This window comes from Loxodonta africana, chromosome X (genome assembly GCF_030014295.1).
Source record: "Loxodonta africana isolate mLoxAfr1 chromosome X, mLoxAfr1.hap2, whole genome shotgun sequence".
Classification (NCBI taxonomy): domain Eukaryota; kingdom Metazoa; phylum Chordata; class Mammalia; order Proboscidea; family Elephantidae; genus Loxodonta; species Loxodonta africana.
The window spans coordinates 150,691,822-150,763,910 of record NC_087369.1 but is presented as its reverse complement, the minus strand read 5'-3'; the positions used below and the strand labels follow the sequence as shown (position 1 = coordinate 150,763,910).

The 72,089-nt window shown below is 40.8% G+C and overlaps 1 protein-coding gene across 1 annotated transcript; it reads right to left on the bottom strand.

Moving 5' to 3' along the window:
- Positions 1–44,965: 44,965 nt before the first annotated feature.
- LOC100656320 (large ribosomal subunit protein eL32-like) lies at positions 44,966–45,591 on the bottom strand. The gene has a single exon (XM_064278124.1). The coding sequence runs from the start codon at positions 45,371–45,373 to the stop codon at positions 44,966–44,968; it is 408 nt and encodes a 135-aa protein (XP_064134194.1). The 5' UTR covers positions 45,374–45,591.
- Positions 45,592–72,089: the final 26,498 nt, after the last annotated feature.

Below are 72,089 nucleotides of genomic sequence, written 5' to 3'. Positions count from 1 at the left end.
TATTCATGAGTAAATGAAAATACTTGACTTCTCACAGATTTGTGTGACTTTCACATATGTTGTTAACAGTGTCCTAGGCTGGGCAAATTTTTTTTTTTTTGTACTGAGACTTATAGTCAAGGTTCGTCGTCTTATCTAAACTCACCATTTATAAAAGAGTAATAATAGTTATCAATTTTTTTTTATGTATTGAGTGGATATTTCCCTATCATAGATGGATCTCAGTTGAAAGCAAATAATACCAGAAGGAGGTTTACCTGTGTTTTATTGACTATGTAAAGTCACTCGACTGTGCGGATCATAACAAATTAGGATAACATTGAAACGAATGGGAATTCTAGAGCACTTAATTGTTCTCATGAGGAATCTGTATGTAGATCAAGAGGCCGTCGTTAGTATAGAGCAAAGGGATACTGCGTGGTTTAAAGTCAGGAAAGGTGTGTGTCATGGTTGTGTCCTTTCACCATACTTAATCTGTATGCTGTGCAAATAATCCGAGAATCTGGACTATATGAAGAAGAATGTGGCATCAGGATTGGAGGAAAACTCATTAATAAACTGCGATATGCAGATGACACAACCTTGCTTGCTGAAGATGAAGAAGATTTGAAGCACTTACTGATAAAGATCAAAGACCACAGCCTTCAGTATGGATTACACCTCAACATATAGAAAACAAAAATCCTCACAACTGGACCAATAAGCCACATCATGATAAGTGGAGAAAAGATTGAAGTTGTCAAGGATTTCATTTTACTTGGATGCACAATCAACAGCCATGGAAGCAACAGTCAAGAAATCAAACAGTGTATTGCATTGGGCAAATCTGCTGCAAAAGACCTCTTTAATAGTGTTAAAAAGTAAAGATTTCACTTTAAGGCCTAAGGTGTTCCTGACCCAAGCCATGGTATTTTCTATCACCTTATATGCATGAGAAAGCTGGTCAATGAATAAGGAAGACCTAAGAAGAATTGACGTCTTTGAAGTGGTGTTGGCGAAGAATATTGACTATACCGTGGACTGCCAGAAGAACAAACAGACCTGTCTTGGGAGAAATACAGCCAGAATGCTGCTTAGAAGCGAGGGCCATGAGACTTCATCTCACGCACTTTAGACATGTTGTCAGGGGCGTCCAATCCCTGGAGAATGACACCATGCTTCATAAAGTAGAGCGTCAGCAAAAAAGAGGAAGACCTGCAAGGAGATGGATTGCCATAGTGGCCATAACAATGGGCTTAAACATAGCAACAATTATGAGGATGGCACAGGACCAGGCAGTGTTTCGTTCTCTTGTGCATAGGGTTGTTGAGTTGGAAGTGACTCGACGGCACATAATAACAACATATACTGAGCATCTGTGATGTACTAGACACTGCTCTAAGTACTTTATATACATATTTAATCCTCACGACTACTGTAGTAACTGAGTATTATTACTACCCCCATTTTGCAGAAAAGGATACTGAGAGGTTAAATAACTTTTCCAAGGCTATACAGCTGTAAGTCACCATAAATAAAAAAACCCATTGCTGCAGAGTTGATTCCAGCTCGTAGCAATCCTATAAGACAGAGTGGAACTGCCCCATAGGGTTTTCAAAGCTTTAAATGTTTATGGAAGCAAACTGCTATATCTTTGCTCCACAGAGCATCTGGTGGGTTAGAACTGCTGACCTTTCGAGTAGCAGCTAAGCGATTTAACCACTGCGCCTCCGAGGCTCCTATGTAAGTCATCATACTTGTATGAACTATAGCTATGCCAATTGCTATTTAGTTGGTCTTTTGCATTGTTCACTTTAGTCATTACTGGGCCTTTTTATAAATACCATTTCCCCTGCACTTCCATTATTCTGTTCTTTATAAAATGAATACACACACACAAGTGAACAGGCAGCTTTTCCTCATAGCCACTTACTCCATTGCTTCCCTCGTTTTAGCTCCTGGTCCTTGTCCTTTTTATTCTCATTGATTTTGACAGTGGAATTACCCACAGACGTTGACTCTAGCCCTTGCACAGCATGGACTTTGGGGTCTAATTTTTCAAGACATCTGACTTTGCCATAATCTTTTCCTACATCACAAAGTATGTCCTACTATCCTGTATGTGCTCTTTTGCTTTTTTTACCTCTTGGTCAGCCCCTGGTTTGGCTCTTGTAATTTTATCTCAAAAAAGTAATGACTTGATCAAGTCTTAAGTTGTTATGTACTGTAGAATGGTTATTCTGAATCTCAGCCTCTCTGCTTTTGCCCACATCAAGGAAAGATAGGATATCTTAGCTGGAGCTCAAGTACATTGAGGAGCAGTGGAAGCAATATTGTCTTATGAAGGTGTTTCTCTTCTGGGCAATTTTCATTACTCCAGATTATATCCTCCCCTTTTATAGGATTGCCTTGAAACAATCTTGTGACATGACATAACCATTTATAGACAGTATGTGCAGAGAATGCTGGAATTGTTTGGTAGACTGTGCATTATATTCTGTACAAAATCTTCCATTCATGTTTAATGCATCAGTATTCCATGGTATTCTGTAAAGTGAGCTGTGACTTTCAGGTGCTCTGCCACCTGAAAAATTGGATAACATCAGTCTTATAAGAACATCCCTAGCTGGTCCAGAAGAAAAAGTCTGGGAGAAAAGTCTAGACTCTATACCTTAGGGTACTGAATGAATCTCGATGGGACAACATGGTGTGGGGTTTTGAGCATCTGAAACATGACGCCACTGAGTGACTGGAACTAGTAAGTCAAAAACTTCACTCACATTCCATTTAGCCTTGGGCCATCTGGTTCAAGACAAAGATAATGTTTTAGTGAGAAGGCAACCAGGCAGCAAACACTTCCAGACTTAGGAGGAACAGAACTGAACATCAGCCATTGGGAAAGGGACTAGGGGTCTGCCTGGTTGATCTCTGACTCTGCTTTTTTCAAAAGAGGTTATCTACCTCATTACTCCTCATGTTTCATTAAGCGGTTGTATATTATCCCAGCCTGGGCCGCCACTACTACTATTTCCTCTTTGGAGAAGGTAGTGAATAACTTTATTAACAGATCCTTTATGAAAGCTTAATGAAGCTATCTATCAAGAGCAATGCAATAAATTTGCTTACTCAGTGAATTAGCATAGGTCCTCTGTGTGTTACCTATTAATATGCTTTCATTATGGGCCTCAGTTCCTTTAAAAGCATGTATGCTGGAAAGTAGACAGAAAGGCCCCAAGTACAGAAGGCCACACCACAAGCCTTTGAGGTTTTCTATGCAACATCGTAAACCTGGTAAATATGGGTGCTGGAGTATAGCAGAAGAGAGATAGAAAGCATGCTAGTGCAGAGGGAGAGAAAGACATACAGACAGAGCCATAGACATAGGCACCCATAGACAGCCACAGGCAAATACTATGTCACACTTACGCTCTGTAACCTGATCATGACCAAGTGAAGTCTTCTCCTTTTTCCAGAGATAGGGTTAACCTTCTGCTACATTGTGAGGAATCGAAATTAATGTTCCAAGCTTGCTCATAAAATTTGACCTCTTTGTGCCTCTAACTCAAGGAACTTTCTTTTTTTTTCTGTTGTTTCAGTAGCTGCCTATGGCTTCCCACAATGGATGCCTCCCTAACTCTGCTTTCCTACACAGCTCCTCATGTTCAGCACCTGTCACTTCTTTCTTGCTTGCTGATCTACCAAAACCTTCATGTCTCTGGAGGTTCCCGGCTTTCAGGGCCCTGGACAATGACAAGCTGTGGGATAGCTCATCTATTTTGGGAGTCTTTGCGCAATACTGACTTAATGGTATAGCTTCTTTCTCTTTTAATATCATTATTTCAAAGGAAATTTTCTGAAAATCCAGTGATTTACCCAAAGACTTGCTCTCATTTGTATTTGATGCAACATTCTAGAAGCAAGATACTGTAACATGGATAAGTAGGTGTGTCTGTAATGCATGCTGAGGTTTTAGTGGCATAGTCACATGGCGGAAGGAAACGAAGTTTATACCAAGGATAATGCTGGTTGGGAGAACCAACTGAGACTTAGGGTTTGTCCCCAGAGTACGTATGTGGGAGCAGCCAGTGGTCTATATAATCTTGTTCCAAGGAAGAAGGGTGGATCAAGCCTTATCTACAGGAAGCATTAGTATCCAAATGGTGGATGAGGGAACTGATATGTGAAGAACTACAGCAGGAATCTCAAAGATGCGGTCATAGTTCACAGATATCAATCTATGCTAGAACAGTATCCAGGGCAGTCATTGCAACTATGGACGGTACGGTCTGTCCATAATGGGAAGGGGTTGGAAGAAAATAAGTGTCAATCAGAGCCACAGCCAAGTGGCCTGAGGTTCAGACAGGAATACAGCCTCAAAGGAGAGCTGCAATTTGAACATAAACCAGGGCACATAACTAGTTACATAAATTGCGTCCAAATGGGTGTGGTATGGATATGTGTCACCTCAAGCACCCCGCGTATACCACCAGGCTTCTGGTTTCCAGATTAATTCCAGATCCTACTTCCTGATAAGATGAATGAACCTAATGTGACACTGCCTTAGACCAGGTTGCCTCCAGGAAGCGGGCTGGTTGAGTTGTAGAGGTGAAGAAAGCAAGGGTCTCAACACCAAGGGTTTTAACAGTGTCCCTGCCACCACAGCATGTCACATCTCATTTCAGCTATATATTCCACAAATATTTATCCACTCCTTCCATGTACAAAGGACTGTGCTAGATATCAAAATCTCTGCCTGTTTGTTCCACAGTTATGACTAGCCTGCTCTCAGCAGGTAAGGCTCACCAATTTCCTACAGCAGCACCCATACTCCTTTTTCTACATATACAATGAGACTCCCCCAGTCGTCTGTCAGTTTGTCCTACTGTGAGGACTTGTGTGTTCCTGTGATGCTGGATTATGCCACCAGTATTTAGATAACAGCAGGGTCACCCATGGTGAACAGGTTTCAGCCGAGCTTCCAGACTAAGACAGACTAGGAAGAAGGACCCGGCAGTCTACTTCTGAAAAGAATTAGCCAATGAAAACCTTATGAATAGCAGTGGAATATTGTCTGATATAGTGCCGGAAGATGAGCCCCCCAGGATGGAACACACTCAGAGTACGACTGGGAAAGAGCTGCCTCCTCAAAGTAGAGTTGACCTTAAGGACATGGATGGAGTCAAGCTTTCGGGACCTTAATTGGCTGATGTGGCACGACTCAAAATGAGAAGAAACAGCTTCAAAAATCCATTAATAATTGTTACATGGGATGTACAAAGTTTGAATCTGGGAAAATTGGAAATCATCAAAAATGAAATGCAGATGTCAACACACCACTTTCGGTGAGGGACAGGACATCCAGAAAGAAGCTCAATAAAGACATGGAAGATCTAAATGCCACAATCAACCAACTTGACCTCATAGACATATACAGAACACTGCAACCAACAGCAACCAAGTATACTTTCTTTTCTAGTGCACATGGAACACTCTCTAGAATAGACCACATATTAGGTCATAAAGCAAGCCTTAGCAGAATCCAAAACACTGAAATATTACAAGCATCTTCTCTGACCATAAGGCCATGAAAGTGGAAATCAATAACAGGAAAAGCAGGGAAAAGAAATCAAACACTTGAAAACTGAAAAATACCCTGCTCAAAAAACACTGCATTATAGAAGACATTAAGGGTAGAAAAAAGAAATTCATTGACTGCAATGAGAAAGAAAATACTTCCCATCAGAACCTTTGGGGCGCAGCAAAAGCGGTGCTCAGAGGACAATTTATATCAACAAATGCACATATACAAAAAGAAGCAAGGGCCAAAATCAAAGAATTATCCATACAACTTGAACAAATAGAAAGAGAGCAACAAAAGAAACCCACAGGCACCAGGAGAAAACAAATAATAAAAATTAGAGCTGAACTAAATGAAAGAGAAAACAGAAAAACAATTGAAAGAATTAACAAGACCAAAAAGTTCATTTTTTGAAGAAATCAACAAAATTGATAAACCACTGGCCAAACTGACAAAAGAAAAACAGGAGAGGAAGCAAATAAGCCACATAAGAAATGAGATGGGCTATCTTACAACAGACCTAACTGAAATTAAAAGAATGACATGAGATTACTATGAAAAATTGTACTCTAACAAATTTGAAAACCTAGAAGAAATGGATGAATTCTTAGAAACACACTACCTACCTAAACTAACACAAACAGAGGCAGAACAACTAAATAGACCCATAACAAAAGAAGAGATTGAAAAGGTAATCAAAAAACTCCCAACAAAAAAAAGCCCTGGTCCGGACGGCTTCACTGCAGAGTTCTACCAAACTTTCAGAGAAGAGTTAACACCACTACTACTAACGGTATTTCAGAGCATAGAAAAGGATGGAACACTACCAAACTCATTCTATGAAGCCACCATATCCCTGATACCCAAACCAGGTAAAGACACCACAAGAAAAGATAATTAAACAACTACATCCCTCATGAACATAGATGCAAAAATCCTCAACAAAATTCTAGCCAATAGAATTCAACAACATATCAAAAAAATAATTCAACATGACCAAGTGGGATTTGTACCAGGTATGCAGGGATGGTTCAACATTAGAAAAACAATTAATGTAATCCACCACATAAATAAAACAAACAATAGGAATCACATGATTTTATCAATTGATGCAGAAAAGGCATTTCACAAAGTTCAACACCCATTCATGATAAAAAAAACTCTCAGCAAAATAGGAATAGGAGAAAAATTCCTCAGCATAATTAATGGGCATTTATACAAAGCCAACAGCCAACATCACCTTAAATGGAGAGAGCCTGAAAACATTCCCATTGAGATCGGAAACCAGACAAGGATGCCCTTCATCACCACTCTTATTCAACATTGTGCTGGAAGTCCTAGCCAGAGCAATTAGGCTAGATAAAGAAACAAAGGGCATCCAGATTGACAAGGAAGAAGTCAAGGTATCTGTATTTGCAGATGACATGATCTTATACACAGAAAACCCTAAGGAATCCTCCAGAAAACTACCGAAACTAGCAGAAGAGTTCAGCAGAGTATTGGGATATAAGATAAACATATGAAAATAAGTTGGATTCCTCTACGCCAACGAAAAGAACATCGAAGAGGAAGTCACCAAATCACTGCCATTTATAGTAGCCCCCAAGAAATAAAATACTTAGGAATAAATCTTACCAGAGATGTAAAAGACTTATGCAAAGAAAACTACAGTACACTTCTGCAAGAAACCAAAAGAGACTTACATAAGTGGAAAAACGTACCTTGATGATGGATAGGAAGACTTGACATTATAAAAATGTCTATTCTACCAAAAGCGATCTATACCTTTGATGTAATTCTGATCCAAATCCCAACGATATTCTTTAATGAGGTGGAGAAACAAATCACCCACTTCATATGGAAGGGAAAGAGGCCCGGATAAATAAGGCATTATTGAAAAAGAAGAACAAAGTGGGAGGCCTTACTTTACCTGACTTTAGAACCCATTATACCGCCATGGTAGTCAAAACAGCCTGGCGCTGGTACAACAACAGATACATAGACCATTGGAACAGAATTGAGAATCCAGACACAAATCCATCCACATACGAGCAGTTGATATTTGACAAAGGCCCCAAAACAGTTACAAATGGTACTGGCATAACTGGATATCAATGTGCAAAAAATGAAACAAGACCCATACCTCACTCCATGCACAAAAATGAGCTCAAAATGGATCAAAGGCCTAAATATAAAATGTAAAATGATAAAGGTCATGGAAGAAAAAATAGGGACAATGTTAGGAGCTCTAATACATGGCATAAACAGTATACAAAACATTATCAAGAATGCAGAAGAAAAACTAGGTAACTGGGAGCTCCTAAAAATCAAACACCTATGCTCATCCAAAGACTTCACCAAAAGAGTAAAAAGACTACCTACAGACTGGGAAAAAGTTTTTAGCTATATTTCCGATCATCATCTAATCTGTAAAATCTACGTGATACTGCAAAAACTCAACTACAAAAAGACAAATGACCCAATTAAAAAAATGGGCAAAAGATATGAAGATACTTCGCTAAAGAAGACATTCAGGTAGCTAACAGATACATGAGGAAATGTTCACGATCACTTTCCATTAGAGAAATGGAGATCAAAACTACAATGAGATTTCATCTCACACCAACAAGGCTGGCATTAATCAAAAAAACACAAAATAATAAATGTTGGAGAGGCTGTGGAGAGGTTGGAACACTTCTACACTGCTGGTGGGAATGTCAAATGGTACAGCCACTTTGGAAATCGATTTGGCGCTTCCTTGAAAAGCTAGAAATAGAACTACCATACGATCCAGCAATCCCACTCCTCGGAATATATCCTAGAGAAATAAGAGCCTTTACACGAACAGATATACGCACACCCATGTTTATTGCAGCACTGTTTACAATAGCAAAAAGATGGAATCAACCAAGGTGCCCATCAATGGATGAAGGAATAAATTATGGTATATTCACACAATGGAATACTACACATCGATAAAGGACAGTGAGGAATCTTTGAAACATTTCATAACATGGCGGAACCTGGAAGGCATTATGCTGAGTGAAATTAGTCAGTTGCAAAAGGACAAATATTTTATAAGACCACTATTACAAGAACTGAGAAGAAAACATTCTTTTCTGGTTATGAGAGGAGGGAGGTTGGGAGGGTGGGAGAGTGGTATTCACTAATTAGATAGTAGATAAGAACTGCTTTAGGTGAGGGAAAAGACAACACATAATAAAGGGGAGGTCAGCCCAACTGGACTAAACCAAAAGCAAAGCAGTTTCCTGAATAAACTGAATGCTTCAAAGGCCAGTGTAGCAGGGGCAGGGGTTTGGGGACTGTGGTTTCAGGGGACATCTAAGTCAATTGGCATAATAAAATCTATTAAGAAAACATTCTGCATCCCACTTTGAAGAGTGGCATCTGGGGTCTTTAACGCTAGCAAGCGGCCATCTAAGATGCATCAATGAGTCTCAACCCACCTGGATCAAAGGAGAATGAAGAACGCCAAGGACACAAGGCAATTAGGAGCCCAAGTGACAGAAAGGGCCACACGAACCAGAGACTGTATCATCTTGAGACCAGAAGAACCAGATGGTGCCTGGCTATAACCGATGACTGCCCTGACAGGGAACACAACACAGAAGCCCTGAGAGAGCCAGAGAGCAGTGGGATGCAGGCGTCAATTCTCATAAAAAGACCAGACTTAATGGTCTGCGTGAGACTGGAAGGACCCCGGTGGTCATGGCCCCCAGACCTTCTGTTGGCCCAGGACAGGAACCATTCCTGAAGCCAACTCTTCAGACATGGATTGGACTGGACAATGGGTTGGAGAGGGATGCTGGTGAGGAGTGAGCTTCTTGGATTAGGTGGACACTTGAGACTATGTTGGCATCTCCTGTCTGCAGGGAAGATGAGAGGGTAGAGGGGGTTAGAAGCTGACGAAATGGACATGAAAAGAGAGAGTGGAGGGAGACAGCAGGCTGTCTAATTGGGGAGAGGGTAATTGGGAGTATGTAGCAAGGTGTATATAAGTTTTTGTGCGAGAGACTGACTTGATTTGTAAACTTTCACTTAATGCACAATAAAAATTAATTTAAAAAATGAGATGGAATGCGTAAAGTTCGATATACTAGTCATTAGTGAGCTGAAATGGACTCGTATGGGCCCTTTTGAATTGGGTGTTTTTTATGGTCTACTATGCCGGGAATGACAACTTGAACTGGAGTGGTGTTGCATTCATCATCAAAAAGAACACTTCAATATCCATCCTGAAGTATAGTGCTGTCAATGATAGGATAATATCCATATGCCTACAAGAAAGACCAGTTAATGCGACTATTATTCAAATTTATGCAACAACAACTAAGGCCAAAGCAGCAGAAATTGAAGATTTTTACCAATTTCTGCGGTCTGAAATTGATCGAACATGTAGTCAGAATGCATTGGTAATTACTGGTGATTGGAACGTAAACGCCAGAAACAAAGAAGACGGATCGGTAGTTGAAAATGTGGCTTTGGTGATAGAAATGATGCCAGAGATCACATGATAAGAATTTTGCAAGACTAACGACTTCTTCATTGCAAATACCCTTTTTCACCAATATGAAGGGCGACTATATACATGGACCTCGCCAGATGGGATACACAGGAATCAAATTGACTACATCTGTGGAAAGAGACAATGGAAAAGCTCAACAACATCAGTCAGAACAAGGCCAGGGACCCACTGTGGAACGGACCATCAATCGCTCATATGCAAGTTCAAGATGAAACTGAAGAAAGTTAGAACAAATCCACAAGAGCCAAAGTATGCCCTTGAGTATATCCCACCTGAATTTAGAAACAATCAGAAGAAGAGATTTGACACGTTGAACACTAATGACTGAAGACCAGATGAGTTGTGGAATGACATCAAGGACATCATACATGAAGAGATCAAGAGGTCATTAAAAAGACAAGAAAGAAAGAAAAGACCAAAATGGATGTCAGAAGAGACTCTGAAACTTGCTCTTGAACATCGAGCAGCTAAAGCAAAAGGAAGAAATGATGAAGTAAAAGAACTGAACAGAAGATTTCAAAGGGTGGCTCAAGAAGACAAAGTGAAGTATTATAATGACATGTGCAAAACCTGGAGATAGGAAACCAAAAGGGAAGAACACACTTGGCATTCCTCAAGCTGAAAGAACTGAAGAAAAAATTCAAGCCTTGAGTTGCAATGGTGAAGGATCCTATTGGGAAAATATTAAATGATGCAGGAAACATGCAAAGAAGATAGAAGGAATACACAGTCATTATACCAAAAAGAATTGGTGGACATTCAGCCATTTCAAAAGATAGCATATAATCAGGAACCGATGGTACTGAAGGAAGAAGTCCAAGCTGCACTGAAGCCATTGGCAAAAAACAAGGCTCTAGGAATTGACGGAATACCAATTGATATGGTTCAACAAATGGACGCAGGACCGGAAGTGCTCACTCATCTATGCCAAGAAATTTGGAAGATAGTTACCTGGCTAACTGACTGGAAGAGATCCATATTTATGCCTATTCACAAGAAAGGTGATCCAACCAAATGTGGAACTTATCAAACAATATCACATGCAAGCAAAATTTTGCTGAAGATCATTCAAAAGTTGTTGCAGCAGCATATTGACAGGGAACTGCCAGAAATTCAGCCCAGTTTCAGAAGAGGACGTGGAATCAGAGATATCATTGCTGATGTCAGATGGATCCTGGCTGAAAGCAGAGAATACCAGAAGGATGTTTACCTGTGTTTTATTGACTAGGCAAAGGCATTTGTCTGTGTGCATCATAACAAATTTTGGATAACATTGCGAAGAATGGGATTTCCAGAATACTTAATTGTGCTCATGAGGAACCTGTACATAGATAAAGAGGCAGTTGTCTGTACAGAACAAGGGGATACTGCCTGGTTTAAAGTCAGGAAAGGTGTGTGTCAGGGTTGTATCCTTTTACCATACCTATTCAATCTGTATGCTGAGCAAATAATCCAAGAAGCTGGACTGTAGGAAGAAGAAGGGCGCGTTAGGATTGGAGGAAGACTCGTTAACAACCTGCATTATGCAGATGACACAACCTTCCTTGCTGAAAGTGAAGAGGACTTGAAGCACTTATTAATGAAGATCAAAGACTACAGCCTTCAATATGGATTGTACCCTAGCATAAAGAAAACAAAAATCCTCACAGCTGGACCAATGAGCACCATCATGATAAATGGAGAAAAGATTGAAGTTGTCAAGGATTTCATTTTACTTGGATCCACAATCAACAGCCATGGAAGCAGCAGTCAAGAAATCAAAAGACGCATTGCATTGGGCAAATCTGCTGCAAAGGACCTCTTTAAAGTGTTGAAGAGCAAAGATGTCACCTTGAAGACTAAGGTGCACCTGGCCCAAGCCATGGTATTTTCAATCACATCATATTCATGTGAAAGCTGGGCAATGAATAAGGATGACCGAAGAAGAATTGACGCCTTTGAATTGTGATGTTGGCGAAGAATATTGAATATACCATGGACTGCCAAAAGAGCGAACAAATCTGTCTCAGAAGTACAACCAGAAAATTCTTTGGAAGCAAGGATAGTGAGACTATGTCTCACATACTTTGACATGTTGTCAGGAGGGATCAGTCCTTGGAGAAGGACATCATGCTTGATAAAGTACAGGGTCAGCAGAAAAGAGTATGTCCATCAACATGATGGATTGACACAGTGGCTGCAACAATGGGCTCGAGCATCACAGTGACTGTGAGCGTGGCACAGGACTGGGCAGTGTTTTGTTCTGTGGTACATAGGGTTGATATGAATTAGAACCAACTCGACGGCACCTAACAACAACTATGAGACTGACTCAGTCTAGACGGGAGTCAGGGGTTCTGGGTTGTAGTTCCAGCTTTTCCACTCCCTGATTTCATCTTGGGCACATGATGTCTCTTCCCTGAGTTTTATTTTTCTTCCCTGACCACAAGGGGCTTGGATCAGGTAATCACTAAGGTGTTTTTCCAGCTTGACTAATCTTTGGTTGCCTGACTTTTAGACCATCATTCATTCATTCATTCATTCATTCACCACATATCAGATTTGAAGGGGAAGGACATTGAAAGTAGAGTGAAGATCATGAGTAAAAGTGGTTCTTATAGTTTTCATTTCCTGAGCATCCTTTGAAGGTTTAAGTCCTGAAAACGTAAGGCTCAGGAATGAGAAACACAGAAAGGTCTGAATTAAAGCCACAGGATCAGGGGCTTAGTAAAATAATGGAAGACAACCCTAGATGATTCATTGTTTTCCACCCACAGGACAGTTGCTGCCTCCAACAGGTCATATCATAATGAATGCAGTGGGTGCCCACCACACACAATGCTAATCAAATTTCCTGTGGAGAAGTGAACGCATGGTACGCAGCTTCCCGGAATGAAAACTAATATTCACAGCCAACACAGGATTATCTTTATAGCCAGGCAGGCACAGTGTGGGGTGAGGTGGATGACTAACTGAGAAATGCTGTGCTGGTCAATGGGGGTTACAGCTGTCTGGGAAGAGGGGAGAGTACGTGGAAACCAGCATGCCTAGCTCCCAGGAAAACTACATGATTTTAGGCTCATTTTCTCACCTCCCTTTGCCTTCTCCTTTATGCTGATAGAGTTATGAGGTGGAAGTGAATTTGCTAATTTTAATATTGACAAAGCCCTCCTTCTGAGGAGCAGATGGAATATATATCTTTGTTGTCCTCTAACAGCTCCCTCTCTAGGTCAGTGCTTCTCAACCAATGGCAGTTTTGCTCCCAGTGGACATTTGGCAATGTGTGGAGACATTTTGGGTCATCACAACTGTGGATGTTGCTACTAGCATCTAGTCGTAGAGGTTGGGAATGCTGTGAAACATCCTACAATGGACAGGACAGATGCCCCATAATAAACAATTATCCAGCCCAATATGTTGATAGTACCGAGGCTGAGAAACCCTGCTTTAGGCTATTCATGCATTAAGTCATTCAGAGCACCTACTGTGTTCCCTGCAGTGTGCTACGTTCTGGTGATAGAGTAATGAACAAGATAGACATGGTGCCTGCTCTCTTGGAGTTTACAATGGCAGAGACAGAAAATAAGCAAGGAACAATAGCTTCCTTTCATTTTTTGCAGGTTACAATAGGTTCCTTTCTTTCTCCTGTCAGCCACAATTCTCCATGTCTATTCATCCAACAGACATTTTATTCATCCAACAGACATTCACTGAGCACTACTCTAAACCAGAAAGCTTTTCAAGGAGGTGCTAATGCTTAAGCCAGATATGGTCCCTGTCCTAACAAAGGTTAGTCTAGTGGAAGAGACAGAAGTCGGAATAAACAGTTGCTTTTTTTTTTGTACCAGATAACAGCTTTAATGAAGTGTAGCTAAAGAGCTATCGAAACATAGGATATAGGTGTGTGGACTCTCTTGAAAGTGGTGATGTCAGTGAAAGCTCTGCAGAGAACCTCTTCTTCCTGCAATGGGATCTTGAAGAAATATTTAGAGTTCTTGTGCAAGAAATTGGAGAAAGGCATTTATGATAAAGAGACCAACATCAACAAAGTCATGGAGGGTGAACATTCATAGTATATTGGTGAGATGACCATGGCATCATGTGTCTAGCCTTTAGAGTTACCTGAATAGCTGTGGTTTGGAGAGGCAAGCAGGAGCCATAACTAGAAAGACCGATAGGTATGTTAAGGTCCTTGAGTTTCCTCTATGGGGCAATGGGGAGCTGTTGAAATGTTCTGAGCAGGAGAGTAATATGGTCAGGTTTCTCCTATAAATGGGCAGGACCTTTTTAGGCAGGAGCTTGTTGGTCCACAAAGAACATCTCACCAACTCAGGTAAGAAGTTGAAGGGTGGGTAAAATATCCCGTAATTACAGGAAACACACACCTACTTATATTAAATAACAGCACAAGCAAACGTGCACATGAACTCCCATACAAGAAATAACGTTGCTGAATGGGGGTGCTATCTCAGAGGTACACCCAGCAAATGCAATTTTTCAGAGGGAGAGCAAACCCAAAAGGTATGACTAAAAGGTAGGCACAATTGTAAATAGGTTCCTGCCTAATCTTTCTTTTGGCATAAACTGGGATCAGTGTTTCAAGCTAAGGAAGAACTAACTGCTTTGGCCTTCTCTTCTTCCAGTCTCTTGAATTCTGGTCTCAGGCTCCCTCCTTGCACTGCTTTGTGCTACATTCTTATGGCCTTCATTTGTTTACTAAGCCTCCCATTACCAAAAGCAGAAAGTATCCCAGGCTCACTGCTCTCAGCCAAGGCTTTGAGAGATTTCAAGGCCCTGCTCCAGATCATACATTACATTTTAAACAGCATGAGTCTTCTGTGTGCTGAGGAAAACCTCATCAGACTCGAGATCTTTGCCTTTTAGTAGTGCTCCGTTTGCTGTGGAGGTTGTGATAGTTTCTCTTGGTATTCCCAGGGATACTCTGTCAACAGAACCCCTGGCGATGAAGCTCCATTATCTGAAGGCTGCTGATTAAGGCTCTGCCATTTTTCTGGATAGGCAACATTTTCTTATCCAAATAGGAAAGGAACTGATGTCATTCTTCAGAATCTGGGATCAATTGATAAATTCACGCCCCCCCCCCCCCCCCCCCCCGCCAAAGACTTCCCTGGCCTGTAGGCATTTACGGTTTATGCCTTTCATTCCATAATGAGCTTAGACTTTTTTTTAAAGGGGTCTCAGTTTTCTACAAGCAAGTGTGGAGATTTTGGAGGGATCAGAGGATCCCGAAAATCGCAGTAATCCTATCAGTCCTGTGAAAATTGAAGGCAAATCTTAGACATTCTGATTTTAGAGGAGGGGAGGGAGGAATTGGCCTGTGGTTGATCTTGATTATCCACCCCCCCCTCCCCCGCACCACCACCAATTTATCCTGCTGATGTTCTGCTGTTCTAAAATAGATAAGCCCACGGCTGGAGGCTGACATTGCTGGAGGCCTGATCATGATAAGAGCCAAGAGTTGCAGGAAGAACCCATTCTCCCTGACTTCCCCCGAATCAGAAGCACACTATGTTCTAACAGAGGTCTGTCAGAGGACCTCTCCCTCTGCTGTCTGCCAGAGCACTAAACTTAACCCAATACACACAGCAAAAGGTACACCATTTTAAGAATTTCTACATGTAAAATTCGGTGACATTGATTCCATTTTTCAAGTTCTGTAACCAGTCTCACTATCCTTTTCAAATTATTCCACCACCATTAACACAAACTCTCTGCCCCCCTAAGCTTCTCATCTAACCTTTTGAGATACTCTTGTCAATTTTTTCTCACATAGATAATTCTTTGAAAGAGCACGATGCTCAAAGCAGACATACTTAACTAGTTAAGCTAAACTGTTGTTTGGTTCAAAGAAGACTTCAGGAGTTTCGGTTTGAGGTTTAAGGTTTAAAGATTATTTCAGGTGTTGAGTAACAACCCAGTGGTGTCTGGACCCAAGGTCGGCTGTGTCTTCAAGAGACCAAAGAAAGATTCTGGAAACCGCAGTCAGGACGTATGGCTTATTAGGGGAACTTAGGTACAGGATGGTCCAGGGCGGTGGCTGGACCAGGTAGGACTCTGCTACTGCCTAGCAGGGGACACAAGCTTATATGCCATTCCAGCTGGGGCTAAGGCTTTTTTTTTTTCTCCCAAGTCCTTGGGCAGCCAGTGTTCCCAGGGACTTTACATCCAGGCCCAGATGTTTTTCTTCTTGTTTCTAAGGTGTTCCTTGGCCTTGGCCACTGGCCCAGTCACACCACTTCTGGCCTTGTACCTTAGCTCGAGTTCATCCCCAGCATGCTTCAGGGAAGAGGAATGCTGACTCCATTAGGAGCAGATGCATATAGCTGAATAGCATTACCCTGCACTCCACTCCTGCATACCCTCCTAGTGTCCTTACAATTTTACCACCCCCTCTTCTGCAACAGCCCTCATTCTTGGTATGTAGAGGAGAATTGCAAAAGCAGACCACATATGCAGTATATCCTGCAACACAGGAAAAGACATAGTAATAATAGTCTCAATATCTCTCAGAAGCCTCTCCACCAGCCGGATGGGAGGGATTGCAGCCAGCTTGAGATGGAGTCAGTGGTGTCACGTTAAATAGCAGTGATGTGTTGCTGCAAGCCTTACAGAGCCAAAGTCACATTTTTAGAGGCATCAGGAATATATATGCAAAATTCAGTTTTTATCATGGCACAGGTGCTGCCCTGGGTGGAAATTAGGATGTCAAGGGACATCCTATTCTGAAGGACGACCTTCCATATTTGTTGAGTCTCCCCACTCAGAAGGGTTATAGCCCGCCTGGTATCATTAAGTGCAGCTGTGGTGTGTCTGGCTAGCACCTCTACCTGCCACTCCACATCTATAGTGGCGTCCCGGGGTGAGAACAGGGCCAAGGTGTAAAATCACCACGATGTACGCTGGTATCTGTGCCAGGCTGTTACAGTGCCAGTTGCTGGGAACATTGGGGAGGGTGGTATAAATAATAGCAGCTATGTACGGCCGCCCCTAGGTGCAGCTCCCCACCCAGTCGTAGGGCAGGTACGGCCACCCATGTGAACTGCATGTCCAAAGCCACCCCTTGGGTGACAGGTATGCCCCTGCCTATAGGCTTTGCTTTTGCTTCCCTAAGCACCTATTGGCAACAACTAGCAGGGTTCTAGTACACTGTTGTCTGGGATCCAACCCATCACCCTGAGAGGGCGAGAGGTATTAGTCCTGTTCTGACGCTCCCAGCAAAGGGGAACTTGGCTCTTCATAAGGACTTGCTTCTACTTGCAGCAGGGCATTATACACTGTGCATGACTATTTCTCCAATGTGCTGTACCTCTCTTCCACTCCTCGCCACAATTGGGACCAAAATCCCAGTGGCGCTGTCTTGCTGCTTTGCTGTTGCCACAGGCCCCACCCGTACCCCTCAGGACAACAGGCTATGTCTAGTTTGCGTGGCTGACCCTGCATTAACGTTCCTAAAGCCTGTGTTTTCTTTACGGTGACCTTTGCCTGGTGGAAGGCCTCCTCTTCCTTTGTCCCCCAGTCCCACAGTAACCTTTCTTCACTAACCTATGTAGGGGCCATAAGGTGTGGGCTCAATGTGGTACGAAGTGGCGCCAATACCCTAGGAGCCTGACAAGTACCTGTAGTTGCTTCACAGTTTCTGGGTGGGGGTAGACTTGGACCTCATCTATCACCTCTTCAGGCACTACTCGCACTTTCAGGACCAGATAACACCCAAGTACTTGATCAACAAGCCAGACCCCTGCGTTTTTCCCTTGTTCACCATTCACTGCCCATCCCTATGACTGGAGGCGTGTGACTACCTCACCAGCTGCAGTCTGCAAAGAAGCAGATGAGTCAGAGGTCAGCATGACATCAATATAGTGGAATATGGCTACCTTGGCACGGGGAGTCCACTGCTTGAGGTCAGCAGCAACCATGCCATGGTGTATGGTGAGGTTATGAAGGTACTCTTGTGGGAGCTCGGTGAAGGTCTACTGTCCCACCTCCCAACTGAAAGCAAACTGGTCCTGGCTGTCTGGGTGTAGAAGGATGCTAAAGAAAGTGTTAGCCAAATTGAGGACAAAATGGTAAGTGCCCAACACCTCCTCTATTTGCTCCATGGCACTTGAGGTGAGGGTTGCCCGGGTATAGCCACCCAGGCTGTCTGTCCTAGTCTTGAGGCAGTGACCTCTGTGGGAACCCAGATCTTTTGTCAGGAACAACTGTATACCAAAGAGACACATTTTATAGAATAGACAGTTTAATCAAACATAAGGCACAAATAAGAAATGCCCTTGCAGGGAACTGCTGCATTGAGACCCCAAACTGCTTGCCTGAGATGCATGGTCCAGGCTGGGGTTGTCTTGTCCCCTCCCATCAACCATTTAAACCTGTCCATTGAAACAGTGCTCAATTACCCCTATGGCTTGGGGTGATAAAGAGTGTGAAGAGTTCATTCAAGATCCAGTGGAAGCCTCTGTAAAAGATAAAAGGCCCTGATATGATTTACCTGCCCAGAATGCCCTGGCCTGTTGGCTCAGGAATCTGTCCCTGCACAGGTTTTAGCTAGGGTCTTGTAGGCAGGTCAGCTTTCCTATGCTGTCTGGATGACAGTGGCAGTCCATGTGTGTAGGTCCAGTCTAGGATGGTGTGTGAATCTCCATGGACCATCCTCTCTTAAATCCAGGAGGTGGTTGGTTGCACGTCTCTTTGCTCTGGAGCAGACAATGCTTCAGCCTCAGCAGTCATCTGGAAAGACCAGTCTGCTCCTTGGTTGTTTTCCACTCTCAGCATAGGGGCTTTTCTGATGACCATCCACACAAGTAACAAGAGCTTATCAGGAGCAGAATCAATTTTTTTTTGGTCCAGATGTCTCATCTCTGTAGGGGCTTGCATTATATGTCAGTCTGAGGGTTCAGTGGCCAGATCGAATGGCCAGGCTGTTAGCTATAGCCCACATCACAGTTTCTGTGTGTCCCTCTAAAAATGGCCCTATCTGCAGCAATTCCCATCAGTACTTAGAGGCAAAAGTCTACAAAGGTGTGCATTAATACATCAACATCATCAGTACATACAAGGATTTGTAGGGACCCCAAAGGGACTTATCCATAGTCCAGCTGGGGCAAGTGCCTCAATGATAGTGACCTCAGACCCCAAAGTTTACTTCATTGAATTTTAATTGTAACATAAGGCCTTTGGTCCTCCCTTTTGACAGAGGGACCTAGGCTTAATCCTCAGTCTTAATTATTTCTGAAAGAAGATCTGGGAAAAGTTGGCAGAGCCCTCAGTCATTTGTGGAGCCATGTGTCCTCCAAACCAAAGGTTTCAGCCCAGTTGCCTGGTAACATGGAGGCGGGCCCTCCTATGTTAGTTTTTCCCTTGCTATTGCAGCTATTTAAGCTGCAACTATGTTGCTGCTCGATTATCTTGGCAAGGGAAACTATCAGAGAATGCCAGAGAGGGCCTCTGAGGTCTCTTCAAGGTCACTCAACACAAAGTATCTTGAAGGGCTTTTTACTCCTTTTTTTCTCTGCTGTTTTACCTCTTGCTTTGCACTGGGTGTTAACAGGGTGTTCTTAGTGCCAGGGTCCTACTTAACCCCTCCAACTATCTCCAGTCCCATTGTTGGAGGGTTTAGGGCACTGGCTAGGGGATTGGTCCCTTAGCCCCTGAATCTCCCATCTTTACAAACCTGCAGGAGAGCATTTCTAGGTTGCTCATCCTGTTCACGGACACGGCTGCTCAGTATGTCAAACATGCCCTCACATGACTGCCACACATACCTTTCCAACTGTAACTCTTTCTGAAAAGCTCTTAAACGAGCTTCTGCAGCTAGCTGGGCTTCACTGGCCAACCCGGGATTTCCACCACAGAAAAGCGTATGGGCCAGATTTCCCCACATGGAGGTCGCTGGCCAATCAAGGATTTCCCCTGCAGTTGCCTTTTGCTTCCCCAAATGGGACACTAATATTTTGGTAGAGGAGGAATGTGCAGCGTGCAGGTCCTTCTCCAGTTGCAGCTCTGCTTCAGCTGCCTAATTCAAGCCCTAGTGGCTAGCTCTGCATTGGACATCCCTCTCAAGGCTGCCAGCAGGAGCCACCCCACACTAGTTGCTGCAGCTCGGCAATCTGGCTTTCACTTTGGGGCCTCCAACTGATGCAGCACATCCTTGATGCCCTTAGCCGTTTTTGTGGAGTCTGCATGCTCACGTGGTGGGCTCCAGCTATCCAAGATAGCTGTGACCACCTCCCCCCAACCATGGAGGACGAGGGCCATCTCAGGAATCCTCCAGTCATGGTCCCTTTCCCCACCATATGTCTGGTGCTCACAGAGGTTTCCTTGGTCTCCTGGCTGGCTCGCCAATTGTTGAGTAATAGCCCAGTGGCATCTGGAACAAAGGTCAGCTGCAAATCTAAGAGGCCAAAGAAAGACTCTGGAACCAGCGATCAGGACATATGGTTTATTAGGGGAACTTACATACAGGACAGTCCAGGGTCATGGCTGGACCAAATAGTGCTCCGCTACTGCCTAGCAGGGGACACAAGCTTATACACCATTCCAGCTGGGGCTAAGGCTTATAGATTTTTCTCCCAAGTCCTTGGGCAGCCAACTTTCCCAGGGTCTTCACATCCAGGTCCAGATGTATTTTTTCTTGTTGCTAAGGTGTTCCTCAATCTTGGCCAGTGGCCCAGTCACACCACTCCCCGCCTTGTACCTTAGCCCAAGTCCATCCTGAGTTCATCCCCAGCATGCTTCAGGGAAGAGGAATTCTGACTCCATTAGGAAGGGATGCATATAGCTGAATAGCATTGCCCTACATTCAGGGAAATAGTTTTGGGGGTACATCCAGCCTCAATGGTTCCCCAAAGTCTGGATTGCATTGATAGTTTGAAATTCTGTTCTTCATTCCTCCCCCCTTTTGATCAGGAGTCTTCTATAGAATCTTCAGTTAAAATGTTCAGTAATGGTAGAAATGGGTAGTAATGGAGAAAAACTGGGCACCATCAGTTAATTTCATCTCATGGCATAGGAGACTGTTCTTCTTCCAATTCCTGTCTTTCTTCTTCTGCTACTCCAGGTGAATGGAGGCCAGTTGTTGTAGCTTGGATCAAAATTGCCCTGGTTTCTAACTGCTGTTTCATCACTTACTTGCTTTTAACTTGGACAAGTTCATGAACCACTCTGACCCTTAGCTTCCTCCTCTGTAAAGGGGAGAAGACAAAAGAATCTATACCAGAGAGTTGTGGGGGATATAATGAGATAATGACTTGAAACAGATTTATTTCTAGCCTAGGTCTTATACTTTTATGTGTAAGACGTCAGAGAACACTCAGTGGTGGGGTTGATGGCATATTTGATGTCTATTATAAATTGTATGGAATAGTTTTTGTTTTTGGATTGTATCTGAGGATGTATTAAATATTCTCACTTTGTAATTTACAAACAGCTCACCAGAAAACATAACTAATGGTAACAGAATGTCTTGGTGTCCTCATGTGTTGTCTACAGTGAGTCTAGGCTTGTGCACACTATTCAAGTAGTGTTTTGTTCAATAGCCAGATAGGCTGCATCCTCTCACCTGCTGCCTCTGCTGTGAGCTTTCCTAAGCCCCCCTCAGCTGATGTCTTCAACCTAATTACTCTTGTTGCCTTACTTCCCGAACCAATCCTGACCAATGCTGCAAACACCTCAGGCAGACTTCTTGATTCCTAACTAGTCCCCTAGCTACACTGCTAGGGCTGATTAGAACTTGTGATGCTTATCTCCTATCTAGCCTGTTGTTAGTGCCTTGCTCTTGGGAGCTGAAGCCTGTCACACAACTCCTAGTTTTTTGGGTTTTTTTTTTTTTTAATCTTTTCTTTGAACTGCCTGGAACCATGACTCCTGGTGCTCTGTGCCTGACTTTGAGTATTGCCATTACTTGGAGATTTCTGATGGGCCCCATTCTGTAGACCTGACCTCCCATCTTTTCCAAGTTATCAACTACAATTGAAATCAAGCTAAAGTTTGAGAATTTATTGGACTAGTGAGCACTGTCCTACTCTACAACCACCATTTACAGGCCAAGACACATAGCCAAGTCTTTCCTTTGTCTCCAAATTTTCCCTGTTCCAGCCTTCTCCACTTTCTCACTGAGATCCTGACATACCTGGTGGCCAAGTCTCCTGCCATGGACAGTGTTGGTTGAGCGCAACACTCACTTATTTAACACTGTGCTATAAACCACTCACCTGAAGGGCAATGTAGGCTGTGAAACAATTTATCTCCTAAAGCTCAACCACCTAGTTTCCATTGTAAGTGAAGAAAAGGGTAGAGAAATAACCCAGATTTCTCTACTTCCTCTGACTTTCAAGCAGTACATTCATATGGCTAATTAGTCCTTTTCAGTTTATGGCATCAATATTGTAAATTCAGTAGCTTAAGTCTCACAGTGGTTTTGGTATAAGCCTTTAATCTTAGTAATGATTCCTTGATCAGCTGTGGCTCTTCCAATTCAGAGGTCATTAGTGGCCCCTGTTGAGAACTCCCCAGCTGTTCCAGTTCAGTTCATGTATATTTATTTACATGACTTTTGAACCACATTTGGGCATGCAGGAGTGCAACTCCTTATAGAGATTGGTGTTCCAGATTGTTTCCTGAAAGTGCAGCAGAGCTGGGAGCAAAACCAAATATAAGGCACAGTGTGTCTGCTGTACTTGAGATGGGACTGGCATACTGCTTTTACCTACCCCAAGGTTAATGACAGGCCTGCCAGGGCCTCTTTGTTGCTTTCAAAAAGACCAGTTGGAAACAAAAAGCCATTTTCCAGGTAGGATATCATTGTGTTGGCAAAGATAGAACGTTTAGACAAGGAAGTCAAAATGATCCACTGAAAAGTGGAAAATTCAGTCCAACTCTTCATTTGGCATTACTGAGACTAGAACAAAATGTGCTAGCTTGAAGTACCAGGGCAAAACGGTCTGCATGCGTAGAGGTCAGAAAAAAGACTTGACAGTGATCAGTTTCATGTCATAGCTGATCAGGGAAGAAAAGTACCCTATTTGGAAGAACTAGTGAAAAGTGTATGGCATCAAATGTCACCTAAGTGGACTGTAAAGATGAACATGTTTCTCTTAGGAACTTAGAAGTATAGAGTCATTGACTTTTAGGGGTGAAAAGGACATTAGGGATTACCTGGATGAATCTCATATACGTACAGATAACAAAACTGAGAGAACTAGAGAAGGGAAGCTGCTTGTCTAAATTCTCCCAACAAGCTGGTGGCAGAGCCAAGACTGAAATCCTGGTAGATTATTTTGACAACCCTCCATTTTAAAACTATAGATAGAGTCTTAGTCTGGGTTCTTTAGAGAACCAAAACCAGTGAAGGGTATATATATATGTAATGTCCCGCATCCATGGGTCAGACTTGAGGCTTCTCCCAACTCATGTAGCTGTAGGGGCTGGTAGACCCAAGATTGGCAGGCTAGCTGCTAACTTGAACCGGAGGTCAGATAAACAGAAGCCAGCTGCAGGATCCAGAGTGAGCAAAAACCTGCAAGCCTTGCCAGAAAGTCCACCTATAGAGGATGCAGGCCACACCCCCAAGGAAACTCCCTTTCAACTGATTGGCTACTTATAGCAAATCCCATTATGGAGGTGATCACATTATATCAGATCTCATCACAGAAGTGATTACATCATTACATGACTGGCAAACTACATCATAACTGCTAAGCCACTGAGAATCATAGCCCAGCCAAGTTGATACACAACTTTAATGATCACAGATAGATTGTTGGCAATTTCACATCGCTTACCCCAAATTAGGGAGGTAGTAGAGTGGTTGAGGGGCAGTCGTGGCTCAGTGGTAGCGTTCTTGCCTTTCCTGTGGGAGGTTCAGGTTTGATTCCTGATAAGTGCATCTCAAGTGCAGCTACCACCTGTCTGTCATTGGAGGCTTGCCTATTGCTATGATGCTGAAAAGATTTCAGTGGAGCTGCTTCCAGACTAAGATGGACTGGGAAGAAAGGCCTGGTGATTTACTACTGAAAATCAGTGAGTGAAAACCCTTTGGATCACAACGGTTCAATCGTATGTGGGGTTGCCATGAGTTGGGGGCTGACTTGAGGGCAGCTAAAAACAGAGTTGTGGAAAGAGCAAAGCGTTGCTGTTAGACAAGCATGGCCTGAAAGCCCTGCTGTGCTCCGCAGTGGCTGCATGATTTTGGTTAAATTACTTAATCTTTGGAGACTCGGAAACAGTGGTGGCATAGTGGTTAAGTGCTACGGCTGCTAGCCAAAGGGTCGGCAGTTCGAATCTGCCAGGCGCTCCTCGGAAACTCTATGGGGCAGTTCTACTCTGTCCTACAGGGTCGCTATGAGTCGGAATCGACTTGACAGTGCTGGGTTTGCTTTGGTTTTGGCTTTGGAGACTCAGTTTCTTCATTTTGAAACTGGTATAAGGCTACCTACCTCAAAAGGTACTTCTAGGACTAAATGTGATAACACATGTAAACTGCCCAGTGCCACGGCTCTTGACCTTGTTATTTCTAAAGGATAGAAATATCTCGGAAATAGCAGGTTCCCTTATGCTAGAAACCTTTGTTGTTATATCATTAACTATTGGACGGGGTGGGGAGTGAAAAGCACCAAAAGCCTTCAAGCCTCTATCAGTCGCTCAAATGAGGATAAAACTGCTTTGTGATTGTACTATGTTACATGGAGGAAATAAAATTTGATTTACAGAAATTCAATTTAGGGGACTCTTCTGAAACCCACCTGCATGAAGCAAGGCACATCTGCACAGCGGTACCAGCACACAGAGGCACTTCTGTTGAAAAAGTGTCTTTCAGTAAAGTGGAAAGAATGTACACAGTCTTAGCCTCCAGCTGGGTAGCAAATTTCAGAATATTTCCTGAACAAAGGCTAGTAAGCATGAGCAGTGTCATGTTTGATCATGAGGTAGTTCGGCTGGAAAAAAAAAAAAAAACATGCACCCAGACAGCCAGGGCTGTCAGATACTCTGTGGCATGTTTGCAGAATTGGGATCTTTTTATTTGCTTTTTCAGCTCCTCTCCTGAACTTCTTCAGTTATCCACAGAATGACCTCAGGGAGGCCCAGCTGGATTTTATCTCATCTCTTTCCATTAGCTTCCCCATCCTGCCACCAGCTTTTCTTTGCCTTAGTGATCAATAGTGAGATCTCTTTCTATGAAAAATAACAAAGCCCTCAGCATTGCCATTCTTCTAGTGGCTGTGGCTGGCTCAACCCCAGGCCAGGAAGTCAGAGCTGTGGCTATTGATTTGCTTACAGCCCTTTTGGGAATGGGGGAGAAGCTTCGGGTACCACTGTTACATTGGGAAGTAGTTGCCGTGACTAATCTGGAGCCTGAATACAAACGTGAATAATTGATAGAGAAAGCAGGAATTGAGATACTTGTAAAATTAAAAAAAAGGTCAGACCCATGTGTTGTATCCAGTGAATCCTGTGATGGTAACTAAGCAGTTCATTAACGCTTGACTTAATGAAGTATTCCTTGGAAAGGAAAGGACACTTTGAACACTTTGGAATGCCCTCTCAAAACCGCTAGTCCAGCCAGTGGAGAACATGGATAGAGAGTCCACTGTTTGCTGGCTGGAGCACTAGAATGCTAGAGGCAGAGGAGGTATGCTCCCTTGAGCTCCCAAGGTTCTGTTGGGAGAGTTAGGGGTAGGGCATGCCTGTTCCTCATCCACCTCCAATAAACCACCCAAGAAGATGTTGCAAAAGTAACATGTCCACAAAGGCAAGTTAAGAGCACAAACCAAATTCTATGTCTAGGACATTCAGATGGGAGCAACTTTTGAAGGTTTAGTGGAACTGGTTTATTTGGGGCTGAGTTTTCAAAGAAAAAAGATAAAAGTCTTACCATTCCTCTGGGCCTCTAGTTCACCATCTGTCCACGCGGTAGATGAAGTGATCTCTGAGGTTCTGACTAGTTCTGACATGACATGCATCCTATTATAAATTTTTTTCCAGTTGCAGTAGAGATGATTCTGACTCATGGTGACCCCATGTGTGTCAGAGTAGAACCATGCTTTATAGGATCTTCAATGGCTGATTTTTCCAGCAGTAGATTGCCAGGCCTTTCTTCCAGGGTACCCCTGGGTAGACTCAAACCTCCAGCCTTTTGGTTATGAGGCATGCCGATTAACCATTTGCACCACTCAGGGACTCCATTATAACAATAAAAAAAATTTACCATTATAATAACCACCATTTATTGAGTGATTATTCTGTGCTACGCAGTATACTAAGAACTTTACATACCTAATCTCATTTAATCCTTAAACAACCCAACAGGGAAGCTAGTATTACCATTCTCATTTTTGTTAAAATGAGGAAACTGCAGCTCAGAGAAGCAACTTACCTAAAAACCCATACCTAAGATGGCAAAGTTGAAATTTGAACTTGATGTTCCCTGACTTGAAAACAGATCCAGTTCCTGGCTTTGTAGAGTTTTCATTCTAGTGCTTCTTATTGGCAAGATCATCGGCTCCTCCCTCCATTTCTGGCCCCAGGTTCCTTGCTGGTTCCCCAATGGCACTGTGACAGACACAAGTCCTCCTGAGCTGTCCTCATCTAGGTTCCCTTACCTCTAAAGGAGCTGACATCCACTAACCCATTAGCAGCTATTACACATTATTCTGGGTTACTAAATCAAATTACCAGCTCACCGAGTCCGGAGAGAACGGGACTGACAGCACTGATACTTTGATTAGGAGATCAGGGTGGGGAGCAGGCTTGGGTGGGGTTTTGTAATGGAATGCCCTGATCACTGGGGACAATGTTAAGTCTGAGGACTTTGGGAAGGTAAAAAATCGTCTTATGGTACCTGCATAACACATTAAAATTATGTGTCTTTTCATGTCCATTTCCAATGTCAGCCTGCACAGAGCTCTGTTCCACTCAGTTGTCTGGGTCCCAGCCTCCTTCCATCTATTGGCTCTGCCATCTTCTAGGGCCTCAGAGTATTCCATTGGGTCTTGCTGGCAGCTAAAGGGAAGGGACAGAGGAGGCACGTCTACTCTTAACTTCTCTGGCCCGGAGGTGACACAAATCACTTCCGCTCATTGGTGAGAATTAGTTACATGATACTACCTAGGTACAAGGGGTTTAGGAAGTACAGAGTAGTGGTGTACTCAGAGAGCAGGAAAGAATATAGATTTTGTTAGGCACATAGCATTGCCTCTGCCATAGGAGGTAATGGAAGATAGGGAGAAGGCAGGTTGAAGAAACTGACAGAGGGCTGCCCATAATAACAATTACCTGGTTCCTTTTTGTTCTCAGATCAGGGTCTGGAAGGGCATATGCAGTAGCAGGTCTGCAGTGTTACCTAACACCAGGCAGGACCATTCACATTACAGTGTATACAAGTGGTATCCTCTGCAGCACAACCATGTGACTTTATCTGTAACAAAAGGATTTGGGGGTCCTTGGAATTCTTTCGGAATGTAGATTATCAGAGCTATATTATCCTTCCAGACGTTCTGGAGTCATTGAGGCTGGATGAACCCCCAAAACTATTGCCCCGAGATAGTCTTTCAATCCTAAAACAAAAATATCCCCTGAAGTCTTCTTTAAACCAAACATTAGTTTACCTTAATTAGTAAAGAATGCCTGCCTTGAGCACTATGGTCTTTTAAGAACAATCTATATGGGATCAAATTGACAATAGCAACTCAAAAGAGTAGATAGGAACCTTAGGGGACAATGAATTTATGCTAATGGAGAGGAACAGCTCAGAAAATGAGGGTGAGAATGGTTGCATAACTCAAAGAATGTAATCAAGGTCACCAAATGGTACCTGTAGCAACTGTTGAATTGGTGTATGTTTTGCTGTGTCTATTCTCAACAACAGTAACAAAAAATAAAATACATTTTTTAAAAAGTTATATTATCCTAACAACAACCAGCCCTTCTTCAAAGATTAAACTAGAAAGCAAAACACAAAGAGGCAGAGCGAACTGGTGCCCCAGCGACAGGGATTGATTTAAGACTAGTGAGACAGATGGTGGTGTGTTTTCTTAGAAGCAAAGCAGGAAACAACAGATTTGCAAACAAATTTTAACCACCGTCATTCTTCTAATGCCCCACAAGAGCAAAGCAAACCACTGTGAAGCATAATGCTTCCTGAAGGCAGCTGTCCCTCAGATATTCTCCTTCCCACCTCTTCTGAAGGAGGAGAGCCCTGTGGCAATGTTAATGAAGTCATTCCACCCCTAATATTATTGAAACAGGGAGTGTTTACTCTGGGCTAAGAGCAACTAGAAGCAACTAGAATTAGCCATGTTTATTTTTTTTTATAATAGAAGAGCAGGAAGAGATCATGGGAAAATTTGTAAATCAGTTTAGTTTGCTTGCTGGGGGTGATAAGAATGGTTCCTGGCCTGGATCCTCACTCTGAAACTTGCCAGAGTGGGCAAATTCAAACACATATGCAAATCAAAGAAATATTTTTCACCTTAGAATGGTTTTAATCTTGGTGTGATGTTTTAGTTAAATAAATGTTAACCTTAGGGATTGGTGATAATGGTGGTACAACATGAAAAATGTAACCAATGTCGTTGAATTTAAATGCGGAAGTTGTACTGGTTAATGTTTTGGTGTGTATATTTTCACCACAATAATAGTGGCTCAGTGGTTAAGAGTTATGTCTGCTAACCAGAAGGTCAGCAGTTCAAATACACCAGCCGATCCTTGGAAACCCTTTAGGGCAGCTCTGCTTTCTCCTATAGGGTCACTATGAGTCAGAATGATTCGACAGGAATGGGTTTGGTTTTGGGTTTCGTGTGTGTGTGTGTGTGTGTGTGTGTGAGTAGCGATAAAAAAAAATGCTAACCTTAGGACAGGAAGAAAAATCAGAAGCAGAACTCACAAATAATTTGCTTTTTCTTCCTCATGGGCCTGTAGTCCAGTGGATAATCCAAAGCCTGCCCTACACTTGGTATGCTGGCGTTTGAAAGTCTGCACCTGACCACTTTACTTGTCATGTGAAGCCGCCAGTCTCAATTTGGCCCATAGTGATTGTAAACATCCAGCCATTGTCTTCATGGGATACATTTTGATGAATATACCCGCTGTGGTCATGGGGAAAGCAGTTTTCTCAGTTATTGGAACGTTAATGATCAACTCATTCCCACCTGTCACCTAGCAAGATATTCAGGGAACGGGGCATAGGGTGATAGGTGAGAAAGCTGTTGGCGGGGTAGGTGAAGGTCAGCGAGATGCCTGTGTGGATACTTATGGAGGTGCTCCAAAGATAGACTTTAATTATCACGACTCTGCCCAGGTATTATTGTTTACTTTTTCATTGTAACAGCTTCCCAAATAGTCTGACTGCTGTTAGCCTGTTTCCTTTTCAGTCCATTCCACACAATAATGCCAGATTGCCTTTATTAAAGCACAGTTCTACTCCTGCCATTCCTCAGCTCAAAATTCTTAAATGATCCAACATTTCTGAAAGAATAAAGTGAAATTCCTTGGCTACACATTTAAGGCTCTTCATATTTGGACCTCTAATTTCCTTTTCAGTTTTATCTTCTTGCCACTTCTAATAACAAACTGATGGCTCATCATAATATGCCCTGAAATTTTTGCCTTCAGGCCTTTGCTTTCACTGCTCTTTCTAGAATACTCTCGTCTTCCCCCCTCTGCCTAACCATTGCTTGTAAAATCTACTCATTCTTCAAGCCCCAGCTCAAATGTTACCTTTTCTTTGAAGCTTCCCTGACTCTCCAAGGAAGATGGAATTACCTCTGTGTCCATAGCATATTGCTTATACCCATATTTGACATTTATGTTATACTGCCTCAAGTGTCAGCTTGTTATTTACAAGTCTTTCATTACTAGTGTGGCAGAGACCCTCAAAGACAAAGGCTGTGTTTTTTTCATCTCTGTGTCTTCCACAGCAATTGGCACAGTGACTGGCCCGGAAGAGGTATGCGGTGAATATTTGGTAACTTGAAGTGGTAGACCCCTCAGGCTTCCCCTGGGGTAAAAGTAGTGATAGCATACTTACTGTGGGCACCTACATTACTGTCTGTAGGGTGGAGGGTGGGGGTCAAGCTGCTCCCTTCCTGCACTGAAGAAATCGGATAGAAAAACCCATGTTGCTTAATGTTTGACCTCTCTTCATGAAGCCGTCGTCGTTGTTGTTAGTTGCCGTTTAGTTCATTCTAATTCATGGTGATCCCATCAAACACTTTTTATTATAAAGTTATTATAAGAACAGTTTAGTATTAAAAGTTTGGGAAGAACTTGAGACAAAGTGTATGTTCATCACTACCGGGGAAAGGCAGGTCACAGGAACCCAAAGACCTAGCCAATAAGGTTGTTATGACATAAATTCACGTGGTCCCCTGCCAAGCTCCAGTTCATTTCTATCTTCATTATTCCTTTCCTCAGGATCAAGCATATATTCCATGCTTTCTACCTGTAAGATACTTCAGATACAATGGTTCCTTTACTTATATCTAGTTGGGGAGACAGGCTATGTACCTAAGAAGATAGATGCTATAATATATAGCATTAGAGTTAAGAACAAAAGACTCTGGAGCCAGACTGGCTAACTTACTAACTGGATGATCTTGGAAAAGTTATTTTACTTCTCTGGGCTTCAGATTGCTCATATGAAAAAAAGGGTAATAATAGTAGCTAAAGGTACCCTGGTGGCGCAATGGTTAAGTGCTCAGCTGCTAACTGAAAGATTGGCAGTTTGAACCCACCCAGTGGCTCTGCAGGAGAAAGACCTGGCGATCTGCTCCCCTAAAGATTACAGCCTAGAAAACCCTGTGGGGCAGTTCTACTCTGTCACATGGGGTTGCTATCAGTTGGAATCCACTCCATGGCCCACAACAACAACAATAATAGTAGCTAACTCAAAAGGTTGTTGTATGGGTTAAATGAGTTACTATATAGAGTGTTTAGTAAGTGCTTAAACATGTTAATTATTATCATATAAGAGCACAAAATAAACTAACGCAGTCTAGTGGAATGAGCAAGAGCTGGGGAGTCAGGAGACCTGGGTTCTAGTCCTGCCTGCCACTTACTCACCTTGGGCAACACATTTACCCTCTCTGATTCTTGGTTTCCTAACTATGAAATGAAGTGTAGAACTAAATAATATCTAAAATTCCTTCCAGCTCTAAAATGGTAGTGTTCAATATTGAATACAAACTCCTTCCCCAGTAGAAGATGGTATATTAAAAAAAAAGAGAGAGAGAAAAGAATGTAATTCATGTCTGCCAAGAAAGATTTTTCCTTTCTTTCTTTCATTGGCTTCTGATAATCAGAAAAAAATATCAAACGTGGAGCAGTTTGCTTTTATGCCTCCTATCTTGATTTTCCATCTGTCTTCCAGTCACCATTTCTCCAGCGTTGGAGAAAATAAAAGTCCTCAAAAATGAGGATCCTGAAAGGCCACTGACTGCAAAACACCTGAGGTGTTTGGAGCAGAGATTCAGTTCAGTGCAGCTTTGCTTAGAGATCAGTTCATGTAATTAAAAATGCAGTCTACCCAAGGAGATAGCAATCTTTTTTTTTAGGAGAGAGAGCTTTTATTAACTAAGCCGTTAATTGATAAGAAGTTTTAAAATAACTTTCCTTTTTAAGACCTGTAAAACAAGATTGAAGTCAGCTTGAATGAGGTTACTGTTTATAAGAATTTAACGATATCCTATTATCAGCCGTAATGGGAGAGACACGCACATCTCAGTGACTCCCGGGTCCCGTTTTCAATTTAGTTAGTACTCTGACAACTCTGTCCCCTTCCACCACCCCCACCCACCACAGCCAAGAGAAGGTGAAAAAAGTGTACATTTCCCTAGTGTTTACCTCCCCTTGGCTTTTGAAACTAGGCCAACCCACTTGTGAGCCAACACCTAAGAGCCCCTAAAGGCTGTTTGACTCTCACTGCAGCTTGGCAAGGTGCAGTGTCCCTGTGGAAAGTGCTAGGAATATTCAGTCACAAGACTCAAAATAAAGTGCCATTTGGTTGAAAACATATTTCACCTTAACTTTAGATTGGTGGGAAGCTATCAGGATGAACCATATGAAGCTGCTGATTTTGTAGGTAAAACATGGTCCAATAATGGCAATCTCATATGGTTTAACCTAATTGTTTCATTCTCTTGCTCTCACTTTTTCCAGGTAAGTGATTAAGAGTAGAGATTGGAATCCTGCTTTCTCCACTCACTTCTTATATGACTTTGGGCAAAACAATTAATCTCTTTCTACTTTAGATTCCCCATCTGTGGACTCGGATAAGTGTACCTACTTCATCAGGTTGTTGTAAAGATTAAATGAGATAGTGTACGTAAAACATTTAGCACTGTGCTTAGCACACAGCAAACGATCAATTTTAGCATTATTATTTTTTTCCTTCCCTTCTTCCTTTCATGCTTTATTTCTCCCTCACATTTTCTTCGTCTTATTTTTCCCTGCCTCTCATCCTCATCAGTAGTGAACTCCACTCTTGGCACCCTTTATTATTTGTCTTAGCCATTGGACAGCTCTGGGCAGGTACTGGACAACTTGGCTTTATAACCCATCCTTTGCTGTCTTTCCCCTAGTCTTCCCTCCATCCGATGCCAGAGTGATTTTTCTAAAAATGCAAACAGAATCGTGTAATTCTCTGCTCTTAAGCCTGCCTGTAGTGTATAATCCCAAATCTTTACAGAATACAAGGCCATACACAATATGGCTCTTACCACCATATTCATACTTTATCTCCTGCCACTAATATATTCTATAAATATAGGTCACATAGATGGACTTGTCCCTCAACATACCATGCTCTTTGGTTTCTCTGAAACAGTGTGCATGCTTTCACACTTTTCTACGTAGTACAGCCACAAGATCCAACCATGAATCCTTCCCCAACTTCCTTATCCAGATTTGGTTCTTCTTTCATATTTGATCTTATAGAACTTCATGAACATTACTATTCAAATGCCTATCACACTGTTAGTATAGCTCTCCCCCAAAAGACTGGGGCTCTCTAGGAGCAAAGCTCTGTTTTGTTCCTTCTTATTATTTCCCGTTCCTGTAACTAAGCCCGTCACTCAACCAATGAACATCTCTAAAACTCCTAAAACTCATCCTCCACTAGTCTGGAGAAGATTCATGTTTAGGCTTTATGCTTTCAGAGCTCATATAATTTACATCATTTTTGATGTCCTTGCCCAATAGCAAAGGAGCCCTGGTGACACAAAGGTTAAGCGTTCAGCTACTAACTGAAAGGTTAATGGTTTGAGCCCACCCAACGGCTCCATGGGAGAAAGACCTGGTGATCTGCTCCTATAAAGATTACAGCCTAGAAAACCCTATGGAGCAGTACTACTTTGTCACATGGGGTAGTTATGAGTCAAAATTGACTCAAAAGCACTTAACAACAACAACCAGAAGAAAGTTGTGTACTGGCCCTTTCTGAACATCTGTGAAAATGCACGATTAATTCTAATATATACAGGGTCTTACTGTGTGAAGACCAGGAAATAGACAAAGATGACCCTTCAAATTCTTTTCCAGCCTTAGGGTTCTATTTTCACAAGCCACAGAAATAGTATGTCTTGAGAAGTGTTTGATGATTATTATAGGTTATTCTTTTGTTTACATCTGAAGTTTCAAATACTAGAATAAAGGTTATGAATCTTATTCTGTGTTTCCGGTTGGGCAGATGGCATAGATGAGGGAGAATTTTTTTTCTCCTTGTTTTGTGCACATGTTGGCTTCCCTCCCAGCTCTGAAGGGCTGCCCTTTCTGCCTATTGGTTTTACACCTGGGCCATGGGCTGGCTGACTTGAGAGCAGTTTTACAATGGAAATTAAATATAATCTTATTCTGTAGGAATTTTAGGAAACAACCCTAAGGAAAAGAGAGCTGCAAAATTTTGAATCAATACATTTCAAAACTAATATATACAGAGACTCCTAGAATCTGAGGAAAGAGTAGAAACAAGTTGGGGGATCAGTGGTTGTCACTGGTGTCAGCAGATGATAAACTGGAATGAGTTTCTGCAGGACCTGATGAAGAAAAGACCTGGGGAGAGGAAAAAAGGTTTATCTGTGTAAGCAGGAGAGAATACATAATGCCCCCAGAAGCCTGGACACTGAAGCGCACAGTTGGGGGTTGGACAAAATGAGAAGAAAGGAAATGGACTTGTTTATTTGACAACTCGGGTAAATGAGGAATAAGGAAATGGAAATGTAGGAGCAGAAAAGTCCCACCAAGCCTCCAGATTTCAAAGTTGGCAACAAGTAAATTTTCCCCATTCAGTCACACTTCTTGCAAGAATCTTGGCTCAGATAGGAAATGGGGTATCCTTAAGGATACATTCATCCCAAGAGCAAGAATGGAATACAAGGCTATCCATAATATGGCCATGCCCCATTGAAAAAACCCAGCCATTTGGGGCAGTACTAATTTTAAATGAGAGCCCATTTCGTCTGAGCAACTGCTGTAAGCAGGCCAGGCAAATGTATGCTGACACGAGCAACATGTGGGAATCAAGAGACCCAAGAGAGAGTCTTGGCTGGATCAATAAGCAGCTGTGTGACCTTGGGCAAGTCACTTCTCTCTTATTTCTTTCTCATCTCCTCTAATATGAAGAGCATTAAACTGTCTCCTATATGCCTCAGGATAGGTTGTGAAAATCAAATGAGCTGGCACTGAAAACCATGTTTACAGCAGTTTCCATCAGGTCACTGGGCTCAGCTCCCAGGGATTTAAGTTCCTATCACCATTCTCTGAAGTGATATTTCCTCTCCAAAAAGATGCCAGACAGACCCAGTAGTCATGGCCTCAATCCCTCCATCTGTTTAGTCCTGATGGAGGTCTGGCACTTGTTGAGCAGACTGGTGACATCATTACCAATGGTGCGTAGAAGATTTTTTTTAGTGTTAGAAATGATAAAGCCATGCATTTCCTGTGGTACTGATTACAAAAGCATTATGCAGCTCAAAGGTCAAGGCTGTGTTTTGTGTGCACATTCTGTATGGTTCCAGGGGAAATGAAACAAAAATCAACCAACCCTGTAGCCTTAAAACTATGCTAATCTGAAGAGCCAAAGTCATTAGAAGCCGAGAGCACAGATCGAGCTGCCAGAGTAAGGAAGGGTCTGGGGGTGTTTACATTTGCTGAACAACGAAAAGAATGTACCATCTGTCCTTTGTATACAAAAATGACATATTTTGGACCCAGTAGCAACCTTCTCTTAGTTTTTCTCCAGTAGTCAGGGTGGATTTGCACTGAGCCATCCATATAATTTCACTTGAGCCAAAGCCCCCTTTCATGAGGTAACTCACTGAGCTGGAGTTAGGATTCAGTCTGTGGCCTGAGTTAGTGCTCCAGCTGTAGAGACTAGAAGAGTTTCACTATCTTTCCTGCTTCTATCTTAGCTTTGTTAATATTGAGTTCTAACAAAATGAGCTAACTGGCCCAACCCCAATGAAACAGTATGGCTTGCCAATTTTTTTTTTAAATATCTAAATATGTATATCTTGAGGGATGCCAGGACAATTTTTCAACACATATACCTCCACCCTTCTGTGTGTGAGTTCATTGGTACAATGTTGAGTGGCATTCATGATGCCAGAGAAATTATTAGCTATGAGAGGCCCACACCACTGAAATTAAGTAAATAAATAGTGAGAAGAAAAGGTTCAAAGGAGGTAAAAGTTCTTAGTTCTCCAATATTTTTAGCACTGAACTGCCTATATTCTATATATTAAAAAAGATAACCCAACAAGGCCACTATTGTAGTTCACTGGAATGTTCTGGTGATATTTTCTTCAAGAGAGGATTACTCCAGCTCAGCAGGTGACTGAACTTGGGATACTCTCTGGAGAACCATGCCTTTCTTGTTGTTTAAAATTTATATCTCTGAGCTAACTTAGGTATCAAATGTATGTTACAGAGAAATATACTTGGAGATATCTCGCTGGACTGCTGTTATACACTGTTATTTGTTTATTTAAAAAAACACACACACATGTTCTTCACCTACATGTGACATTTAATGGGAATGGCTAGATCACATTGAAATCCTGGGACTACTTGATTCTCATCTGTAACCATCTCAGTTAGGGTTGGCTTTACTAATTTGGGTATCAAGGTTCTGGAACTCTCTGAGCTACTTGTAAAGCTCATTAAAAACAAAATAAACAAATGAACAAACACTGGTTAAATTAAGTCCAGAGTGGGGCCCTAGCTCAGGAATGGTGCCCTGGAACTTCTTTTTGTCATCTAGATGAATCTCTGGAATTCCCATTTCAGAAGCTGCCCTTAGGGGCATGGCTATCCATGGGGGCTGAGAGCCATATTAATATTTCAGAATAGTGGCTGCTACCTCAATGACAGTCTCTACACATTCAGACATCTCTGAGGATTTGGAATCTTCAAGAAATTTGGATTGTCTCAATAGCCTCTGGTAGATTTTCTAGAGGAAGCCTAATTCCCTCTGGGGTCGGTGAAGGAATTGAGTCACTTCCTTTAGGTAAGTGACTGACTAATGCCTACATGACATGATCTTCATGACCTCAAGATGAAGAGAATTTTGGAAATGCAAAAGGTGTTCCTTTTTTTTTTTAATGTAGTCAAAATTTATTGTTTCTGGATTAAGTTATTGTTAGATTTTCCTCAGCTCAAGTTTATAAATAAGTGCATGCATGATTTGTTCTAGATTTTTTGTGGTTTATTTTACATTCTAATATTTAATCCATTTGGAGATTATCCTGATGTATGTATAAAGTATAGATCAAACTTAATTTTTTTCAGATGACCAGTCACTTGTCTTAAAATCATTTATTGGATGATCTTTCTCATCCTCCAGAACTTGTAGGTGTTACCTTTTCATCATGTTTGAAATACCCATAAACATTTTGACCTATGTCTAGGCTTTATATTCTATTCCACTGATCTGCTTATTTGTACACTTATATCTCAGTTTTAATTATTGTAGCTTTATAATATCTTTGAATATCTAATAGGGCTTTCCCTTACTCATTGCCCCTGTTCCCCCTTTTTTTTTTCCAGAGTTTTTTTTTCTCCCCGGCTAGTTTTGTTTGTTTAATTTCATATGAACTCTAGAAACCACTCGTCTAATTTTCCCCAGCCCCACCCAATGTTATTTTTATTTAGACATGTTAAATTTATAAATTAGTTTAGGGAAAGTTGATACTATAATGAAGCTAGTTATACATTCATTGCTGTTGTTAGATGTTACGCATATCCAAGACATCATATATGCAAGAATTTGGAATTTTATTACCTCTAAAATGACTTACTTTTTAACCATCTGGAACATGTTTTGTTTATATTTTTTTGGAGGACAGTAGGGAGATAGGCCTTTGACAACTTTACCTATTTCTTCATTGGAAATCAGCTTGTTTTGATTTGTCTATTTCTTCTTGTGTCAGTTTGATAAATTATATTTTGGTAGAAAATTATTCATTTCATCCTTTTTCTCATATTTATTTACATAAGTAGTCTAATAATTGAAAATAATTCCATGTTATCTGTGGTTATTTCCTTCACAAACAAACTTCTAAATCATAGTGACCTAACATGATAAAAATGTCTCACCCATGCAGAGCCCAATATAGATATTCCTGATCAGTGGGCAGTCTTCCATGTGGTTGTTAAGGCCCCAGACTTCTTCCATCATGTGGCTCTGTTATCTGCTAGGGACTTCAAATCTTCGTAACACATCATCTGCCCCCTCCTGGAAGTTTCTTTAAGACAGAGGGAGAATACATGGGATAATCCTGTGGGTCAGTCCTTGAAGTGGTACACAGCACTTCTGTCCACATTCCATTGTCCAAGACTAAGTCACATGCTATACCTAACTGAAAAGAAGTCTTGGAAATGTAGTGTGTCTTTTTGTCTATAAAGAAAAGGTAATGAATTTTTCCCCCAGTGGATTAAAACAATAATGGTTTCTTTTCTTTTATTGTTGTAAAATATATATAACGCATTTACCAATTCAAATTTTTTCATGTGTACAATTTAGTGGTAACAGTTATGTTAATCATGTTGTCCAACGTTCACCAGTAATCACTGTCAAATTTTCCATCACCATAAACAGAAGCTCACTGTTTTTTTATCAATGATTTCCCTGCTCTTTCTTCCTTCTGCCACTGTTAACCACTAATGAACTTTGGTCTCTATACATGTGCCTATTCTAGCTACTTCATGAATGAGATCATACAATATTTGTCCTTTGTGACTGACTCACTTCATTCAGCATAATATCTTCAAGGTTCATCCACGTCGTAGCATCTATCAGGACTTCATTTCTCTTTATGGCTGAGTAATATTCCATTGTGTGTATATACCACATTTTGCTTATCCATTCATCAGGAGGCAGTTATTTGAACAGAACAAGGGGATACTGTATGGTTTAAAGTCAGGAAAGGTGTCCATCAGGGTTGTATCTTTTCACCATACTTATTCAATCTGTATGCTGAGGAAATAATCTGAGAAGCTGGACTGTATGAATAAAAATGGGGCATCAGGATTGAAGGAAGACTCATTAACAACCTGCATTATGCAGGTGATACAACCTTGTTTGCTGAAAGTGAAGAGGACTCGAAGCACTTATTGATGAAGATCAAAGACCATAGTCTTCAGTATGAATTACGCCTCAACATAAAGAAAACAAAAATTCTCATAACTGGACCAATAAGCAACATCATAACAAATGGAGAAAAGATTGAAGTTGTCAAGGATTTTATTTTACTTGGATCCACAATCAACACCCAAGGAAGCAGCAGTCAAGAAATCAAACAATGCATTGGATTGGGCAAATCTGTTGAAAAAGACCTCTTTAAAGTATGAAAAAACAAAAGTTGTCATTTTGAAGACTAAGGTGCGCTGGACCTAAGCCATGGTGTTTTCAATCGCCTCATGTGCATGTGAAAGCTGGACAATGAAGAAGGAAGACAGAAGAAGAATTGACACCTTTGAATTAGGTGTTGGTGAAGAATAATGACTATGCCATGGACTGTCAAAAGAACGGACGAATCTATTTTGGAAGAAGTACAGCCAGGATGCTTCTTAGAAGCAAGTATGGTGAGACTATATCTCACATACTTTTGACATGTTATCAGGAAGGATAAGTCCCTTAAGAAGGACATCATGCTTGGTAAGGTAGAGCATCAGGGAAAAAGAGGAAGACCCTCAATGAGATGAATTGACACTGTGTCTGCAGCAGTGGGCTCAAGCATAACAAGGACTGTGAGAATGGTGCAGAACCTTGCAGTGTTTCATTCTGTTGTACATAGGGTCACTATGAGTCGTAACCAACTCAATAGCAACTTAACAACAACAATTTATTTGTTCATGGACATTTTGATTGTGCCCACCTTTTGGCTATTGTGAATACAGCTGCAATGAACATCAGTGTTCCAAAGGAAATGGATTTTGATGAACACATTACAGACTCTGCCACACCATGCTCTCTGAAAATGAAGGTTGAAAAATTTTTTGTTTTATTTTTACATTATATGATTTCTAGGAAGAGAAATGAGAAGATGCTGAACTTATGGTTCCTTGATGTACATATTGAAAGCCTATAGTATAGTGGATAAGAGAATGGACTTGGAAGTAAGACAGACTCAAATTCAATTCCAGTTCTTCTACTTCTAGCTGTGTGACTATAGGCAAGTTGTGTAACCTCTCTTAACTTCAGTTTCTTTGTATCCAAAAATGGGGTATAATAATAGAAGCTACCTCAAAGTGTTATTGCAAAAAGTCAGTGAAAAGATTAGTGTAACATTCTTAATTTTAGAACTGGCAGTATAATTGTGATTAACAGTTATATTAGCAGCATGTTGGCAAGTAGAACACTGGTTTGCCTGGAAGTAGAGACATGGAAGGTAGACCTTGTAGAGATCCACGTGAGTTTGGATAGGCAAGTGTTATCCATACTTAGTGTTCACAGACAACAATGGTTTTCTGTAAACCTTTATAATATTGGCCAGTAGGCCTTCTTTCAGCCTTGGGGGAGCTGTAGTACTCGCATTCAATCTTGTTCAGGCCTTACTGTTGAGCTATAAGTTCTAGAAAATCTCCAGAGTTGCTGCTATTTGATGTCAGGCCACCTGTTTATGTATGTCACTCTACCAGTGCTACCCGGGCAGTGATAGTCTCAATTCAACATTTTCTTCTCTCTGACCACTATGTGCCAAGTGACATACTACTCACCACCATGCCATATCACTTCCCTGCTTCAAAGCGTTGTCTACAAAGTCATTCTCTCCAGGTAACTTGTCTTGATTAGTTCTAAGCTTATTCTTTCTCAGTGTCTCAACTTTTTACCAGAAAATCTCTGTTCTGTTGACTTTTTTCTTAGTTACCTAGTACTGTTGTAACACAAATATCACAAGTGGGTGGCTTTAAAGGACATAAATTTATTTTCTCACAGTTCTGGAGACTAAAAGTCCAATTCAGGGTCTTGGCCAGGTTGATTCCTTCCTTGTAAGTAGTCCCAGGCATTCCTTGGTTCCTTGGCTTGTAAATGATCATCACATACCTCCTCCCCCCATGTGTTCATATTTCTGTGTCTAATCTGCTCTTTTATAACTTATAAGTGAGTAGATTTAGAACCCATCCTACTCTCCTATGATCTAGTAAACAGAACAACGAAAATCTTGTTCTCAAACAGGATTACATCCACCGGTATAGGGATTAGAATTCCAACACATATTTTGGAAGACACAATTTAATCCATAGCAACTTTCTAATTATACGTTTTCTAGTTCTTTGAGAGGAGTGATCACCCTTTTTCATGTATCTATGTGCTTGGACAATTAGATTGTTAGGTTCTCAGGGGCATGGACAAAGGAGCTTTTTCATCTTCTATTTTCATTGTGTCCCTTCTAACGTACTAAAAATTGACTTTCCACACAGTGGTCATTCAAGGCAAGTTGAGTGATTAACCAGCCATTTCATTATATGTCCCGAGAGTACTGCTAGGTTATGCAAGGAAAGCAGCTAAAACAGTCCATGTACTTGCTGTTTCTTCTGTAGAGGAAGCAGGGCAAGTGAGGACCAAGAATTTACTGAAAATTTTCTCAAAATTATTCAGAAGGCTCCTGGAAAATGGTGCCTGTGTCGGTAACATGGCTGACCAGCTCTCTAGAAGATGGACAGGGGATTTCTTTGGGAACCAGAGGGCCTTACAAATGAGCAACACTTTGTGTGTAAGTGTAAGGTCACTGTCTGGGCCACAAATCACAAGAAGTCATAGAAAATGTTGAGAATTGGCCCCCATAGCAGTAAACAAATTCTGTTCTACTTGACTAGCTCCAAGAAATAGAGCAATATGACTTGGCATTTGGGTTTGAAAGCCACAGGGCAATCAGTGATTGAGGTTAAACCTGTTACAGGAATGGTATTTAACATGCTGTTAATTGAGTAGTGGGGAAGAAGGTAATTGGGCCATCTAGAGGGACACAGTGTTTTTGACATGAGAAGAGATTTTGGCCTACACTAAGTTGTGTGGCTAAAAGCAATGTGTTTTCCCTTCTGCCCTATGCAACATTTCTCACCAGATAGATTGACAAGAAGTCATCTGGAATCCATTCAAGCCAACTGAGCATTGAAGAGATTCTTGGAGGAGTGTTGGTGTGGATGAAAGAAAGAACTTATATATACTAGTTTACCAGGAATGCCATAAGAAAGGACCACAAACTGGGTGGCTTAAGACAACAGAAATTTATTCTCTCACAGTTTTGGAGGGTAGAATTCTAAAATAAAGGTGTCAACAGGTCCATTCTTCCTCTGAAGGCTCTAGGGAAAAATCTTTTCTTAATTTTTCCTAGCTTTTAGTGGTTGCCAGCAATCCTTGCCATTCCTTGGCCTGCAGCTGCATGACTCCAATTCTGCCTCCATCATCACATGACCTTTTTTCCTCTGTATGTGTTCTTGTCTCTGAGTCCTCATGTAGCCTTGGTATAAGGACATCGGTCATTGGATTTAGGGCCCACTCTCTTTCAGTATGACCTCATCTTAACTAATTGCATGTGCAAAGACACTATTTCCAAATAGGGTCACATTCTCAGGTTCTGGGTGGACAGGAATTTTGTAGAGGCGGTATTCAACCTAGTACAGTATGTCTCGTCCTTTATAAACAAAGTTGCCATTCCTTACCACTATAACTGCAATTCAGCAGACATTTATTGTGGAAATGCTGAGTCTATACTATGCTCTGTGTGAGGTGATGGGGATTCAACAGTGAAGGAAGGAGACAGGGCCTCTGACCCCAAGGAAACGGACACACAAATGACTGATCAGCATATAACACACTGGGCCATCTGCTAGTAATGCATTAGATGTGTCTCCTGAAGGGGGAATTGTTTGTGGCACCAAGAGGTACTGTCTCTCTTATGGCCATCAGTAAAGTTTCTACTTTGTGAAATAAATTTTTTTTGTCTGTGAAAATAACGCGTGCAAAAAGTTTGCAAAATATACAAGAATATAAAATCATTCATAATCCCCTAAAGCAGAGATAATCACTGTTAATATTTTTATATAATTCTTCATCTTTACACTTACTGCTCATATATCAACTATCTCGTTATCCAACATTTCATATTTACGACAATAGTAAAAAACCCTCCCATTCAACTATTTTCCACAATAACGATGTACATCTGTTAGGAATGAACACCGAGGTGCAAGGTGAGAGTAACACTGCCTGTGATGGTTAAGGTTATGTGTCAACTTGGCTGTGCCATGATTCTCAGTGGTTTGGCAGTTATGTAATGATGTAATGTGGCAGTTATGTAATGATGTAGTCATCCTCTGTTTTCACGTAACGCTGATTTTTGCATAATGACCTGGTCTTTGGAACCTAACCATGTTGATAAGTGAGGAATGGGTATTATAATATTTGCATTATATAGATGTATATAATATGTATATAAACATAACTGATCACTGTATATAAAATTTCAATTCTGCTTTTTCACTTATTGTTAGAATTATTTTTGTCTGTCATTAAAAACACCATAAATATTATTTTAATGGCTAGAGAACTTTATGGAAATATCATAATTCATAATATAATTCATTTGACTGTTCTCTAATTGACAAGTGTTTTTAATAGCATGTATTTTTTAAATTGTTGGGATATACAAACAATTGTGTTTGGTTATATTAATGTGGTGCTTTCACTGACCTGATTGTTCTTAGGGAAACAACAGAGGGAGAGAGAAATGAAAGGTGGGAGGGGGATGAGGGACAAGGAGCAGAGACAGGAGAATGAAAAAATGGCGCATTAGAGCAGTGGGCAAGTACGAACTGCTAGGTGCTGGCTAAACCTGGTTCTGTGATGTAATGCCTGGGTGAAATGCCTCTGAGGTCTCCTTTGATGACCACCTGTCAATCAGTGACTTTGCATAACTATATCTTGACCTCAATATCACAACTTCATGGGTATTGATGGCTGATGTTCGGAGCTTAGACTTGCGCCTTTTGGAGTGGTTCCGAGTCTTCATTGCATTTGGGAGTTTGCCTTTGGTGGTCTTTTTTTTAAAATAATATTTTATTGTGTTTTTAGCGAAGGTTTGCACAGCAGTTTAGGTTCCCATTCAACAATTTCTACACAAGTTGTTTTGTGACATTGGTTACATTCTTCACAATGTGTGAAAACATTCTCATTATTTTCATTCTGGTTTTTACATTTTCATCAATCTAGTTTTCCTGCCCTCTTATATTCTCATCTTTGTTTTAAAGTAGTTGTTGACCATTTGGTCTCATGTAGGTGATTTTATAAAGAGCACAGTACTTACAGGTGATATCATTTTTTTAGCCAATTTGTTATTTAACTACAAGGTGTCCTTAGGGGGTTAGTTTCCATTCAAGGTTTGAAGAGTATCTCAGGACAATAGTCTTGAGGAGTCCTCCAGTCTCAATCAGTCCAGTAGGTCTGGTGTTTTTTGTTTGTTTGTTTGTTTGTTTTTTAGGAATTTGAGGTTCTATTCCAAAGTTTTCTCCCATTCTATCAGGGTCTATCTGTTATGGCCCTGATTAGAATGGTTGGTAGTGGTAGTTTGGTGGAGTCTTGAGTTCCACAGAATCAAAATTAGGCATTAAAAAACCCCGGGAACTTTAGCATGAGGGTGAGACAACAGGGGAAGCCAAAAGAAGAGCTTTCCTTTTCCTCGGCTAGGAGACTATGGTACCCTGTCTAGTGGATACCACCCCTTGGAGGTTCTGTACCAGCATGTGCCTCTCTGTGAAGGAAACCACCGAGGAAGCTGATAAATTTTTGATCTTTTAGAAGGGAAGTAGTGACTGAGCATGCAAAAATATTAATCAGTGGCCTGGCATCCTGGTGCTTTCTTTGGCCTCCCCTACTTTCTCTACAGGGCTGTCCAGGCCTAAGCACAGCAGAATAGGTAGTTATTAGGTGGTGTGACATGAAAGGTACGAAAAATATCCCCTAGCAACAAACCTATTCTTTCATACCATGGAGCCACAATTGTCTCCTAAAAACCATCTAGGTCAGGGTCCAGGAAACTACAGCCCAGAGGTTCTCTGACTGGACTGTTTTTGTAAATAAAGTTTTATTGGAACTCAGCCATGCTCATTTTTTTTGTGTATTGTCTTTGGCTGCTTTTGTGTGATAGTGGCAGAGTTGAGCAGTTGAGACAGAGACTGCATAGCCGCAACACTGAATATATTAACCTGGCCACTTCTAGGAACAAGTTTGCCGACCTCTACTTAGTTCAATGATATCATTCTGCAGATGGAGAAATTGAAGCCCAAATTGGGGAAATTCTATTAAACTAGACAAATTTTTTGGGGGGGCTGTTTAGGGTTTTATTACGCACAAATAAAACTTGCAAATGAGCTGTCTATTCATTTTCTTCTCTGTGCAGCCTGGCACTGGGATTGATGACTTTACTGGCCAGCTGGACTGGTCTTTCCATGATGGCTTTGCGTTTCTTAGAGGAAACATGGTGTACAATCTCAGCATAGTAAGATTTGATGCACATCAGCAGCTCTTCCACCTCCTTGACATTGCGGACCAGGAACTTGCAGAAGCCACTAGGCAGCATGTGCTTTGTTTTCTTGTTGCTCCTGTAACCAATGTTGGGCATCAAGATCTGGCCCTTAACTCTTCTCTGCACCCTGTTGTCAATGCCTCTGGGCTTGTGCCAGTTACATTTAATTTTGACATAACAGTCTGACTGGTGCCATATAAACTTCTTGGTCCTCTTTTTGACAATCTTGAGCTTCACCAGGGGTCTGAGGGCAACCATGATGTTGGTAGGAGTTGGCTGCCACCTCCATAGGCAGCATCAGGGAAGGGAGAAGGGAAGGTGGGGCAAAAGCAAATTAGACAAATATTTTTTGAGTACCTACTCTCTGCTGGGCACTTATTGAAGGGACTTGGGATACATCAGTGAACAAAACAGATTAAAAAATGCTATGCTACTTATACTAACATTGTAGTAACGATTATGCTAACATTATACTTTATGTTAGCAATTGATAAGAGCCATGGAAACAGACAAAACAACAGCAGGTTAAAGGCGAAGGAGGAGTGTACAATGTGGTGAGTTGAAAATTTAAATAGGGTGATGAAAGTAGGTCTGTACTGAGAAGTTGAGGTTTGAACAGACTTGAAGAAGGTGATGGGGTGAGCTGTGGAGACACCTGGGAAAAGATCTTTCTAAGCAAAGCCCTGAGGGAGATGTCAAGGCACAGCAAGAAGGCCAGTTTGTTTGAAGTAAAGTGGGTAAGGATGGGATAGTAGGAGAGGAGGGCAGAGAAGTAGTGGGGACCAGACGCCCTAGGATTTGTAAGGCTGTTGTGAAGACTTTGGATTTTACTCTGAGTGAAATGGCGAATTTTTTTAATTTTAAAAAATTTTATTGTGGTAAAATATGTATGTATATATATATATATATAAAACATAAATTTGCCATTATAACCAGGTTTAAGTGTACAATTAAGTGATATTAATTACTTTCACACTGTTGTACAACCATCACTACTGTTTATTTCCAGATGTTTTCATCACCTAAAACTGAAACTCTATACTCATTAAGCAATAACTTCCACACCCTCCTCCCCCTGCGCTGGCAACCTCTAATAGTCTTTCTATCTCTATGAATTTGACTATTCCATATATTTCATGTAAGTGGAATAATATTATTTGTCCTTTTGTGTCTGGCTTATTTCACTTAGCATAATATTTTCAAGTTCCTACATATTGTAGCATATAATGGACCTTGATTCTTTTTATGGCTGAATGAATATTCCATTGTATGGACATACCATGTTTGTTTATCCATTCATCTGTTGATGGACACCCGGGCTATTTCCACCTTTCGGCTATTGTGAATGATGCAGCTGTGAACAAGTGTACAAACATTTGTTTGAGTCTTTGTTTTCAGTGCTTTTGCGTATATACCTAGGAGTGGAGTTGCTGGGTCATATGGTAATTTTATGCTTAACTTTTTGAGGAATCGCTAATCTGGAAACATTCTGCCAAGTGAAATAAGTCAGTAACAAAAGGACAAATATTGTATCATCCTACTTATATTAAATATCTAGAATAGGCAAGTGTATAGAGACCTAAGTGTATTAGTGGTTACCAGGTAAGGGGGGATTCATTGCTTAGGGGACACTGTTAGCTTCTGTTAAGGGTGATAGAAAATTTTGGAAAGAGATAATGATGATAGTTGATCAACATGATGAACATAATTAATGTCACTGAATTATACATATGAAGAATACTGAAATGAAAAATATTTTGTTTTTTATTTTTATTTGTTATTTACCACAATTTATAAACAAATATGCAAAAAACCTCCCAACTAAAAAAAGACAAACACCAAATGGCTTCAGTGGTAAATTTCTAGCAAACGTTTAAAGAAGAACTAACACTGATTCTTCACAAACTTTCCCAAAATAGAAGGGACATGTCCTAACTCATTCTATGAGGCCAGCATTACCCTGATAACAAAGGCAGATAAAGATATCACAAGAAAAAAACTATTACAGGCTAATATGCCTTGTGAATTGTCTCAGGAAAAGACAACTTTCAGTCCAGTCATTGGGGCAGAGGCATAATATGCCGCCCATGCTATCTAATTTTAATCTGGTTTTCTAGACTAACAGCTATATTTTTGAGAAAAACATGTTTTTTCTCCGTGGTCAAAACCAGGATGTGAAGTTATACGCCCTCATGGGTCTTAACCAAGTGACCATCTGCACCCCTTAAAATAAATTTACTCAGTAGGAGTGCTGTCTCTGTGCGTTGCCAACAAGATATTTTTGCAAGACAGATGAAGAAAATACATGTAAGCATCTTGTGATCATGATGTAAACATCCTGTGAAACTATCTGTAATCACTAACTACACTGTTAATAATCAATAACCAATCAGTGTATGATTGTTACAATATTCATTGATTTTCCTATAATTGCCCTCCCTATAGATTGGTTCCTCTTTTTACCCCATAAGAATAATTGTATAGTGAAGCTGCCCTGGGACTACCTGGTTCCATTTTCAGTGGGCTACGTGGTTCCCAATTGCCATTGTTTCAAACCTTTAATAAACCTCTCTGTTTTAACTTGAAATAGCATTCAAGTTTTTTTTCTACAACAGAACATAGATGCAAAATTCTTCAACAAAATACTAGCAGATTGTATCCAACAGCAAAACAAAACAAAAACAAAAAACCAAACCAAACAACGGTAACAACACCACCACATCTCCCAGTCTTTGTAGGTTGGCTCTTTGCTGGTTGTTGATGTTGTTAGGTGCTGTCTAGCGTATACACAACAGAATGAAACACTGCCTGATCCTGCGCCATCCTCACAATTGTTGCTATGCTTGAGCCCATTGTAGCAGCCACTGTGTCAATCCATCTCCTTGAAGGTCTTCCTCTTTTTCGCTGACCTTCTAGTTTACCAAGCATAATGTCCTTCTCTAGGGACTGATCCCTTCTGACAACACATTCAAAGTATGTGAGATGCAGTCTCAAAATCCTTGCTTCCAAGGAGCACTCTGATTGTACTCCCTCCAAAACAGATTTGTTAGTTCTTTTAACAGTCCATGGTAGATTCAATATTCTTTTCCAACACCATAATTCAAAGGTGTCAATTCTTCTTCAGTGATCCTTATCCATTATCCAGCTTTCACATGCATATAAGGCAATTGAAAACACCATGGCTTGGGTCAGGGGCATCTTAGTCCTCAAGGTGACAACTTTGCTTTTTAACACGTTGAAGAGATCTCTTACAGCAGATTTGCCCAATGCAATGCATCTTTTGATTTCTTGACTGCTGCTTCTGTGGGTGTTGATTGTGAATCCAGGTAAAATGAAATCCTTGACAACTTCAGTCTTTTCTCCATTTATCGTGATGTTGCTCATTGGTCCAGTTGTGAAGATTTTTGTTTTCTTTATGTTGAGGCATAGTTCATACTGAAAGCTGTGGTCTTTGATCTTCATTAGTAAGTGCTTCAAGTCCCCTTCACTTTCAGCATTCAAGGCTGTGTCATCTGCATCATAGGTTGTTAATGAGTCTTCCTCCAGTCCTGATGCCCCCTTCTCCTTCATATAGTCCAGCTTCGTGAATTATTTGCTTAGCATACAGATTGCATAGGTATGGTGAAAGGATACAACCCTGATGCACACCTTTCCTCACTTTATACCGTGCAGTGTCCCCTTGTGCTGTTCAAACAACTGCCTCTTCATCCATGTGCAGATTCCTCATGAGCACAATTAAGTGTTCTGGAATTCCCATTCTTCGCAATGTTATCCATAATTTGTTATGATCCACACAGTTGAGTGTCTTTGCATAGTCAGTAAAACACAGGTAAACATCCTTCTGATATTCTCTGCTTTCAGCCAGGATCCATCTGACATCAGCAATGATATCCCTTCTCCAAGTCCTCTTCTGAATCTAGCTTGAACTTCTGGCAGTTCCCTGTTGATACACTGCTGCAACTGCATTTGAATGGTCTTCAGCAAAATTTTGCTTGCCTGTGATATTAGTGATATTGTTAATTTCCGCATTAAGTTGAATCACCTTCTTTGAGACTAGGCATAAATACAAATCTCTTTCAGTCGGTTGGCTTGGTAGCTATTGTCCAAATTTTTTGGCATAGTCAAGTGAGCAGCATTTCCAGTGTTGCATCTGTTTGTTGAAACATCTCAGTTGGTATTCTGTCAATTCCCAGAGCCTTGTTTTTCCCCAATGCCTTCAGTACAGCTTGGGCTTCTTCTTCAGTACCATCAGTTCCTGATCTTACGTTATCTCCTGAAATGGTTGAACATCAACCAATTCTTTTTGGTATAGTGACTGTGTATTCCTTCCATCTTCTTTCGCCATTTAATATTTTCCCTGTTGAATCCTTCAGAATCGTAACTTGAGGCTTGAATTGTTTCTTCATTTCTTTCAGCTTGAGAAATGAAGAGCGTGCTCTTCCCTTCTGGTTTTCTCTCTTCAGCACTTTGCATATCATCGTAACACTTTACTTTGTTGTCTTGAGCCACCCTTTGAAATATTTTGTTCAGTTCTTTTACTTCATCATTTTTTTCCTTTTGCTTTAGCTACCCGATGTTTGAGAGCAAGTTTCAGAGTCTCTTCTGACTTCCTTTTAGGTCTTCTGTCTCTCTGCTGTCTTTTCAATGACCTGTTGCTTTCTTCATGTATGATGTCCTTGATGTCATTCCACAACTCATCTGGTCTTCGTTCATTAGTGTCCAATTTGTCAAATCTATTCTTGAGACGATCTCTAAATTCTGGTGGGATTTACTCAAGGTCATACTTTGGATCTCATGGATTTGTTCTAATTTTCTTCAGTTTCAACTTGAACTTGCGTATGTGTAATTGATGGTCTGATCTGCGATTGGCCTCTGGCCTTGTTCTGACTGATTATATTGAGTTTTTCCATTGTCTCTTTCCACAGATGTCTTCAGTTTGATTCCTGTGTATTTCATCTGATGAGGTCCATGTGTATAGTTGCCGTATATGTTGGTGAAAATGGTATTTGCAATAAAGAAGTTGTTGGTCTTGCAAAATTCAATCATGCAATCTCCAGCAGTATTTCTATCACCAATGCCATATTTTCCAACTACCAATCCTTCTTCTTTGTTTCCAACTTTCTCATTCCAATCACCAGTAATTATCAGTGCATCTGGATTGCATGTTTGACCAATTTCAGACTGCAGAAGCTGGTAAAAATCTTCAATTTCTTCATCTTTGTCCTTAATAGTTGGTGGGTAAATTTGAATAATAGTCATATTAACTGGTGTTCCTTGTAAAATCCTATCACTGACAACGTTGTACTTCAGGATAGTCTTGAAATGTTCTCTTTGATGATGAATGCAGTGCCATTCCTCTTCAAGTTATTATTCCTGGCATAATAGACCATATGAATGATTGTTTGATTCAAAATGGTGAATACCAGTCCATTTCAGCCCACTAATGCCTAGGATATCGATTGTTGTGTGTTCTGTTTCATTTTTGATGATTTCCAATTTTCCTAGATTCATACTTCGTATATTCCAGCTTCCGATTATTAACGGATAGTTGCAGCTGTTACTTCTCATTTTGAGTCGTGCCACATCAAAAGCTTGACTCCATCCACGTCATTAAGGTCCAGTCTACTTTGAGATGGCAGCTCTTCCCATGTAGTACTTTGAATGCCTCCCAACCTGAGGGGCTTATCTTCCAGCACTGTATCGGACAGTGTTCTACTGCTATTCATAAGGTTTTCACTGGCTAATTCCTTTCAGAAATAGACAGCTGGGTCCTTCCTCCTAGTCTGTCTTAGTCTGGAAGCTCAGCTGAAATCTGTCTGCCATGGGTGACCCTGCTGGTATTTGAATACCGGTGGCAAAGCTTCCAGCATCACAGCAACACACAAGGCCCCACAGTACGACAAACCGACGGATGCCTGGGGGCTCTTTGCTGGAGTATACCTTTAACACTTCGTTAGATTTAGACTGGGCATAGAAATTAACTCCAGGTGTAAGTTTAGGGTTTTCTCAAGTCCTTTCTGATCATGTGTCTTGCCCTGGGTATGTGCAGGCTTTCTAAATTCCCATGTATTCACAGATGCTTTTGATTGCCCTAATTTAAAAATAAAACAAAACAAAACTGTCTCCCCAGCTTTTTCTCTCAGATCTTAGGTGGGCTATTGTATATCTCAGCGGTAATCTTTTGCTCGAGTTGTTATGAGTTGATTGTTCACCTGCCTGCCTCTTTTCTGCTATGAGAGTGTTCTGAGGTAGTCAGATCAGAGTTGAGCACCTTGCCTCAGACCTTCAGGTAGTCACCAGGCAGGTTAGAACAGATGCATCCAATAATTTGCAAATAAGATCTTCCATGCTCCCTCTGGAACCAAGGAACAGGGTCTCAGGCTGGAAGCACGTGCTGCCATCTCCAAGATGGCCTCTAAGGTAGGGGGTGGGTAGGGCAGGGGCAAGTAAAAAAGACACAAAGCTCTCCTACTATTTTCATGTTGCCTTTTTATTATTATTCTGCTTTCATTTAGTTGCTGTGAAGTTTTGAGTATTTTCCAGAGCTCTGATAAAGTTGCTTCTGGTAGTTTCTGCTTGTTTTTCAGTGCTTCTGTGGTGGGAGGATAGGAGTTTGAAGCTGCTTACTCTGCCATCTTTCTTTAGATGGTCATCATTGCGGGTTTTGAGCAGAGGAGACATGTTTTACATAGATTTTTTTTCCCCAACAATTTCTACATGTATAATTCAGTGACATTGATTACATTCCTCAAGTTATGCAACCATTCTCACTATCCTTTACCAAATCATTCCCCCACCATTAACAAAACTCCATCTCCCCTAAGCAAAAACTCCCCCCTTTCCTCTTCCTCCCACTCTTGGTAGCTGATTACTAATAATCTGTGGTTTTTAAATATTTATTTCATATAAGTGAGATCATGCAGTATTTGCCCTTTTGCGACTGACTTATTTCACTCATCATAATATTTTCAAGGTTCATCCATGTTGTGGCATGCATCAGGACTTCATTTCTCTTTATGGCTGCATACTACTCCATTATATGTACATACCATATTTTGTTTATCCATTCTTCTGGGGATGAACACTTGGGCCGTTTCCACCTATTTCGCTATTGTGAATAGTGCTGCAAAGGACATTGGTGTACAAGTATCTGTTTGTATTCCTGCTCTCCCATCTTCCGGGTACATACATAGGATTGAGGTTGACGGGTCATCTGTGACTTAAATTTTAAATGTATCTTTTCTGGGGGATGAGGGTGAAACCAGGAGATTTAGTTTAAAAACTATGATAATTATCCACCCTACAGATGATGTTGTCTTGGACCGTGTTGGTAGCGGTGAAAGAGGTGAGGAGTGATCGAATGCTGGATTTGTTTTGAAGGTGCTGCCAACAGCATTTGTTGATGGTGTGGATGTGAGGTACAAGAGAAAGGGAGGAATCAAGGTTTTGGGCTGGAGCAACTGGAAGGGTGGAGTTGTCAAAGTTGTATATTAAGTTGGTGGAAGAGCAAGCTCTTGAAACTAGGCCTCCTATCTCCAAAGCCAGTGCTCTTTCCACTGATATGGTTGTGTCTTCCTTGGAATGCTGATATGATTCCTCCAGACAATTGAAGCTAGCCTGAAAGCCCGCGCAGCAGCAGCAGCGTGCAAATGATAAACAAGTCTCAGAGCTATGGCTTTTATAAAGTATCATCATTTCCAGCTTTAATTCCAGGTTTATCTCTCTGAGTGCAGAAAAGAGAAAATTTTCTTAATATTTAGCTCAAGCTCATTAAAAAGTCTCCCCTTGACCAGCTTTGATAAGGAGAAGAAAACAAACATAATAGCCCTGCTTGAATCTCATAAGATAATAAATATTCCTAGTGAACATAATTGTTTTTAACCTTTATGCCAGGTACAATAAATGTCAAAGGGAAAGATAACCCAGCACTCTCCTGAAATGGCTTAAATAATAGGCCCCAGTTTACTTTAATGGCAGCCCACCCAGTAGACACACTCATATAACAAATGAGGAATCCCTAATGAGAGTTGCATTATTTCTATTGGCTTTTATGCCATCCTTAATTGATTGCCATCATGCACGGCTAATTAAGGGCATGATAATCTGACTGAGGTATTTTAAGCCAGTGCAATGGTGCTGGCTTTTAAGCAATGCTTTCTAGAAGCCCACGTCAAGGTGGCTGGCAGGTTACTCTGTGACTGGGGACTGGCTCATTGAAAAGCACTATCCTTCACTGACCTTGTATTTGATTGTCCTAACTGTGGATGAGAACATTGAGGCTATCCCTCGGTGATGCTAAAACCCCCTTAAAGAATGACTTTCTTGGTCTGAGCACTACAGGCTAACTTTCTGTGCCTAAGACCTTTTCCTCTATCTCCTGAACCCCCGATATCAGAGATCTCCATGCTGAATTTCTTTCACAGACCTGTTCTCAGAAGGGCAGGGCGGAGTACTGAAAAGAGGATTGGATTTGGTGACTATTGTCAGCTCAGCTACAAATTGGCTGTATGGCCTTGAATGAGTAGGAACAATCTCTTTCACCATAAAAAAGTTACAATCCATAGTCACCAAGGGGAAGTTCAACAGTGAGCCCCACTTTATTCTGAGTGCTGAGAAATAATGACATGGTCATGGCCTTCACTGAGCCAGGTGCTCTCTTTGCCCCCTTCCCATCCTACAGATGAAACTCAAATCTGGCCTTCTCTATGATGCCCTCCATAATCGTGCCAGCCTAGATTCAGCTCTACTTCCTCTGCAGAACCACACCCCTCCCCTGCTGAGCCATAGGTTATGCTACTTGTTTCTATCCTGCTTTTTGTTGTCGTTACCTCTCCTTTCGTGTCTAGCAGGATGCATAGCTGACCTGGACTAGGAATCTGATTTTTGCTGTTGCTTCTCTGAACATCACTTATGCACATAGGTTGATTTGTGAGTGTTTGAATTCTTTTTTGTTTTGTGTGTTTTAAGTGAGAGGGAGGAGATCTATGTTTCCTTGTTGTGTATGGATGAGAAACAGGAGGGCAATGAGGACAAAATCAGAAGATGGTATGATGTCTTGTGGAAAGAAGCTGAAGGAGTTATTTCCTTGAGGGACTTGTAGAATGAGGCGGGAGAGTGCACAAAAGAAAACTCAGGTGATAAAGTACAGCACCAGATGGGGCATGTGCCAGTTGCATTTGATTGTGGAGTGGCAACGTGCACCTGAGACCAAACTCTTCCGTGTCTTGATTTATTGCAGACAGACTCAAGGGGGTTAGGCTTTTCCAGGAAAGGCTGTCAGGCTGTCCTTGTACTATGTTGGTACTATCCTTTCGTCTCATTGCTTTACCCTGCTTCTACTGCCTTGTATAATTGACAAGCTTAATCCAGCCCAGCACAGGAGTGGGGATATTCTTCCAGTTTCTTCAAGGAATTCAGCTTTGCCTTTGCATTTGGAGGATTAGGGAGCACTAGGAAAAGACGCTATAATGTGACTTCATAAGTTGAGAGACAAGGGTAGCAGAAGCAAGTAATAAAGACTAGGATAGAAGCCACATGGTGGCCGTAGCTGAGAGTGCTTTAGGAGCACCTGGGAGGCATTTCTTGAAAACTCTCAAAAATCTTTGGGGGCACACCATGAGTAGCTTTGGAGGAATGCTAGAGAAGAGGTCTCTCCATGGTGATACTAGAGACCATGAGTAGATGGAAGCCAGAGAGTGAAATATCAGTTATTTTCTTGAATATCACTTTATTTTTAGAAATCGAAAACCTATTATTAAAAGCAATCCATGCCTATCATAAATATTCAAACAATACAGAAGAATGTAAGATTTAAAATAGAACTTCCTCTTTTCTTCTACTCTAAGAAAGATAATTTGGGGTATACCCTGTCAATAATTTGGGGTATATTCTTCTAGAACAGAGATTTTCAAAGCTTGGTCCTCAGACTAGCGGCATGGGCATCACCTGGGGACTTATTAAAAATGCAAATTCTTTGGCCCTAAGGCAGGTCTGTGCCAGAGCCTAGGTGTACCTCCAGAGACTTTTTAAAAAACTCTTCCACTAATTATAATGATACCCAGGGTAGAGAATTACTGGTCCAGGCTTTCTTCACTACATATAGAAAGAGAAAAATCTTCTACATCTTGTACTGTGCACTAATAATGTGTCAGTGAATATAAACCTCTTTCATTTTTTAGAGGAGTAGTTCTAAACCAGGGGAGATTTTGTTCCCCGGGGGACAATGTCTTAAAACATTTTGGATTGTCACAACTGCTGAAAGTGTTACTGTCAGTGGGTATGCCAGGAATGCTGCTAAACATCTTATAATGCACAGGACAGAAGCCTCATGACAAGGAATTATCCAGCCCCCAAAGTTGATAGTGCTGAGATTGAGAAACTATGTTTTAGAGGGATACATAGTATTCCATTCTATGACAGTATTAGAATTTATCCAATCGATCCAATGTACTTTGATGACTTTAATATCCAGAGAATATGAAGGGCTTGAGAACCTGTGAGTTATATGTATATGTCTTGTCTATCTACATTCATTCCCAAAACTCAGTTAAGTGAAGGACATGATTTTTGTTTCTTTTGTAGTAATCCACACATTGCTCAGTATGTAAAAAGTACTGAAGAAAAACCTATTGAATTGAATCAAATTATCCCCAGTCCCCTGAATATACTGAGATTCTATTGTATTTGTCTCTGGTTTCTTTTTAAAACCGACAGTGAGGGCTGGGTGAAATTCTTTCTGTCAAGAACAAATGGAATTAACCACAGAGTCTCGGGTGTATTGCAGAGTGAATGATTAAAAATCATCGGCAAATAGTAAACTGTCCGCTGTGACCTTTCTGCGCTTGGTATTTTGACTGACGGTCCCCTCTTTACAGTTTAGTGAAGTTGTAAACAGAGAGACATGAGACCCACTGATGGGCCAGGCAGTCAAATACCGAATATGAAAAGGTCAGTGCCAACTCTGCTTGCTGATATGACTCAGGCTGGCTTGAAATGGGTAGACTTGTGACACAGTGGCTTTCAGCTATTGACTTAAAGGGAAAATGACAAATGGTTCTGTAGCAAATGGAAAAGGAAAATCTTCAGTTTGAACCCCCTGGAGGATTGAATACCAGCTCTGACTGAAACTTAGATCTGGCAAAAGCCAAGCATATTCAAGTAGATACCGTAATGCCATGGGACTGGCCATATTGAAGGCTTTGTTTAGGGTGGTGGTGGTCACTCTTCTTCTCTCCTTTCTTCTCTCTTCTTCCAGGAAGGTTTTAGTACCTCGATGATGCTCACCTATGTTTCTCTCTCTCCTGGCAGGTAACTCCATGCCATACTATTAGATGTAGAGCCCTAGTCAACTTTTTCAGATCTAGCTCTCCATTCTCTCTTTCATATAACTCTCATTTTCATCTTTGTACTTTTATTTCCACTATCTCTCCTCTTTTTCCAGCTTTAATCCAATTCATCCTTTAAGCTTCTCTTGCTCCATGAAGCGCCACCATTCTTTGCTTTCTCGAGCCTTGGGGTGTAGCAAGTCTCTCATAAAAGGAGATATTTGTGCCTTTATTCATTTATTCACCAAACATGAGCGCCTACTATGTGTTGGGCCCTGTGGAAGTCACCAAGGGCAAGGATGTATAAGGTATAGTTTCTGCTGTCCCATGTAATCCATATAGGAGGAAGTCCAACTCCTAAAGAAATGTAACTGACTTATTGAACAATCTAAACTCGGTGGGGTATAAACATGAAACAGTTTTACTTTATCCCATATTATGTCTTCAACTATGTGTGTTGAATATTCTACATCTTTCTGATTATCTTCCATCTATTAAAGAGCAGCCCACCTAACAAAATACCTAAAAAATAAAGAAACAAAAAAAAAAAAAACCCTGATAATACCAGGTGTTGGTGAGGATCTGGAACAACTGGGATGCACCTACACAGCTGTTATGAGTAATACATTGGTAGAACCACTTTAGAAAACTTTTAGCAGTAACTAATAATTTGATTTCAAAGGGCAGCTGAAGAAGACAAAGTAAAGTATTATAATGACATGTGCAAAGAGCTGGAGATAGAAAACCAAAAGGGAAAAACACACTTAGCTTTTCTCAACTTGAAAGAACTGAGGAAAAAATTCAAGTCTGGAGTTGCAATAGTGAAGTATTCTATGGGGAAAATACTAAGCGACGCAGGAAGCATCAAAAGAAGATGGAAGGAATACACAGAGTCATTATACCAAAAAGAATTAGTCAACATTCAACCATTTCAAGAGGTAGCATATAATCAGGAACTGATGGTATGGAACGAAGAAGTCCAAGCTGCACTGAAGGCATTGGCGACAAACAAGGCTCCAGGAATTGACGGAATACCAATTGAGATGTTTCAACAAATGGATTCAGTGCTGGAAGTACTCACTCATCTATGCCAAGAAATTTGGAGGACAGCTACCTGGCCAAGCAACTGGAAGGGCTACATATTTATGCCTATTCCTAAGAAAGACGATCCAACCAAATGCGGAAATTATCGAACAATGTCATTTATATCATCTGCAAGCAAAGTTTTGCTGAAGATCATTCAAAAGCAGCTGCAGCAGTGTATCGACAGAAATTCAGGCCAGATTCAGAAGAAGACGTGGAACCAGGGATATCATTGCTGATGTCAGATGGATCCTGGCTGAAAGCAGAGAATACCAGAAGGATGTTTACCTGTGTTTTATTGGCTATGCAAAAGGCATTCGACTGTGTGGATCATGATAAATTATGGATAACATTGCGAGGAATGGGAATTCCAGAACACTTAATTGTGCTCATGAGGAACCTTTACATAGATTAAGAGGCAGTTGTTTGGACAGAACAGGGGGATACTGATTGGTTTAAACTCAGGAAAGGTGTGCCTCCGGGTTATATTCTTTCACCATACCTATTCGATCTGTATGCTGAGCAAATAATCTGAGAAACTGGACTATATGAAGAGGAAAGTGGCATCGGGATTGGAGGAGGACTCATTAACAACCTGCGTTAGGCAGATGACACAACCTTGCTTGCTGAAAGTGAACAGGACTTGGAGCACTTACTGATGAGGATCAAAGACCACAGGCTCAGTATGCATAAAGAAAGCAAAAATCCTCACAATTGGACCAGTAAGCCACATAATGATAACCATAATGAAAGCAAACATAAAGAAAGCAAAATTCCTGACAATTGGACTAATAAGCATCATCATGATAAAGAAAAGATTGAAGTTGTCAAGGATTTCATTTTACTTGAATCCACAATCGACAGCCATAGAAGCAGCAGTAAAGAAATCAAGACGCATTGCATTGGGCAAATCTGCTGCAAAGGACCTCTTTAAAGTGTTGAAAAGCAAAGATGTCAACCTGAAGACCAAGATGCGCCTGACTCAAGCCATGGTATTTTCAATCACATTATATGCATGTGAAAGCTAGACAATCGAAGAAGATCGAAGAAGAATTGATGCCTTTAAATTGTGGTATTGGCAAAGAATATTGAATATACCATGGGCTGCCAAAAGAATGAACAAGTGTGTCTTGGAAGCAGTATAACCAGAATGCTTCTTACAAGCAAGGATGGCCAGACTGCGTCTCACATACTTTGGACAGGTTGTCAGGAGGGATCAGTCCCTGGAGAAGGACATCATGCTTGGTAAATAGAGGGTCAGCGGAAAAGAGGAAGACCCTCAACAAGATGGATTGACACAGTGGCTGCAACAATGGGCTCAAGCATAACAACGTAAGGGTGGTGCAGGACCTGGCAGTGTTTCGTGTTGTGGTACATAGGGTCACTATGAGTTGGAACCAACTTGACAGCACCTAACAAGAACAACTAATTTGAATACATGTATATCCTGTGACTCAGCAAACCAAACGTGTGGATATGTTACCAAAAGGTATGTACTAGCTTGTTCTTTGCAGCACTATGCATAATAGTAAAAGACTTGAAACTTTCCAAAAGATAAATTGTGATATATTCACACAATAGTTTACTTAGTATACAACTAAGAAAGTGAGCTTACAACTAAGAAAGTGAACTAGCTACCACCACATGAAACAACATGGATGGCTTTCACACTTTTTTATAGAAGTTATTATCGTATGTTAACTGTTCTTAGAGTATGGAGTTTGGAATCTATTGGAGGAGAAGTAATTGTGGAAAACTTCCTGGGGAAAGTTACACTTGAATTTTGAAAGAAGAGGGGAGATAACTATATAAGTAAATGAAGATGCAGAAAGTTGGAAGGATTGAGCGAAGGGATTGCCTAGTGCTATCAAACAACTTAAAGCATTTAGAGAAAAAAAAAATTTAGAGAAGAGCATGAGATAAAGGTACTGGAAATAAATATCCATGTTTCTAGGTAATGGAATTGAGCCTCAGAGAGGCTGATCACCTTGCTCAAAGTCACACAGATAGTGAATAGTGGAGCTGGAATTTGGATCCAGGTCTGGTTTCTCTAAAGTTGATGTTCTTAACATCTAAGCTACACTACTTCTTTGAAAGGTTTGGTAATCGGGTACATATAAAGTAAACATATGCATAAGGGCAATTGAGTTGCTTGTGGAGGAGGTGGGTCAGGTAGAAAGGGCTATTACTTGCAGAAGGGAGGATAAGACATTTGAACTGGACCTTGAGGTAGAGGCAGTCACCAGTTGACAAATCACCGGAAGCAAAGACATGGATGTATAAATCCTGGTTTTGTGGAAGTTTAAAGGATTATCAATAATTTCAAAATGTGTAGCGAAATGCTCAGAACCCTGGGGACAGTTTCATAAAAATAAGTAGCATGTTGCAATCCCCACAAAAGTTGGAAATTCAACAGTGGGCCATTCTCTTGTCTTGACTTTTTGTCAGACACATTTATTTACAGCCCTCTTAGTTCTCTAAAATAGAATTGTTGGCACTATTCCAGCTTAAACATGCATATAGAGGCACTGCTTTTAAAGGCAGCATGCTGCTTTGTTGCAGTTTATATATATGCAAACATGCTGCCTTGTGCTTTGGATTCTCAGTTGAAGTTCACTGGGCCTTTTGACTCCTGGTGAAAGCTAAGTTTAGCTTTGTGCCTCAGCAGCCTTTCTGGAATGCTCTGCTACTGAGCTATGCATTAAAAAAAAAAAAAAAAAAAACCAAACCAAATCCGTTGCCATCAAGTCGATTCTGACTCACAGAGACACACAGCTAAAAACTAGCAGTTACCCGCAAATGGGTGATTTGTCTCTGAATCAGTTCCTTATTATCTTGATTTGTACCTAAAATCTTGCTTTTTTAAATATGGAAATCATAGAAAAATACCAGGATTCATTTCAGAACTTAAAATCTTTAATAGTATCAGCTTTTCTTTCTTAAGTAGGTACATACAACAGCTTACCTTATTTCTACCAAGGCCTTTCTCTTTGCAGTCTTATATTAAAGCCGTGTGGTAGAGCCTTAGTATAGGGCTCCTTCCCTGTTCTGGTTTTTACATTCATCCAACATGGAGAGAGGTGAATGCAATAAGAGTTACTATCATTTTTTCTTTCTGTGGAGATAAATTATGCATGATATCGTTAGCTGATACTTTTGCTACCAATGGTATATGAATTTTTTTTTAAACTATTTGGAAACCCTGGTAGCGTAGTGGTTAAGTGCTACGGCTGCTAACCAAAGGGTTGGCAGTTCAAATCCGCCAGGCGCTCCTTGGAAAATCTATGGGGCAGTTCTACTCTGTCCTATAGGGTCGCTATGAGTTGGAATCAATTCGACGGCAGTGCATTTTTTTTTTTTTTTGGTATCATAGTAATAATGTATTGCTAAAGCATTCTTGGGCTATGTGTTATTCCGAAAGTGTGAATCTTCCAGGCAATTGAGATATACTCCTGGAAGGTTTTGTTGACAGCTGGTGAAATTCTGGCTAATGACAATTGAGGACCAGTATATCTATAGATGCCAGCTGGGCTGATCTTTTCTCTTCAAACTAATTGCATGTTTATTGAAGCAATAAACACCATGAGGGCTCTAGTCTTTAGTCAGAGATGTTAACATATTACCAAATGATTGGTAAATTGTATCACTGCTGATTCTTTTGTTCCCAAGCCTAAGGTTTAACACTATTTTAGAAGCAGAAAATTGTACATCATCATAATGTTCTGACATTGTAGTTCTGACAATGTTTAGCTGTATATACACATTCTAAAATGTAGTCCATTAGCCAATATAAAGTCCTTTACAAGGAACATAATAAATTTTTTTCTTTTCTTCCAAGATGTAATTTTACTCTATGCCACATCAACTGGTTTCTTACCAATTACATACATATGCCATCTTGAAGAGTTACACCCTTTAGAAAGTTGTAGTAACTAGTTTAGATTTTCTGATTAGCATATAGTGAGCTGAAATGGACTTGTATGAGCCGTTATGAATTGGACAATCATATGGTCTACTGTGCTGAAAGTGACAAATTGAAGATGAATGGCATTGCATTCATCATCAAAAAGAACATCTATCCTGAAGTACAATGCTTTCAGTGATAGGATAGTATCCATACGCCTACAAGGAACACCACTTAATACGACTATTATCAAAATTTACGCACCAACCACTAAGGCAAAAGAAGAAGAAATTTAAGATTTTTACCAACTTCTGCAGCCTGAAATTGATCGAACATGCAATCAGTATGCATTGATAATTACTGGTGATTGAATTGCAAAAGTTTGAAACAAATAAGTTGGAATGGTATTTGGACAATTTGGCCTTGGTAGTAGAAACGATGCCAGAGATCGCTGATAGAATTTTGTAAGACCAATGACTTCTTCAACGTAAATACCTTTTTTCACTAACATAAATGGTGACTATACACGTGGACCTCACCCCGTGGAATACACAGGAATCAAATCACGACATCTGTGGAAAGAGACAATGGAAAAACACAACACCATCAGTCAAAATAAGGCCAGGGGCCAATCGAGGAACAGACCATCAATTGCTCATATGCTGTTCAAGTCGAAGCTGAAGAAAATTAAAACAAGTCCACAAGAGCCCAAGTGTGACCTTGAGTATATCTCACCTGAATTTAGAGACCGTCTGAAGAACACAACTGATGCACTGAACACTAATGACTGAAAACCAGGTGAGTTGTGGGATGACATCAAGAACATCACACGTGAAGAAAGCAAAATGTCATTAAAAGGACAGAATGAAGGAAAAGAGCAAAATGGATGTCAAAAGAAACTCTGAAACTTGCTCTTGAACATAGAGTAGCTAAACTGAATGGAAGAAATGATGAAGTAAAACAGCTGAACAGAAGACTTCAAAGGGAAGCCCGAGAAGACAAAGTACAGTATCATGATGAAAAGTGCTAAGACCTGGAGTTATAAAACCAAAAGGACAGAACACACTCCACATTTCTCAAGCTGAAACAACTGAAGAAAAAATTCAAGCCTTGAGTTGCCACACTGAAGAATTCTATGGGCAAAATATTGAATGACACAGGAAGCATCAAATGAAGATAGAAGGAATATACAGAGTCACTATACCAAAAAGAATTGGTCACCATTCAACCATTTCAGGAGGTGTGATCAAGAACTCATGGTACTGAAGGTAGAATCCAAGCTGCAGTGAAGACATTGGTGAAAAACAAGGCTCTGGGAATTTACAGAATACCAGTTGAGATTTTCAACAAATGGATACAGCAGTGGAAGTGCTCACTTGTCTATGCCAAGAAATTTGGAAGACAGCTACCTGTCAAACTGACAGGAAGAGATCCATATATGTACCTATTCCAAAGAAAGGTGATCCAACTGAATGCGGAAATTATGAAACAATATCATTAGTATCACATGCAAGTAAAATTTCACTGAAATCTTTCAAAAGTGGTTGAAGCAGTACATCAACAGGGAACTGTCAGAAATTCAAGCCTGATTCAGAAGAGGACATGAAACAAAGGATATCATTGCTGGTGTCAGACGGATCTTGGCTGAAAGCAGAGAATACCAGAAAGATGTTTACCTGTGTTTTATTGACTATGCAAAGGCATTTGTCTAGGTAGATCATAACGTAATGATGGATAACATTTTGAATTTCAGGACACTTAATTGTGCTCAAGCAGAACCAGTACATAGGCCAAGAGGCAGTTGTTCAAACAAAACAAGGGGATATTGCCTCATTTAAAATCAGGAAAGCGTGCGTCAGGGTTATATCCTTTCACCATACTTATTCAATCTGTATGCTGAGCAAATAATCGGAAAAGGTGGACTACATGAAGAATATGGGGCATCGGGGTTGGAGGAAGACTCATTAACAATCTGCATTATGCAGATGATACAGCCTTGCTTTCTGAAAATGAAGAGGACTTGAAGCACTTACTGATGCAGATGAAGCCTTCAATATGGATTACACCTCAACATAAAGTAAACAAAAATCCTCACAGCTCTACCATTAAGCAAGATCATGATAAACGGAGAGATTGAAGTTGTCAAGGATTTCATTTTACTTAGATCCACAATCAACATCCATGGAAGCAATAGTCAAGAAATCAAACGTGACATATTGCACTTGGCAAATCTGCTGCAAAAGACCTCTTTAAAGTGTTGAAAAGCAAAGATGTCACCTTGTGGACTAAGATGTACCTGACCCAAGCCATGGTATTGTCAATTGCCTTATATACTTGTGAAAGCTGTACAATGAATAAAGAGGACCAAAGAAGAATTCATCCCTTGGAATTATGATGTTGGTGAAGAATATTGAATATACCATGGACTGCCAGAAGAACCAACAAATCTGTCTTGAAAGAACTACAGCCAGAATGCTCCTTAGAAGCAAGGCTGGCAAGACTTTATCTCACATACTTTGAACATGTTGTCAGGAGGGACCAGGCCCTGAAGAAGGACATCTTGCTTAGCAAAGTAGAAGGTCAGTGAAAAAGCGGAAGACCGTCAACAAAGTGGATTGACAGAGCACCTGCAACAATGGGCTCAAACATAGCAAGGACTATAAGGATGGCTGAGGACCAGGCAGTATTTCATTTTGTTGTACATAGGGTTGCTATGAGTCATACCAGACTCGATGGCACCTAACATCAACACATAATGTCCTATACTTAGTGTGTTGTGGGCAATTTATTACTAATTTGACACCCCTCTCCCACTCTTTTCTTCCTCCTGTACAGTTTTCACACTGCAGCCTGAGTAATGTTTTTAAAAATACAAACTTGATCTTGTCATACCCCTTCGTATAACTTCTTTACTGTTTTCCAGAGTAACCTACGTAATACCTAAAGTTGTACCTATGACTCACAGCTGTCCAATGTCATCCAGTACCACTCTGCGCATTGCACATCACACTCCAGTCACATTGGCATTCCTTTTCTGCTTGGCTCCCTGCAACACTCCAAACTTCTTCCCACCTCAGGGCTTTTACAGTTGCTATGTCCTCTGTCAGGAACAATCGTTGCTCTTTGTTATGGATTGGATCGTGTCCCCTAAAAATTTGTGTGTCCAATACAGGAGAGGTCAGCACAACTGGTATGAACCAAACACAAAGAAGTTTCCTGAATACAACTGAATGCTTTGAAGGCCAGAGTAGCAGGGGCGGGCATCTGGGGACCATGGTTTCAGAGGGCATCTAGGCCAATTGGCATAATAAAATATATTAACAAAACATTCTGCATCCCACTTTGGAGAGTGGTATCTGGGGTCTTAAATGCTAGTAGGCAGCCATCTAAGATGCATCAACTGGTCTCAACCCATCTGGAGCAAAGGAGAATGAAGAACACCAAAGACACAAGGTAACTATGAGCCCAAGAGACATAAAGGGCCACATAAACCAGAGACTACATCAGCCTGAGACCAGAAGAACTAGATGGTGTCCAGCTACAACCGATGACTGCCCTGACAGGGAACACAGCAGAGAATCCCTGAGGGAGCAGGAGAGCAGACAGGGAACACAGCAGAGAATCCTTGAGGGAGCAGGAGAGCAGTGGGATGCAGGCCCCAAATTCTCATAAAAAGACCAGATTTATTGGTCTGACTGATACTAGAAGGACCCCGGAGGTCATGGTCCCCAGACCTTCTGGTAACCCAAGACTGGAACCATTCCCAAAGCCAACTCTTCAGAAAGGGATTGGACTGGACTATAAGATAGAAAATGATACTGGCTCAAGTAGACACATGAGACTATGTGGGCAGCTCTTGTCTGGAGGGGAGATGAAAAGGCAGAGGGGGACAGGAGCTGGCTGAATGGACACGGGGAATACAGGGTGGAGAGGAGGAGTATGCTGTCTTTTTAGGGGGAGAGCAACTAGAAGTACATATCAAGGTGTATATAAATTTTTGTATGAGAGACTGACATGATTTGTAAACTTTCACTTAAAGGACAATAAAATAAAAAAAAGAAAAAAAATTTGTGTGTCAACTTGGCTAGTCCATGATTCTCAGTAATATGTCATTGTCCACCATTTTCTCATCTGATGTGATTTTCCTATATGTTGTAAATCCTACCTCTATGATGTTAATGAGGAGGGTTAGAGGCAGTTATGTTACTGAGGCAGGACTCAATCGACAAGATTTGGTTTTATCTTAAGCCAATTTCTTTTGAGATATAAAAGAGAGAAGCAAGCAGAGAGACAGGGGGGCATCATGCCACCAAGAAAGTAAAACCAGAAGCACACGTCCTTTGGACTTGGGGTCCCTATGCTGAGAAACTCCTAAAGGAGGGGAAGAATGATGACAAGGACCTTCCTCCAGAGCCAACAAAGAGGGAAAGCCTTCCCCTGAAGCTCGAGCCCTGAATTCAGACTTCAAGCCTCCTAGACTGTAAGAGAATAAACTTCTGTTTGTTAAAGGCTCCTACTTGTGGTATTTCTGTTACAGTAGCACTAGATAACTAAGACACACTTACTCTAATTTTTTCACATGGCCAGTTCCTCCTTCCTTTTTAAGTCACAGCCAAATGCTGTCTTCTTAGAGCAGCTTTCTGTGGCCAGCCCCTTCCCCCTAAAACAAAACAAAACACATTATTAGTATCTTATGTCCATGGGAGCAGGAACTATGTCTTATTCATCACACTATCCTCAGAACGTATCACAATACCTAGAACATAGCAAGTGGCCAGTAAATATTTGTTGAATAAATGATTTAATAAATGGAATATTAGAGCTGGAAGGACCTGTGGCTTTAGAGTTGTCAAGTTCAACTTTGATTTAGAGGTAAAGAAATTGGAGCAGCCAGAGGTGACATGGAGCCCTGGTGGTGCAGTGTTTAAGAGCTCGGCTGCTAACCATAAAGGTTGGCTGTTCAAATCCACCACACACTCCTCGGAAACTCCATGGGGCAGTTCTACTCTGTCCTGTAGGGTGGCTATGAGTCAGAATGGAGTTGACGGCAATGGGTTTGGCTTTTTTTTTTTCTTTTTTGGTTTTAGAAGTGAGATGGCTTGGCCAATGAAGTACAGTAAATTGACGGCAGAACTGGGCCGAGAACCAGATTTTCCTGCAACTAGTCTTGGGACTTTTCACTAAGAAATTAGAATTCATTAAGCTATTAGAATAACCATTTCAGTCAAATTACTGACCTTCAAAAGACGCTTTCTTTTGAGAACCCAGATGTAAATCCATGTACCTATGGTCAACTGATCTTTGATAAGACAGTCTTTTTAACAAATGATGCTGGCAAAATGGAATGTCCTGTTGAAAAAAAAGAAACAGGACCCATACCTCACACCATACAAAAACTAATTCAAAATGGATCAAAGACCTAAATATAAAGCCAAAAACTATAAAGATCGTAGAAAAAAAAAAAGGATAAACACTAGAGGCTCTGATACATGGCATTAACAGGATACAAACCATAACTAACAATACAGAAACACTAGAAGATACAGTGGATAACTGGGATCTTCTAAAAATTAAACGCTTATGCTCATCAAAAGATTTCACCAAAAGAGTAAAAAGAGAACCTACAGATTGGGAAAAAAAAATTGGCTATGACAAATCTGACAAAGGTCTAATCTCTAAAATCTATGGGAAAATCCAACACCTCTACAACAAAAAGACAAATAATCCAATTAAAAATGGGCCAGGGAAAGGAACAGATGCTTCATCAAAGAAGACATTCAAGTGGCTAACAGACACATGAGGAAATGCTCGAGATCACTAGATGCAAATCAAAACCACAAAGAGATACCATCTCACTCTGGCATTACTGGCAGGAATAAAAAAAACAGGAAAGAACAAATGATGGAGAGGCTATGGGGAGATTGAAACTCTTATGCACTACTGGTGGGAATGCAAAATGGTACAACCATTTTGGAAAATGATATAGCACTTCCTTAGAAAGCTAGAAATAGAAATACCATATGATCCAACAATCCCACTCCTAGGAATACATCCTAGAGAAGTAAGAGTTGTCACATGAACAGACATATGCACACCCATGTTCATTGCAGCATTGTTCACAATATCAAAAAGATGGAAACAACCTAGATGCCCATCAACAGATGAATGGATAAACAAACTATGGTACATACACACAGTGGACAACTATGCAATGATAAAGAACAATGATGAATGTGCAAATCATCTCACAACATGGATGAATCTGGAGGGCATTGTGCTGAGTGAAATAAGTGAATCACAAAAGGACAAATATTGTATGAGACCACAACTATAAAAACTCATGAAAAGGTTTAGACACAAAAAGAAACAATCTTTGATGGTTACAAGGGAGGGGAGATATGGGGATGGGAAAACACCAAATAGACAATAGATAAGTGGTAACTTTGGTAAAGAGTAAGACAGTACAGAGTACTGGGAAAGCCAGTACAGCTTGCCTGAGGCAAGGTCATGGGAGTTCCATAGACACACCCAAACTCCCTGAGAGACCAAATTACAGGGCTGAGGGCCGAGGGCTGTGGGAACCATGGTCTTGGGTAATATCTACCTCAATTGGCATAACTTAGTTTATAAAGAAAATGTTGTACGTTGTACTTTAGTGAGTAGCGTCTGAGGTCTTAAAAGCCTGTGAGCAGCCATCTAGGATACTCCACTGGTATCACCCCTTTGGAAGCAAGGAAGAATGAAGAAAGCCAAAGACACAAGGGAAAGATGAGTCCGAAGGACTAATGGACTACAACTACCATAACGTCCACCGGACTGAGTCCAGCAGAACTACATGGTACCCAGCTACCACTACTGTCTGCTCTGACAGGGGTCACAATAATGTCCTGGACATAGCTGGAGAAAAATGTAGAATGAAATTCTAACTCAAAAAAAGACCAGACTTACTGCCTGACAGAGACTGGAGAAGCTCTGAGAATATGACCCCTGGACACCCTTTTAGCTCAGTAATGAAATTACTCCTGAGGTTCACCTTTCAGCCGAAGATTAGACAGGGCTATAAAACAAAACAAGACTAAATGGGCACACCAGCCCAGGGTCAAGGATCAGAAAGCAGCAGGGGACAGGAAAGGTGGTAATCGGGAACCCAAGGTCCAGAAGGGGAGAGTGTTGACATGTTGTGGAGTTGGTAAGCAATGTCACAAAACAATATGTGTACTAATTGCTTAATGAGAAGCTAGTTTGTTCTGTAAACCTTCATATAAAGTACAATAATTAAAAAAAAAAACCCTTTTTGTAAAGAGGCATGCTTACCCCAAAGGCATGCCACATTAGTAATAATTTTAGTCTTCTGGTACCTTCGTGATGAAGTTTCTCCAGATACCTTTAAATCAGACCCCCAACAGTGCCATACAATTAAGTCAGCCCCTTAGGCTCCAACTCTCATTAGTTATTAATACAAATTTTAGAACAAGGCAGATAGGGGTTTGAATAACAGCTCTGCAACTTAAAACCACATGGTGTTAATTTTTCCTTTTTTGGTTTATTTTGCATTTAGTAAATAGTAATTTTTTTAAGGTACTTATTCAAGACACTTTTTAAAACAGCTATACCAACAATCAACCAACCCGTTGCTGTCGAGTCGATTCCAACTCATAGCAACCGCATAGGACAAAGTAGAACTGCCCATAGAGTTTCCAAGGAGTGCCTGGCGGATATGAACTACCATCCTTTGGGTTAGCAGCTGTAGCGCTTAACCACTACACCACCAAGGTTTTCAAAACAGCTATATTGAGTTACAATTACCATACCATAAGATCTGTCCATTTAAAGTATAAAGTTCAATGGTATTTCATATATTCACAGAGGTGTGTAACCATCATCATAATCTAGTTTGAGAAAGTTTTCATATCCCAATAAAAGAACCCCCCAAAATTTAGCAGTCGCTCCTCCTTCTTTCCCACTCCTGGCCCCAAGCTTTGGCAACTACTAATCTATTTTCTGTTTCTCTATATTTGCCTGTTCTGGACATATCGCTTGAATGGAATCATACAATACATAGTACTTTTTGACTGCCTTCTCTCACTTAGCATAACGTTTTTGAGGTTTATCCATGTTGTAGTGTGTAGCTGTAATTCATTTCTTTTTATGCTTGAATAATATTCCATTTCATGAATATGTCACAATTTATCCATTCAGCATTTGATGGATATTTGGATTCTTTTCTCCTTTTGGCTATTATGAATAATGCTGCTATAAATGTTCATATTTCAGTATTTGAGTGAACATATGTTTTCAGTTTTCTTAGGCATATACTTCGGAGTGGAATTGCTGGGTCATATAGTAACTACATGTTTAACTTTTGAGGAACTGCCAGACGTTTTTCCAAAAACATTACATCATTATACATTCCCAGCCACAGTGGAAGAGGGTTCTGATTTTTCCACATCCTCCCCCACATTTGTGGTTTTTCATTTTTTTTTTTTTCAGTTTTAACTCTTACATTTAGGTCTATGATACATTTTGAGTTATGTTTTTGTATGGTGTGAGGTAAGAGTTCCAATTCATTCTTTTTCATGTGGGTATCCAGTTGTACCAGCACCATTTGTTTAAGAGACTATACTTTCTTCATCGAATTGTCTTGGCCCTCATGAATATCTCATTCTTCATCTTTTCCTTTAAAATTTTTTGGCTAGCCTATCATTTTCCTCAACTCTTATTCACTGCTACAGGCAGCTTCAGTGTTAAATAATTACCAGTGATTGCTCCTAGGAAAAATTCTATCTGAATGATCTCTGAGTCAGGTTAAACATATACAAGCCTTGTGAATGGGGTGTCCCAAGGAGTCACCCTCAGGTCAAATAATGACAGTTCTCTGGGGATGGGGCTTTGAAGGAGCTCCAATCCCATTATATACTCTTTCTAGTGGCTGCCAGGCTGCTGGTTTTCATGGTGATTGTGAGTTTTCAAGGATATTTCAGAGTTGGGGAATAGAACAAATGAAAATATCACAAATCTCATTGTTCTCACTGAGATTCAACTATTTTTCTTAAATAAATGCTCGTTGGGTTGTTGCAATTCTTTGGTTAATTGCCAGAGTTCTGAAAGAGCTGATTCTTAAAAACTTTTGCTAGTGTTCTCATTGCTTTTGTGGAGAAGATTTTCGAAGGTACTTATTTTGCTCTTCCAGCTGATATCACCTTTTTTTTTTTTAAGTCATCACTAAACTCCACTTATATAGCCCAGTGTATAGAGTTTATTGTTCATGTAGCATGGTGACTGTTCAAAATGCTAAAAAAAAAAATTACATGACTGGGAAGACTGATTACAAGTGGAAGATGCCTGTTGGGGAGTATCAGGAGATACAATATGATATGTAAAACTTCAGCTACAAAGGAACAAAACTCAGAGTCCATCTGTCCCAGACTTATTTCTGGAAAAGAGGAGTCACAGACAACAAGGCAAGTCAGTAAAGGGTAAGGAAGAAAGAAAATTGAGTGCAATATAGCTACCTCCAAAACTGTTAGTATCATTCAAATACATAGTTTCTCTGAACTTTCAAAAGCCAGGGGGAATCAGTCAAGGCAGAAGTTTGAACATTACAGGATGAAATGAAAAATATGACCAAAGAGGATGACAAAATTATTGAAGTATTAAATGAATTTCTTAATGGATTTACAAGGAAGGGTACTAGCCAAAAGCCAGCTGTCTTTTGCTGTTCACACATCATCTTATTGGACTTCAAACTCAGCATTGCATGGCGGGTGGTGAGGGGGTGGTGGTAAGCAAGCCATGGAGACTCAAAACCAACTATCTCCCCAACTAGAAGGTTTTAATCCTAGGTAACTGGTTCAGACCAGAGCCATCTTTCTCAGTGACTGTGGGCAATACTTGGAGAAAAGAGGCTGTGCCAGCATAAGCTAATGTTGGAACAGTTTGAAATAATGTGGTGTCTTTCTCTGGGTCTTCTCTTCAAACTGACTTCTGGAAATGAGCTACCCATTTGAGTGGAGTTTCAAGACAATGGACACAGCTTGTTCTCCGTTGAAGTGGAGCCTTCTGGGTGATAGATTTAGAACTGTCAGAGAGTAAAGCACAAACTCCTAATATTGTCTTTTTTTTTTTCAGTTTAAGCAAACTTTTTATTGACATATACTACACAGAAAAGTACCCAAGTCATAAGTGAACAACTCAATAAATTTTCATAAAATGAAAACAATCATGTAATTATCACCCAAATCAAGGAATAAAACAGTATCGGCTCTCCCAAAATTCCCTGTTGGAGGCCTTGCCAGTCGTTAAACCCACTGTTGTCGAGTCAATTCTGGCTCATAGCTATGCTATAGGACAGAGTAGAACTGCCCCATAGAGTTTCCAAGGTTGTAAATCGTTACTGAAGCAAACTGCCACATCTTTCTCCTGCAGAGCTGCTGGTGGGTTTGAACCACTAATCTTTCAGTTAGCAGTCAAACTCTTTAATACTGTGCCATCAAGGCCTCCCTTGCCAGTCAATACTACCTGCCAAAGCAAATGATCATGGTTTCTTCTGGCACCATTAGTTTTGCCTGTTTTTTAGCTTTATATAATGGAATCACATGGAATGTATGTTTTTGTGTCTGCCTTCTCAATAGACTTCACTGTATGATGTGAGGTAGGGATCAAG

Bases quoted from the DNA above. Each gene is read 5' to 3' on its own strand.
- LOC100656320 (XM_064278124.1), bottom strand. From the start codon at position 45,373: ATGGTTGCCCTCAGACCCCTGGTGAAGCTCAAGATTGTCAAAAAGAGG.